Source organism: Chiloscyllium punctatum, chromosome 6 (assembly GCF_047496795.1).
Source record: "Chiloscyllium punctatum isolate Juve2018m chromosome 6, sChiPun1.3, whole genome shotgun sequence".
Classification (NCBI taxonomy): domain Eukaryota; kingdom Metazoa; phylum Chordata; class Chondrichthyes; order Orectolobiformes; family Hemiscylliidae; genus Chiloscyllium; species Chiloscyllium punctatum.
In genome coordinates this window covers 68,212,687-68,284,775 of record NC_092744.1, presented here as the reverse complement: position 1 = coordinate 68,284,775, position 72,089 = coordinate 68,212,687, and the positions used below count along the sequence as shown (strand labels likewise).

Sequence of the window (72,089 nt, the reverse complement as noted above, 5' to 3'; positions counted from 1 at the left end):
TTCTTTAACCCTGCGTTCATCATGGCTGATCCACCTAGCCTGCACATCCCTGGACACTACAGGGCAATTTAGCATGGCCAATCTAACTAACATGCAAATCATTAGACAATGGGAGGAAATCCCTGCAAAAATAGGGACTCTTGCAAACTCTGCACAGACAGTTGCCCAAGGTTAGAATCGAATCTAGGTCCCTGGTGCCATGAGGCAGCAGTGCTAACCGCTGTGTAACACTGATTGGTTGTATTTCAATATCAATTACACCACATTAATTTGTAGATATCTGTTATAATTATTAATGTAGATAGAATATCTACCAATCTAGCTTTTGTGAACACTGGGACTTTGACCTTCCTCCAGCTGCTCTCTGTCACTGTTGGTGCAGCAAGGCTGGTTTGCTATCTGAGTGTTGACCTCATTTCAAACTACTATAAGGATAAGTCATTGCAGGATTGCTAATACTCTGCAGTATCCAGCTAGGGGAAACATGAGGAGGGTACAAACCTGGGAAAGGAATCTTTATAACTTGATCTCTGTTCTGGCTGCAAAGTGTAGAATTTTTTAAAAAATTGTTGCCATATTATTCTACCCATTGGAAAGGAAATATCAGGCCCATTTTTTTGTGCTAACTTATCAAGCATGACACAACAAACACTCTGTGAGTTAAACAGTGCGATACAAACTTCAAAGAATTATGTATCTGAATGCCTAGGTCTTTCTCCAAGGCCCTACTTTTAATTGTACGAGCCTTGACTTTTTTCGTTTTATCAAAATGCTGTACCTCACATTTATCCAAATCAACTTTTGTCTGCCACTCCTCAGCTCATTGACTCAATTGATCAAGATCCCTTTGCAATCTTAGATAACCATCTTCACTGTCACTATACCACCAATCGTGGTGTCATCTACAAGCTTACTAACCATGCTTTCTATATTCTCATCTAAATCATTAATTACATAAGATGGTAAACAAAAGTGGACCCAACAGTGATCATTGCAGAACACTGCTCGTCAAGGTATACCAGTCTGAAAAACAACCATCTACCATCACTCTGTCTCCTCTGAGCTTGAAGAAATGTAAACCTGGTGGAAGATCTTGTGATTGCCAATCTTGTCTCCTTTTGTGATGTAGAGATGGAAAGGGATAACTGTAATGCCCCCTGGAAATCTTGGATTGTGTGAGGGGAAGGGGAAAAATGGCAGAACATTGTCCTTGCACCAATAGCCAATATATTTTTCATTCATGCCAGTTCTCATGTGCCTTAAGCTTTCTTTAATGTCTTATTTTACTTAGTAACAAAGTCCAAAGACACTTTGTTCTGTCCTTTTCAGATCGCAGTTAATACTGTGCTTTTGGTAGTAGTTTGAAACTGGCATTTACAGAAGCAAACAGTAATTTTCAATGGCAGGACAGAGGAATATGTGCATGAACTCTATGGGCCAGATATGTGTGGAAAACACAGGAAAGTTGAGAAAGGAGACTTCCTGCCGCAGCAGATGTTTCTGCTAAAAAAGGCTTTCATCTACCAGAGTTTTACTCTAGAAAGGCCTTCAGATACAAGCCACCAATCTCTAACAGAGTGAAAGAATGATCAAACAAAGCAAATAGCCAGTCAGCATTAAAAACGCCTAACAGAAAAAAAAGATTAATGACAAACTTGAAGCTGTTCTTGTACTAAAAATTTGACTGAAATGGGGTGAGAGTTTGATAACAATATCGCTGGACTGAATGTAACTATTTGTTATTTAACTTCCTTTGTGAATAGCATTGGTAATCATGAAATAACTCCCTTGGCATTTCTAAAATAAATTTAAAGGCATTTCAACATCAATATTTATTAGTGTAAGGTTTATGCTCTCTGATCTTGATTTTTATATCTAAAAACCTCAGAGCAATAGTCAGTGTTACACAGATATGAACAACACCTGCTCAACACAAGCTTCCTGAAGTGGTCAACTCAGTACACGTTAAAGCAATATAAAATGGGTTACTATTCTTGGAGCCAGTCTTTTAGCGTTTTATATTACCTAGTGCTTCATTTAATATTTGCTTCAATAACTTTCACAGTTTTAAGGCAATATAATATCTGAGGATTGAAACTTTATGATCTAATCTTAAGAAATACATGAAATTGAATTGCAATAGAATTGCACTTGAAAGATTGATTCTTCTCAGATCTTAGTCAACTGGAGATATTGAAACAGCATTGTTATAACTTTAGCAATGCACATATAGGTAATTTAGAGCCCTGAACCTGAAGCTGTAAAAAAGAATTGCATTCAACTGAATTAATTGTCAGCTATGCTTCTTTTACTTTAGTTGTGTTGATATCACAGACCAATATATACATTCCACCAACATTTTGCAGAAAGTGATCTGTTGAAACCAACATGTTGGAAATCACAGTGGATCAGGCAGCATCCAGGGAGAGAGCAAGCTAATGTTTCTAGTCTAGATAATTCTTCATCTGAGATCTGAAGACTTGAAATGTTAGCTTGTTTATTCTCCCTGATCTCAAGCATTTATTGTTTTCAGTACAGATTCCAGCATCTACAGTAATTTGTTCCTACTCCTTGATCTGTTGAAATGGTTTTCCTGATATTTAAAACTTTTAAATGGAAATAATCCACAAATGAATGCTGGAAATTTCAAGTGATGGTCCTGTGCGTGTTTCCTTCCACAACTTGTTTGATTTTGGGTTGTCATTGGAAAGTAAAATTGTTGATACAGTGTCTTGAAAACAAAAGATCTTTGTAGTATTGTGAATGGATGCTTTTCTGTTTTGTCAGCACCACAGGGAATCAGACACTTGTTTCTGACTGTTTCCATCAGTCCTTTTCATATTTTAGAGAACAAAATCTGTTTATTTCTCTCTTTTGCTGTGATTACTGCTATTCCAAATCATTGGATCAAGGATGTGACACTGGTGTATTTCCACTCATTTGTGCAGAATTGTTGACGTGTCTTTGAATTGCTTTAGTTTTATTTATTTCTCTCACCATATAAAGGTCTCAGACACTCCAGGTTTGGATAAATGTATTTGGTGAATATCAACTCTGGATATTTTTGTTGCAATACAAAAAATTGCTCCTCATAAATCTAAGAACTCTATTTGCTTTAGTGTTGTCTGCAAAATGTGGAGTCCTTATTGAAGACTGATTTTATAACCAATCCCCAGTATAGTTGTATATCTACCGTTGGATTGAAGGGATTTAAGAAAGTGATTGATTGATTGTTTTGGTGAGTAATAGGCATGAAATAAGATTCTTGGTGTTGACTGTTCTCTCTCAAAGGGTCTGCTTTTATAATTTCAAATCAGCTTGTCATGAATAGATATGATCATGAATTTTAACCTGATGTGTAAACCATCTACAAATAGCCAAGATGTCTAACTTGTCGAGAAGCTTGTTTGAACATATCAAGAGACTGCCAAGGTCCCAGTGTAGTTCGCTGGAGAGAACACATCGAGGAGAAGATGATTTCCCCAACCTACACCACTCTGCTTTCTGTCAGTAAGGAAGTACCAGATTGAATTTCCTAATGTCCTCATCTTCTATTGTTGCAAAGTTTGGATAAGAACTTTTCATTAAGAACTTTGTCAAAAGGCTTTTGTCACATCTGCTATTGACATTTAAGTTGTTTCAACCTGTTTCAGGGCTTGAAATTAGGTTATTGACATTCTATAAATGCTAGGAGAAAGTGAGGACTGCAGATGCTGGAGTACCAGATTGAAAAATGTGGTGCTGGAAAAGCACAGCAGGCCAGGCAGCATCTGAGGAGCAGGAGAATTGACGTTTCGGGCCTAGGCCCTTCTTCAGGAATGAGGCTGGTGTGCCAAGCGGGCTGAGATAAAAGGTAGGGGAGAGGGAATTTGGGGGAGGGGTGCTGGGAATACGATAGGTGGAAGGAGGTGAGGGTGAGGGTGATAGGCCAGAGAGGGGGTGGGGCGGAGGGGGTGGGGCGGAGAGGTCGGGAAGAAGATTGCAGGTCAAGAGGGTGGTGCTGAATCCGAGGGTTGGGACTGAGATAAGGTTGGGGGGAGGGGAAATGAGGAAGCTGGACAAATCTACATTCATCCCGTGTGGTTGGAGGGTTCCTAGGTGGAAGATGAGGTGCTTTTCCTCCAGGCGTCCTGTGGTCAGGGTCTGGCAATGGAGGAGGCCAAGGACCTGCATGCCATTGGCGGAGTGGGAAGGGAGTTAAAGTGTTCGACTATGGGGCGGTTGGGTTGGTTGGTGCGGGTGTCCATCACAAATTCACCTGCACCTCCCCCACATCATTTACTGTATCCGCTGCACTCGATGTGGCCTCCTCTACATTGGGGAGACAGGCCGCCTACTTGCAGAACGTTTCAGGGAACACCTCTGGGACACCCGCACCAACCAACCCAACCGCCCTGTGGTTGAACACTTTAACTCCCCCTCCCACTCCGCCAATGACATGCAGGTCCTTGGCCTCCTCCATCGCCAGACCCTGACCATACGACGCCTGGAGGAAAAGCGCCTCATCTTCCACCTAGGAACCCTCCAACCACACGGGATGAATGTAGATTTCTCCAGCTTCCTCCTTTCCCCTCCCCCCACCTTATCTCAGTCACAACCCCCAGATTCAGCACCGCCCTCTTGACCTGCAATCTTCTTCCCGACCTCTCCGCCCCCAGCCCCTCTCTGGCCTATCACCCTCACCCTCACCTCCTTCCACCTATCGTATTCCCAGTGCCCCTCCCCCAAATTCCCTCCCCCCTACCATTTATCTCAGCCTGCTTGGCACACCAGCCTCATTCCTGAAGAAGGGCTTATGCCTGAAACGTCGATTCTCCTGCTCCTCGGATGCTGCCTGGCCTGCTGTGTTTTTCCAGCACATTTTTCAATTCTATAAATGCTTGCTTTATATACATTAAAGTGTAAGAACTGTGCACTAACTAATGTCTTTGGATAGAAAATTGCGACTTTCTCATTTGTAGACCTGTTGTTGGAATCTATCCTAGGTTGCCACAAAACGTTCCGGTCTTTGAATGTACACTCTTGTCAGACTCTAACACAAAAGATTGTTCATTTAAATAGAATCAATGAAGTAGAGTACAAGACATAGGAAGGATGATCTTTTTAGCCCAAGCAAGCTGAAAATTTCTAGCAAAGCAGCCTCTGGCTAATAGAAGCTGGTAACCAGGGCTACTCATACACTGCCCAAAATATGTTAACAGAACACTGAAAGAAATCTAATCACCTTTTACTGGACAAGATAAAAGGGTCAGTTACACTTTTCAACAATGAGCAGTAATAGGACTGCTGCTAATTAAAATGTTTCTTTGAATCTATGAAAGACCTTTTGAATTCCCTATCATGAATTTCCAGGAGGTTGCTCAAATCAGGCCATGACACTACATGGGGACCATCAAAATTCTACAGGAAATACCCTGAGGAGGCTGGTTCTCCATCTAAGGTTCTGCCTTCTCCTTCCCTGTTTGTCATCTATCAGGGAAGCAGAGGTTAAGTGGTCAGTTTCCAACTGAGTTTGTGACTTATTGGATGGGTTGCAGCAACACAATTTGTGACAAGATTCTGTAATGTGAATTAGTTTTATTTTCAAAAACTCTTCAAAGTTGTCACCAAGGTTCCTTTAAGAGCAGCTTCCAAACTCCCACTGACGGCAAAACTGACCCCATTAAATTAGTGTTGAGAATGGGCTGATGGAGGCAATCTGCCCATTATCTGATCAGGTTCATTATTGAGCCATTTAAAGATCATTATCCCCAAGCCCACTGGGATAGCGCACAGGTTCTTCCATGTGGAATTCCCAAACCTCCTGAATGCTATCTAACAAGCCTTGTGGGGTTTGTCATTGAGAGCCTAGAGGTTGTTGAGATGCCCTCTTTCAATGACACGTGATTAAGGTACATGGCATCAGGAGGGAGTGCTCACTGAAAACCAGTCCCACTTATGACCACCATCCTATCCAGCATCAACCATGGCTTGGAATCTTCAACAATCTCTAGTCTTCTACCACCTAGAGCAGCTGATGCATAGAAGCATCATCACCGATAAGCTCCCCTCGAAGTCACACCGCACCTGTATGGCTTATCCTTCAGTGTTACTGGGGCAAAGTCCTGGAACTGCCATTCCCAAGAGCACCCACCCCTCAGAGACAACAATGATAGATGGATCCATTACTAAAGACAGAGAATAAACATTGGCCCAGCCAGCATCTACATCCTGTGAATGACTAAAAAAAAGCTTTCTCTGTTCTCTTTGAGAACTGGGTCTTGAGAATTTGGGTGCCATCCTTAAGTTATGAGAAGATGCTGTGCTGAGGAAGCCAATTATTTGGGATGCAGATAATGTTCATACCAATGCAGTACCCAAATCAGTGGAGCTGATTTTGTATTATCATGCTTCCATTATGCCCTGTCATACTCATTGGCAAACTGTGCCATGGCACCTCTGTTGAAAATGACAATTTCTCCCCTGCATCCAATTCCATTTTTTTCTCCCCCTTTTCCTTCTGAAGGCATAATAAAGCACCAGGCCATGAGGCTCCAGATCACCCACATGTTGCTGTTGCTATCTATTGCCCTTTGGATGAAGAGCTGGTGAAAACAAAATGCATGCTTGTGAATTCTGAACATACGTACGCGTGCTGGCAACCATATGGAACAACGTGCAGCAGATTATTGATTTAATGTAGAAATGCAATGATTACATTCACTGAATGGTTTCACACCACATAGTCCACCCTACGGCCAGTGGCATCTCTTAGGGCATCCGGAGCGAATAGGTAATGAGTTGGATGAGAAAGGAGTTATATAAGACAAGAGTATAAAACTGGTATTTCAGAGAGCTATTGATTCTTTGTTAGTATCAATTTGTTAGTAACACATGGCAAGTATTGGCTCTATAATAGGGCATTATAAACATTTTTTCTGAACATCAGGGACATCTCAAATTATAGGCTGTAGTTAGAGCCACAGTTGATTATTAATGTGAGCATTTGGAGTTTTCATTTAGGGTTGGAGACAAAGTTTACAGACTTGTACTAACTTGGTCTAATTTATATTCTTTGCTTTGGTTTGATTTTCCAAGAAAGCTGCATGATGTGGTTCAAGTGTGTTGACCGTATATATGGGCTGAACTATGTTTGGATTGAATGGTCATGACCAGTTGGTGTTTTTTAAAAGTCTCTATTACATTTACAATTTTGGGTTTCTCAGTGTCCACACCAATGTTTATTCCTCAACCAATACCACCCAAAACATATTCCATAATTGTTTAACTCAGTGGCTGTTAGCTTGGTTGGCTGGACTGCTGCTTTGAGATGTAGAGTGATTCCAACAGTATGGGTTGAATTCCTGTACCAGGGTTACCAGGAAGGTCCCACTTTCTCAACCTTATTCCTTGCCTGAGGTGCAGTGACCCTCAGGTTAAACCACCAAAATCAGTCCTCTCTTACTAATAAGAGCAGCTCTCTAAGATAATGGTGACTTTACTTCTACTCTTCAGGCAAGTAACTTTGGCTAAATCAGCCGACTTGTTTGTCTAATAATTATAGTAACTATTCTTTAAAATTAACTAATTGGCTATAAAATGTTCTTGGATACTCTGAAGATTTAAAAAATTACCAGATAGATACAGTGCCTTCCTCTTATTACTCTATAAATTGAGAATGTCGGTTATTTACCCTGAGGGAGAATTGAAGTATCTTTTAAATAAAGATGGACTGTGTGACTTGTTTGGTGATGTGTGTGACAACCTGTATTTTATGGTCAACAGTTATGCAAATGCAGGAAGTCCCAGTATCTATCTTTGGAGACATCTCATAAACTGCTTGAATCTCAGAGTTCATCCAAAAGCTACAAAAGGTTAAGGGCTGGTTAACAGAGCTCCCTCTTATGGTAGTAGATGTAAGTGACCAAGAAACACAAAAGTGACTTGAGTAAGAAAGTTTGTCGTTTATATCTTATATTATGTTTCTTCTGGGATGAAAGACTTTTCTCTTGTGAGTGTGTATACTTTACGCTGTGTATATGCTGTACAGTTTCTTACTTGTTCAAATTTTGTTGAATAGATTTGATCAATGCTTTAAATGTAAAATGAGACCTCTTATTTGCCACAAGATTTGGATCTGTGCCCACACCCTCAGTGTTGGCACTTGGCCAAAGGCCCTCCAGTGCGACACACTACTATTTCAGACACATCCAATGCCACCCACTTAGCACCACACACTGGGACAGGAGCTCATGTGGGCCTCCCTCCATGCACGTGAAGCCTCTGAATCAATGCTTTGTTATAATACAGATCCAATCAATGGATGTGCTGGTCACTCACCAGAAAGCATGCAGTCAGCTACAAGAGGGGCCTAGCATTAATGTTGTTCAGACAATCAACTACTTAATGTAAAGCAGAATAGCTTGAGTGATTGCTGCGTACACGCGAATACGGAGTCCCAGGATTTGTCTGGGGTGACCCGCCCATGCAATGGCTGCAATGTCCACGGAAGTAGCAGTTGCCATGCCTTTGGGTCAGCAGCAAGACAGGAGATGGAGCAGAGGCTGCTGAGAAGCCAGGCTGTGCACAATGCCTTCTTCCAGCTTGGAGTTGAGTACTCTCTCCAACCTTTAGGCACTCTGCCTGTATTCCTGATGAAGGGCTTTTGCCCAAAACGTCGATTTTACTGCTCCTCGGATGCTGCCTGAACTGCTGTGCTTTTCCGGCACCACTAATCCAGTACTCCAGCCAGATAACCTCTTGCTGCTATCAAGAAGCATACAACTATTAAGTAAAGAACAGTGCCTGACTTGGTTAACTGACTGTCATCTGACTTGACTGCAAGGGCTGAATTTAATGGAGGCTGTGAGAACAGGTTAAATGGGGGAAAGAGTCTGTATTCTATTCTTCCATTAAATCAGCAATGAAAATGGTCTTTTTTTTTAGAAACTGCCTAACTATGGTAGTGCTTATTTTTCCCCAGCACCCATGTTGCGTGTGGGCAGGTGTGTGAAAATGGCCTAATGCATGCACCCCGCCCTCTGAGTAATTAGGGTAATTAATGAGACACTTAAAGGTCATTATCCCTGAACCCACCAGGATTTTGTGGTGGCTCTTGGATTCTCCTGAATGCACATGGATATCTCAGGCCTTCCGAGTGCTATCCCAGCAAACCCTGCTGGTTTTGTCATTGGGTTCCCACAGATAGGTGGCGGTGTTCCTCTTTTAAAGGCTCCTCCCATTCTATTGAGGGATCTGGCAATGGCAGAGGGTGCCCACTGACAGCCAACCCTCTCCCCATTCTGTCCAACATCAGCTGTGGCCTGAGATTGTTGAGAATCTCAGGCCTCTGGTGGGTGCACAACTGGGAGCTGCCACTGCCACAGGAAATGTTGAGCAGATGGTCTCTGATTGGACAGTAATTCTCAGGGTGGGGGTTTGGGTGGGAAATGAGCATTTCTATTAAATTTCAGGCAAGGTCAGACATTGGCCATTAAAGTGTTGGAAATCTGGTTGGGCCACAGTTACTGAAGCAATATGGGTGCCCTGCTGTTGGTTCTCCAGCCTGGTTGGTGGGACCTGCCTCAGATACATTAAACCCAGCTCCGTATCTCTGAAATCACTTCCACCAATTTTCACTAGGTACAGGGCCAGCTGATAGAAGCAGCCATATAAAACCTCTGGATGTGGTAGAGAAGAGAATGCCACTATTTTTCAGACTCCGATCTTCCCTCAGGAATTTGAGGTCGTCAAACAGTAGCAGCAAATCTGACGAAAATATTTTGCATGCCACCTGAACGCAGCTGACACTAACACTGGATGCCAACAATCTCAGTTTTGGAAGTGGAAACTGATGCTGCGAGAGATAGAGTGAACCCATTGGGACAGCTTGGCAACCTTTCCTTCCTTGGGCACCCTGGGCACTGGTAGACTTTTCATCCAATTGTACAACTGACCCTTCCCATTATTTCGGAGACCGTAATGTAGGATAGTGCAGCATCATTATCAGCGTCCCCTCGATATAATTACACCCATGCTTCATTGTTTTTGTGAGACACAATCTAATACAATGTTGCCCCTACCCCTGGCACATGCTTTGCCATTGTTAGTAAATCCAATATGCCATCAGAGTGCTTCCTATTCCATTTAAGGGAATGGAGTCTTCAAACTTTCTCAGGGCTCATTGCAGTGTGCACAGGCAGCCTCCTAGTCTCTGGGAAGATCAAACCTGACCACAAGGATGTTTTCCATGGGCGCCTTGAAGTTAGATAAATCACTCGAAGGAATGCTGCTACTTGTCAGAAACTGATAGACAGTGAATCTGCTGAAAATAAAATACCTGTTTCAAAAAAAAATTGGTTCACTCGACCTGTTGGGGCAGCCCTTGTATACACTCTACCATTCTACTGCAGTAGCTAGACTTACAAGTTCATGTCCGCAGCCACAAGAAGATTTGACCACAAAAATGCTTGACTTTCAATAGCTCGCTGCCTTTTTAATAAGGCCACTTGATCACCTGAAAGCAGTATTATGTTTTTAACATAGCTCCTTAGGGTGTGTGACCTTCATGTATAATATGGTATCATTTAAAATCCAGAGTCCTCATTCCTGTCCAAGGCTTTATGCATGACGTAGAAATGACCACATTCAGCGCTGCTGGATCTAGCTGGTATTAACTTGATGATGGATTCATGAACTCATATTTCCGTGGGTTTAGACTTTGGTTTGCCACAGGCTCTGCTATTGTATACTTAAGAATGCAGATGACAGAAGAGAAAATGGCTGCAATAGTTTAAATAAAAAGCACTTTGGAACAATTGAGTCAGCTAACAACAATGTCAGAATAACAACAGTAGAACGGACATTGGGGATTATATCATTCCAAAAAAAATAAAAGTTATGTATTTCTTAACCATAAATACTTACTGCACCAATAGAAGCAATTTGATCCATTGTCTCTTTGCTGGCACTTGACTATAATGATCCAAAGCTAACTCTATGCTCATATACCTGGCCAGAAGCCAGGTATATTTTTTTTAACTTCAAATATTTGTTCAATTTTCCTTTAAAAGTGAAATCTTCTTCACCTCAACAACTTTCTGACACAAAGGACTGCATGCAACAACTTTCTCCCAACCTCTCTCCTGACCCTCTTAATGATAATTCAAAATTAAATAGACCTTGGTCATTCACTCAGCATTTGGAAGGAATACATTCTCATTATTCATTTTGTCCAAATAATAAAGCATTTGTAAAACCACTATGAAATCTTCTCTCAGTCCTGTCTATTCCAGTGGGAATAGTCACTGAATCTCCATACTATAGTTTCCTGTACATTCCTAATGAAGGGTTTATGCCTGAAACGTTGATTCTCCTACTCCGTGAATGCTGCCTGACTTGCTGTGCTTTTCCAGCACCACACTCAACTCCATACTGTAGTTTCCAATTTCTGATGCCATCCTGTTGAAGCTGTATTGTGAATTCTCCTATCTACAATTGTTGGCCCTCATCTCCACACAGCACTCTAATTACATTCAAACTTGCGTTGTGTGCAAATTTAACATGGTTGTACTTTGTTACTTTTACTTGTCTCACTTAGGCACATTAAATCCCTGGGCTTTCATAAACTTAGAAATGTTGGGAGTTGTAGAACGGAGTCTGGTACAGACTACTATACTTAATGAAATTAAAAATCACACAAGACCAGGTAATAGTCCAACAGGTTGATTTGGAAGTACAAGCTTTCAGAGCGCTACTTTTTCGTCAGATAGCTAGGACTGGCTACCTGACGAAGGAGCAGCGGTCTGAAAGCTAGTACATCCAAGTAAACCCTGTTGGACTGTCACTTGGTATTGTGCGATTTTCAACTTGGTGCACACCCATCCAACACTTGTACCTTCACATCATACTTAATGAAAAATGTAACTTAACAGCTGTATAGGATCTTACTAATACCACCTTGCCAAATGTAGATTTGGTAGCATACCCACCATTTAAATTCAATACCAGGCATTTGGATTTTCAAATATCCTGTATGAAAATTTGATCCAGAAGTTGACACTATCCTATATGTTGGCTGTAGCTTCCCTCAGACTAATCTAGTTTGAGTTATGTTATTGGAGTAAATTATTGCAGATGCTGAAATCTATACTGAAAATGAAAAAAATGCTGGAAATCACAATGGGGTCAAACAGCATCCATGGTGTGAGAGCAAGCTTTAAATGACTCTTCATCAGAGTTATACGATTGCTGTGATGACTCAAACAAATGCAAATTGCTTTGAAGATTTGTGGATCTAAATTTAAATTCCATGCACTACTGCCCTTGAGAATTCAGAATGTAAAACTGTGAAGAGAAAATATTATGGGGAGACTTAATTTAATTTTAAAACACTCTCTGGATGCTTGATTTCAGACCAAGATCAGACTGGTCCTCTTGTATTTAGTACAGTGGTATCTGTAGGTTCTCTATGTCTACTTTAGAAGGCAATTGGTTATTCACTATGTTCCTGGGTTACTCTACCTACAAAGACAAAAGCAATATAATTTATACTGGTAAACCAGTATATACTGGTTTACCAATTTATACTGGTGTTTGGTAAGGATTGAAGCATGAAAAGACTGCAGGAGGCAGTGGCAAATAGTAGGGGTTGGGAGCCATCACTAACTTACCCCTTTCCAAGAGGTCTCAAAAATGTAATTGCACCAACAGTACTTTGGCCAAACTCACTGAAAACGGTGGTTTCAGGTTGGGTCCCCCAGTTTAAACTCTGATGATCTTGTGTTCCTAGATTGAAGTCAGGGTTTCATTGTTAAGTTCACTTTACACTTGGTAACTTGCAGCAAATGGTCATCATGATCTAAGATTATACACAAATGTAGTTCATTTGGGAAAAAGAACTGAGTGGACAAATTAAGTCAATGATAAAGATTTTTAAATTAGCTTATACCTCATTCACAAATTATGCAATCCAATCTTAGCCAATGAGGCAGAACGTTCTATTGTTTGAGAAGAAATGGAGCAGATGGCCATTTATTTTTTTGAAAACTATGATGTACTGCTATGGAACGTAAACATGTCCAGCAGAGATAAGGTTTTTTTGTGACTGAATATCAAATATTACAGCAATAGGTAGATTGGAGAAGAAAAAGTATGCATGCAGTTGAAGGTATTTAATAAGTTTTAATGTTTAGAGAAATGTTAGGGATAGGCACGATGATACTATAGAATAACTTTAGCCCTTTAAAAAAACAAATATGGATGCTGGAAAACTGAAACAAAAAAAAAGTACTGGAGAAACTCAGCATGTTTGGCATCATCAATGGGGTGGCGCAGTGGCTCATTGGCTCAGTGGTTAGTACTACTGCCTCACAATGCCAGGGATCCAGGTTCAATTCCAGCCTTGGGTGACCGTCTGTGTGGAGTTTGCATATTCTCCACGTGTCTGCCTGTGTTTCCTCCAGGTGCTCCAGTTTCCTCCCACAATTCAAAGATATGCAGGTTAGGGTGAATTGCCCATAGTGTTCAGGGATGTGTAGGTTAGGTGCATTAGGTGCAGGTGTAAATATAGGATAATAGGGTAGGGGATTGGGACTGGGTGGGTTGCTCTTTGGAGGGTCGGTGTGGACTTGTTGGGCTGAAGGGCCTGTTTCCACACTCTAGGAATTCTAAAAAAAATCTTTGAGAGCGCCACTTCATCAGAACTGTAGCTGCAGCTGTTGAGAGATGGAGAGAAAGGAGTGGCAAACAAAAAGATTGCTGTTGATTAACTAGGAGATAAATGCTGGGTAGAGTGCTAACAAGGAGAAAGTGAGGACTGCAGACGCTGGAGATCAGAGCTGAAAATGTGTTGCTGGAAAAGCGCAGCAGGTCAGGCAGCATCCAAGGAGCAGGAGAATTGATGTTTTGGGCATGAGCCCTGAAGAAGGGCTCATGCCTGAAACGTCGATTCTCCTGCTCCTTGGATGCTGCTTGACCTGCAGCGCTTTTCCAGCAACATATTTTCAGCGCTAGAGTGCTAACAAGACAGGTGAATCATGGAAAATGGATTGGCTGTGCTGGAGCAATCCATACAAAACAGTACCTAGGGGTGTGGGCATGAGTAATGAAAATAGAGGAGGGTGTTCACATTTTGAAATTGTTAAACTCAATTGGTCTCCATGCTCTTAGCTCAAACCCTAACTTTGTAATCAACCTGCCTATAAGGATGGTGCTATTGTTGTCTGGCACACTGACCTTTACATTGTGAAGGATGAGTGACAGCTCTCAGACACTTCCTCCTATCTCCCCTTGGGCCATTATCCCACTATTGAGCAGCAAGCTATTGTTTCTACAATAATCACTCAACATGCCTCATCTGAGGATTTCCCGACAACAGCTTCCCACCTTATATTACCCAACCCCATATAGCACACTATAACCTTCTTCCCAAAATCCACAAACTCAACTGCCCCGTCAGACCCATTGTTTAAGCCTGCTCTTGCCCCATGAAACTTATTTATTCTTACCATGACTCAATTCTTTCTCGCCTTGTCTAGTCCCCAGCCAATATTCATCTCTCTCCCGTCTTATTTTCAGAAATCCCTTTCTTTGCCTCTCCATTTTTTCTCTCCTTGACGACACTGTTGCCATGTATTCTACATGTTGCCATGGTGTTGCTGGCTCAAAGGGCCGAATGGCCTACTCCTGCACCTATTGTCTATGCACTCCATCACCCACCCCCTCGCCCCCTGCCAATAATAACATAAATAGCACCTTCTTCCAGCCACTTTCAGTTCAGACAAAGGTTACCAGACTTGAAACATTAACTCTATTTCTCTCTGCAGTTGCTGACAGACCTGTACTTTCTGTACTTAATTTTATAATATTTAAAGATTTGCAAGATTTGTATCTCTATGAAAATAAATGGGAGAATTGTAGGATTCTTTCTCCAGTCTCTCGCTCTTCATACTCAGCTTGGGTTTCACTCCATCACTAGTTGCACTGGAGGTTCTTTGCTATGTACCTGTATACATGATGTCCATCTCCATTGCCAAGGGCTAACACCAGATCTGTCCCATTCAATGTACCATCAATGGCTCTAAACAAGGATTCTTTTCTCCAATGAAATGTGACATCTGTTCTGTTAGTTGCTGAGCAACTCACAGCAACAATTGGAGATGTACAATTACCCATCATTTTCACAATAGAATGGGATATTGGTTCTAAAACAGAGTGTACACAAAATCCATTCTTAACAAAATATGTTTGCTTTAAATTGCCACCATCTGTAATTTTTGTCATCTTATTTTTAAGTGAATTGATTGATGTAAATGCATTAAAATTACAAAAATGTTTTAAAAAACGTCAACTGGGTGATGAGTGCTTATTATTGGAACTGTTCATGTTCCAAAGCATCGTGTTACCATTCAGTGAGTGTATCGTCCTTGGTTTATTTGCATTGTTAAATGTCCACACTGTGATCATGGTAGATAGGGCTTTAGATTGAAAGGTTACACCACACAAACCTCCACCTTGAGGATGTACAGGGAACAGGACTTGTTCTCTGACAGCTACTTCATGTGATTGTATTAGATGTAGACAGTGTCCCTACTGTACAACAACAGGTAAGTGGAACAATGGGAAAAATATGAATAAATATCTATTGGTTAGTGGTCATAATCTCTGCTAAATTATTCAGTTATGACACAAGTATTACCCGGAACAAACTCTTGATGTTAACCACAGTTGTCAAATGTCTGGACCTCATGATGCACTGAGACGTTTTTCCCCGGCCCATGATTTCTTTTTTCATTTCATTCAGTTTTTAATAATTGTTTCATCCCATATCTTGTTCTGCAAAGAGACCATTCAGGGATTTTTCAAAGTCATGTTTCATAACTTTGTTCCATGCGGTGGCTCAGTGGTTAGTACTGCTGCCCCACGGTGTCATGGACCCAAGTTCGGTTGACTGTCTTTGTGGCGTTTATGTGTTCTCCCCAGCGTCTGCGTGGGTTTCCTTCGGGTGCTCCAGTTTCCTCCCACAGTCCAAAGATGTGCATGTTGGGTGGATTGGACATGCGAAATTGCCCACAGTGTCGAGGGATGTGCAGGCTAGTTGGATTAGCCATCGGAAATGCAAGGTTACAGGGCTGGTGTGGGTCTGGTTGGGATGCTCTTCAGAGGATTGGTGTAGACTCTATGGGCTGAATGGCCTGCTTCAACACTGTGGGGATTCTATGATTCTGCAAGTTATTAAATTTGTAGAAAAATCTGATTCTAGTGACTCTTGTTATAATATTGGGGTGCATTGGGTGTCAGAAGCACATGTTTGAGTACTTGAATATAAAATAATGCATATTGGAACAGGTACCAAATGTGCGTAAAATGGAAGGCAGAAAAAGAAGCATGTCTTGTGCTAAATGTTTTCAGGCAGGCTGTTACAACAAATCATCAATATGGATGTATCTTGGAGTTATCGTTACAAATTTGCATTTTAAATATGGGACATATTGGAAGAGAAAAAGAAGAAAGAGTTGTGAAATATAGAATGTGTTACAACCATGTGAGGAGGCGTCTCTAAGTTTAACCACTTCCCAGCCTATTGTAATAAATATTTTTGCCTTTTTTTAGCAGACAGCTTTACACTAATTAGTGGAGAGTGAAGCAGCCAGTTAATTGTATGATTTTCTTGAGTGATAAAAAGGGGATTTTATTATCTGCCGCCCCAAAAGCAAAAAGAAAATGGAAGTCATGATATGAATCACACCCAAATACATTAAAACGTCAGGGCTGGAGATGTCCACAGACAGGAAGATGAAAACAGTTGCACTTTGAGATGTTAGATTTTAAATGTGAGTCATAGCTGTTTCACTGTTTTCTTGTTCCAAAGTTATAAATGTTGAGTTCTCAGTGACTGGTTGTTAAATGGGGGCCCATTCAGTTAATGGAACCTCCTTGTACCTCAAATCCATGGAAATATAGTTTGGGTCAAGTAAGAGATGCCTTTGGTTTGTTTGGACAGAGTCAAATTCCAAAGTTGTTTCTTTGATATGCTACTGCACAGAACTGAACTGCATTTGTGGCTAAGTTTTTTTTGTGACTTAAGTATATTTTGAAATAAAAGGTTGTTCCAAGTAGCTTTTTCACTGGGTATTTGAGGTTGACAGAGAGACAGGCAGAATGAGTGTCTTCCAGTTTACAAATCTACTTTTCCATGTCTCTGCTGCTCAGATGCAGCTGTTGATAGAAGTGTGTTTATATGTTCCTAAATCTGCTCATCTGCTCATTGTTTCCAAATACATGTACATCCTGTCCCTCAGGATTCCCTCCAACAACCTGCCCACCACTGAGGTCAGGCTCACCGGTCTATAGTTCCCTGGCTTGTCTTTACCACCCTTCTTAAACAGTGGCACCATGTTAGCCAACCTCCAGTCTTCCGGCACCTCACCTGCAACTATTGGTGATACAAATATCTCAGCAAGAGGCCCAGCAATCACTTCTCTAGCTTCCCACAGAGTTCTCGGGTACACCATTCTGCTTTTTCTCTGCTGGCCACAGAAACGTCTTGTCTGGACATGTTGGATAATCACACCAGCCATTTTAGGAGAGTATTGTCATTTATTAAAATCATTTTTAGTCATCAAACTCTTGAGTGTTAACCTTAAATTATGAAATTCAGTAACAAATATCCATTTTCTCAGCAGTCATAAAAAATAGAAAGTGAGTTCACTTCCACTCCGACTTAATGGCCATTATAATCATTTCCACCTTTCTGCTGACTCAAAATTTTAAGAGATTTTCCCCACTTGTTTGATCATGTTTCCCAAGTGTTACCTTTTGTGTCCTTCACTCATTGATTCAAATGTGTTAGGTGCTTCCATATCTATTGGTGCAGTGAGACAGACTCACAACAAAATTGTTGTCAGTGAGTCAAAGGAACAGAAAAAGTACTCGATTGGGAATGGGATTGTAAACAGTAAGGACTAATTAGATGGGGATCATAAATTCTGGTTTAATAGAACAGACTATATCCTCATCATCAATAAACAAAGGTTATATTCCCAGAGGTTTCATATTTTCCGAGTTCTTTAGGATGATGGTAAACATCATTGTGAAGAAACATGGGTAATTTCCCATTTACTTTCAGGGAATTTTCACTTACTCCCAGAAGTCCAGAACTAAGGCTTCACATGGATGGGTGTGAGTAAATGGGTATGTGAGTGAGACTGAGCTGGACACACACCCACCCACCCTCACAATTCTTGCCTTTAGAAAGCAGGCTGGGTGAAGAGGAAACCCAGCTGAAAGGAAACTTGCTTTCATGCAAATTCCACTGATGCTAACTCAGGGTGTGACCCACCAGAGGTGAACAAAGATCATTGCTAAAAACGAACTTCTTGATTTAGTCCTGGTCCCCGCCCCTTCCACAGTGGTTAAGGGCCTAGTCATTTTTTTCCTCTCTTTAGCTCTGCTTATTAATCAAAAAAGAAAAAGAAAGGTCTTGTTAGTTGCCTCTGCTGTTCAGCATATTTAAATGATTTTAAAAATTAATTCTTCATTTAAATTATCAATATTTTGCTTTGGATTTTTTTTGCTGGCATTCATGTTGACTGTTAAGCCAAAAGTACTCTTTTAGAAAGTTGTTCGTTGGCTCCTTTGGTGAGAGAAAAATTGAAGTGTGAAAATACAAAAATATTGGGCAACCCCAATCTTCAAGTTACCTGTGGAAACAAACACTGGTAGATCGACTGTGAAGCCATCACAGCTTCTGAGACACTTGTGCAATTCCGAAATCTTCAATTCTGTCAACCTCACAACAACAGGCCTGCACTGAGTAAGAAATGAATTCTATGCAAAGTCCATATGTGTTGGTTTTTTTCGTCATCTGTAACTACTTTTGTGTGTGAATATATCACGTAATTTCTTCAAGTTCTAAGACTAAGATATGAAAATAAACAAACCTTTCCTTTTAAATAAATTAAGGTTTTCTGCAAGGTTATCTAAAATGGCCTCTTTCACTCCAAGGCTAAGAAATAAACACAGCTACATATATTGATCACAGGCAATTTTGAGGAAACACCTTAAAATTGACACTGTACCCCAATTTTTGAGAGCCTTGCATGATGCTTCAAAACAACATAATTTTCCTTTGTTACTTGTATGGGAATAGTCTTCATTCCTGTACCTTGGCCATTGAAAAACCATTGATTCTTTCAAGGGCTCATGATTTGACTTGGTGGCTCCTTTTACATTAATCCAGTTGAGAGTTTTACGTAATGGATAGACACTGCAGCACAAAACTAGTAGATGTTTTCACTCCCATGCTTTAAAATCACAAAACGTTTAAAAAGCAGAAACTTACCACAGATGCCACATTGCTGAACATTTACGCATTTGATTCTCTCAACAAACTTTAACACCAGCCGTAAGGCTTTACACCTCAAATTGTATAGAACGCTGAAAATGGGGTGAAGTACCCCAAATTATTATTTTTTTAAATTAATCATTAGGTAACAAAGATGGATTGGAACTTCTAGCAGGAAACTGGGAGGATGATTAAGAGAGGTATCTTCTCCGTAGGGCATGTGTAAGGGGGACGTATCATAGGTAAGACCATAAGAAATAGGAAGAGGAATAGACCACTTGACCCCTTGAAGCTGCTCCACCATTCAATATGATCATGGCTGATCTGACATGCCTTATGTTCACTTTCCTACCCTTTCCCATAATCCTTGGTTTTGCTGTTGAACAAAAAGCTATCTCAGCCTTAAATATGCACAGAAACTCTGCCCACCTCCCAGCTCTCTCTGGCAAGGAGTTTCAAAGACTCATAACATTCTAAGACAAGAAAGTTCTTCTCATCTCAGTATTAAATTGGTGTCCCTTTATTCTGTGACTATGCCCTCTGATCTTAGATTGTCCCATGAAGGGAAACATCCTCTTAACATTTACCCTGTCAAGCCCCTTAAGAATCATTTGGTAAGTAGAATACCATTCTGTTTAATCTTTGCTCCTAGGACAATCCCTCTGTATTGGTGTTCATGCTAATGAACCTCCTCCAAATAGCCTTCAATGAAATGACATCTCTCCTTAAATAAAGGGATCAAAATTGCTCTCTTCTCCAGATGTGGTCTCACCAACACCCTGTACAGCTGCAGTAAGAGTTCTCTAATGTTATGCTCCAACTTACTTGAAATAAGGGCCAACATTCCATTGCCTTCCCTAATTAATTCGATCCTATTGCGGACTAATTTATATCCAACAAGAGCATTGTTGAACTATGGTAAACAAGGGAATGCGAAAAATTATAGAAGATGCAACAATATGGTTGAGACGGTTGCACATATTTCTGGATGGTGCCCGTTTGTTAAGCTATGTTCGAGCTTTCTGTGGTTCAGGTACAGGTACCTGAAGTCCCTTTGTGTTGCAGCTTTCTGCTTTACCAAACCCAACACTAGGAATAAAGGTCACGTAAACAAGGAATTGTGGGTGTGAAACTGTACTCTTTGGCACTCTCACACCGAAATTTGATAGGTCATGCAGCCGAATAAAGTCTAATAATGAATGCTGTTCAGGTGTAATTTGTTACAACAAACTGAAAACTAGTGAACATTTGTAAGGTTTATGGATATTTTATAATTTTGCAGGGCAAAAAGAAAAATCACCTCTTTCCTTGCGAGAAAATAAATTATACAAGTAAATTAGTACCCATTTAACCAAAGAAGGTAACTACAGATAAATCCAAAGTAAAAATTTCTTTCTCCGTCCAATATTTATGTTCAATCTGACGACTATTGAATCTAGATGAGAATTATTGTCCAAAAAAATGTTAGGAAGATTATAGTTTACTTTTAAATAAAAAGTAAATACAAGTTGAAAGGATAGAGAACTAATCAACATTATTACTTGTGATAAAAGATGAACCAGGAGTGTTTTGTGCCTTTTCACTATTCTGCTATTTTCATTTCTATTTTCAAATTTTTCTCTAACAGTTAATTTATAATCCATTTCTTTGGCATTATCGAAGTATTATTGTAGCTATTATTTGGTTAAGGGTAGTTGTGAACTCTTCTTTGTATAAGACATATTTGGAGCAGATCATTTGTTGCCGTGACTGATTTGATATTACTCGTTTCCTCATTATTGCCATTTTTCATTTGCTCCTTTTAGATGGCAGGTCTGGGTGTTTACACAGGATGGTACATGGTATGCAGTCATTAAGTTTACCAATTTGTGAAATTATGAACTGACAACTACAACAATACTGAATTAATTTGCTCTGTACAATTATATATGAATGGGGATAAACACAAAAGGTGAGAGTTAAAGTAATGAATAAAGTTCTGGGTTCTGCATCATTAATGCAAAGGGTTCATAACACATCAGTTCATGAGAATGATTACAGAGTTGGGAAACTCTGGTTATGACATTCGTCTTTCATCAAGGCTTATTATCGTTGGAGTGGAGAAAACTGAGAGGAGGTTTAATGGATGCTATATTTTAATAGAATAAACATTTCCACAAGAGAAATTAGCAATTTATAATTAAATTTAATAAAAATTAAAGAAATGTTTTCATGCATTAGTCTGCCAAAAAGGTTTGTCACAAGGAGTGGTTGAGAGAAAAATGGTATGCATTTTTCAAAAGGGAATTGAATAAATTATTGACGTGTAGGAAGCTACTAGCAATGGGCAGATAGCAGAGTAATGAGAGCTTTGGATTGCTCTGGCAAAGAGTTGCCTCAGACCTAGAAATACCAACACTTCCTATAATTATGTGAAAAATTTGGTTTGAAACACAATTTGTTTTATTTATTATAACCAGTTATCCCTGCGTGAAACGGACATTTCTTTTTAAGGTTTGAAAGAAAGGAATAACTTTTATTTAAAGTTTTCAAAATCAAGGAAGGGATTCAGTTCCTCATATTTAGGTATTTGTGAAGCACGATTATATTACTGCCTGTGTGTTTATGTTTAATAATTATGATTGCATTACCTGGGAGTGGGATGACTAGCTGAGTTCCAGTTACATGACTGTACCTGTAACTTGTGGACTACAGTGGTTTAAGAAGGCAGGCACACCTTCTCAAGTGAAGACAGGTACTAAGTGCTGGCCCAATACAGTGGCACAGCAAATAGAAAAGAACATGAAACCAAGATCTACAAAGCGTTTAGAAAATGTTTACATTTATTTAAAATGTTGGTGGAGAGTTAAATTTCTGTTGAATGCCTCCATAAAATCTAAAGTGAATCTGGATGAAAAGAGATAAAGTGATGCAAGAGCAATTACCAGAACTCAGTACAACCAGCTTTCTATCACACTCAACAAGTCTGATCCTAATAACTGTGTGGCAATGGAATTACATTCAAGCAATTAACATTCCATAGCCCTCACTTCTGTAAAATAAACAAAATCATTAATTTTAGGATTAATCAGTAATAACATTAATCAGTAGGGTGGCACGTTGGCTCAGTGGTGAGCACTGCTGCCACACAATGCCTCCAATTCCTTGCCACAGTCCAAAGATGTGCATTTTAGGTGGACTGGACATGCTAAATTGGCCCAAAGTGTCCAGGCATGTGCAGGCTAGGTGGATCAGCCCGGGAAAATGCAGGGTTACAGGGTTAGGGTAGGGGGATAGGTCTGGGTGGGATGTTCTTTCGAGGATCTGTGTGGATTTGATGGCCTGCTTCCACAATGTAGAGATTCTATGATTCTCACAGTGTATCTTGTCCATTTTGAATAAGAATATAATTAGATTCTTTACACACTCACTCTGGATGTTGTTTTAGTTTCTACTTGGACAGAATGTCTGTTGCTACACATTTAGTTATTGTTAAACTTCAAACAGGAAAACATTTCAATCAACTATTAAGCAAAATTTCAGTCCCTAAATATTGAAATTGACTCCATATGATGTCTATAATGTATGAGATATTACACTACATTAAAGCAGACTTAAGATGACTATTCCTTGGATAAGAAGTTTAGTACAGAACTGCTGTCAAACTGAATTTATGATATTTGTTGGTTCCTAGATGATACCCCTGTACAAAGCCAACATCATATCTGCCCTTCCTTGGGATCAGAAATGTATTATTGCCAACTAATTTAGTTTTTTTTTGTATTCTAGATCATGCAAGATGTGACTTTTCTCATGGTCAGGAAGTGGTTTACAAATTAAAGAGTCTGGATTCTCTGTTTATCAGAACATGTTATCACTTTGAGAGTTGAGTGATTCTTAACAGTTGCCAAGACTGAGAAATTTGCGAAGATCTCTACCACTCTATAATTTGTTTGTATGGTATCGATGTGCAATGTATGTGGAGGTTTAGGTGCAGGTCACCAATATCCAAAATATCAGTAGGTTTAAAGAAGAGCTAAAATCACCTAGTTTCCAGTTGCTTATTCAGCTTGGATCACTCTATCTGTTAGGGTCCCATGAATGAACAAGTCAAGTCAATCATATAGATTATGTTTGCAGTTGGAGTGCTTTACAACTCTGAGAGGCTGCTTGCGTAGATAACAGTATATTCTTAATAGTCTGAGGTGCTCGATTTAAATTATTGCAGTTAAAACATCCTATCTCATTGCTGTGAAGGTTGAAGTTTTGATCTTTTTTGTTTTGGTACAACTGCAGGACATATGTTATTTTCATAACCATTTTCTAAAATATTTATGAACAGCAATACTCATATATATCCTAAATCAAACAAACAGTTTGCAGAACTAAATGTTTGAAAATAGTTTACTTTTCAGTAATGGAAGAGTGTCATCACATTATCCATGAAATTGACTACTCCAGTTCCAAAAATACACTTAAACCTAATTGAGAAAAGTGAAATTATAAACAAAGACTGACTTTTTTTTGATATTTGATTGTTAAACAATGATTTGAGTTGGCCTATTTGTACAAACAAAGTTTCTGTTTAATAGAACTATTAGTCATTGAAAACAAAGAGTAACATTGCTTGGGCTCACCTTGTTTTGATTGTTATGTAGTTAAATTCCCATCTCCTCTGTAATTTAGTGCACAGTTTATTGAGCACCATGGTGCTTCTAACTGAGTCCCATGATAGTAAATGTTTGGTGTGAAAAACGGAAGCAGTAGCATTATTTATATCTGCTACAGAAACATGTGTGATTTTTATCAAGTAGTTTGATCCATTTCCTCCTATTATTGTTAATATAAAGAGCTGAATGTTATGCCCATTGTTCCTCATAACACTTTAAGTAGCCTTGCTGGACTGTTGCTAAATTGTCTAGATTGTCCCTTTCAATTGAGTTCAATAGTCTTAATAAGGAATCTTGGTATTGCAGCTATCCTGCTATTAGCAAACTTAGAAAAATTAAGCATCTTCATTTGTGCTTGCTCAACCCAGCATAGATTGCTATTTTGGGGAGTCAATCACCAGTGTCTTTTAAAAGCATTTTTCCTTTATTGAAATAGAAGCCTGTCCTTGAGGCTTATTATTTGGAATTAAAATAGCAAGTTATCCTCCTTTAACAGCAGATGACTGAACACAGGTACTCCATATCTGATGGCTGAGCTTTCACTGTGTGGCCATGACCAGTTGACCATGGGGTATCAAAAGCTCTGAATACGCCATTTGTTGGATGTATTGCAGTAATTTTGGAACAGGCAGATTGAATCAGGCCAATGCTTAGTTCCTCAAGATTATTAAAATGTGGAATTCTTAAATAAGTGCAGACTTTGAAGTATTTCAAAGCCAGCAACATTTTTCCCGTAATCATAACGCTGCTATTGCAAAATTAATAATATAGTCCTCCTGGTTTTTAATTCTATGATTCTCATAACAAACCCTAGTGTTTTTGTTTCTATTTCTAATCCTTTTAACCTAATTTGCTATTTTTAAAATTGCGTGAATCTGCACTCCTTTGCCTCCCTTACATGAGTTATATTCTTATTTTCTAAGGAGTTATTTTTATTCCTCCGTGGGTGTGGGCATTGCCGAGCTTGGCTAGCATTTATTCCCTATCCCTTATTGCTCTTGAGAAGGTGTTATTGAGTCACCATCTTGTAGTGTTGTACACCCACAGCGCTTTTAGGAAGGGAATTCATTTGACCCAGCGACAGGTGAAGCAACAGATACAGTATATTGTTCCAAGTCAACATGGTATGTGGCCAGCAGGGGGAGCTTGCTGGTCATCTTCTTATTCCTCCTATCAAAATGCACCACCAGATACATTGGAACTCATTTGCCATTTGTATATCCATTCTCCAAGTCTATTAAAATCTTTTTGTATGTTATTGCAATCATCCTCTGTATTTACTTTAGGACTACAGTTATAACCATTTCTAACAAAAGAGAGCCACCCGGTCAGGCATTGCCAGCCAATACCTGCCCTTCACAATGCACAACTTGGGAGAGAAACAGAAAAGAGGGCATGTCCCAGCTCACATTCAGAAGGCATCACCTATTTGATGAACTCTAATGACAAGAATCAAACTACACAAACTACCCATCCTTCGTGCAATACCATGTTCGAACCCTATCTCAGGTTCCTATTTCAGAACCCTATCTCCCTAACACCTAGTGCAACCTAACATCTTCTCATTGTTCAATATAGAAGCATCATATACTGGAAAGCCTTCAAATTGTTGAAATATTTACTTTTACTCAGAAAGAGGAAAGTGAAGGGAAAGAAAACTTATATCTACATTTGTTTCAAAGAATAAGTGAGGCTTATTTGTATTTCGAACAACAACATATTTATAAACAGGTGCTCAATCTTTCAGCTTCTCTTTCGCCTACTGGAACTCTGTGCCAGTTCAATCCTAAATGGCTCGTTGTACCCAATGCTACACTGCTCTCTCATGCTGAAGGCAGTGCTGCTCCTGCTCAATGACATCATCTTCCTGCTCAGAAGACTGCTGCCAATCACCCTGGTCTCCAACACTCATCACATCCCCACAGCACGCTAGCATTATGTGGCTCACGCTCTCTTTGGGATTATACTGCAAGGTTTTTCCAAATTGATCCAAGCATCAGGACACCTATCATCTGCTTCACGATGGCATGGTTGAAGAATAGACAACATAGCATCTACCCTTAGTCACTACCAATGGGCTGTGTAGCAGAGTCAACATCTAGGTTTGAATAGGGTAGCCCTTGACTCTCAGTAACCGTCCTTAAAAGGCACCCAGTCCTTGAAATGAAGCAGGAACGTCAGAGTTCTTAAGGGTGCAGGTATCATGAGAGCTTTCAGTGTATGTTATGCAGAGTTCTAAGATGTGGTGTTGATGATCATAGTGGCTTGTACATTATTGGAATGAAAACACTTCTCTATTGTGAAGTCAGTCACATGATGATAAGGCCCTCTCAATGTGACGTGTACAATCTGAATCACCCTGTCCAGTGGGAAGCCATCTCCATTGGCAAAGCCTACTGCCCAGGTTGCAGCGCTGACTTCCTCACTGGGAAATGAGCTAAACTGGTTTGGACTGGTACAGAGTGCATTGGGAATAGCCTCGGTACATGTGCGGGTTGAGGTTTTGAGGTAGTCCCTCCCAGGTCCCAATTGGATCCTTGGAAGCATCCATTTGTATTACAATGTAGCAAAGTTGTCACCTTGTCAGCCACTAGGACTGACTGGTGACTCATCCTTTCTGGTTGTAGTTCCCATTTCAGCAGCTGACATACTTCTGGTGACAGACTGCTGGATCTGTAGCAGTCGGAGACGGTATTGAAAATGGTCGACTCTTGAATTCTTGTACCTGATGGCTCCTTCACATTTCTTCACATGGAGGCTGTTCAGCAGTAGATGGAAGTCCTGCAGTTGCTGACATATCTGTTGCTCCTCCATTTCTCTGTGCTTTCTTAGCACTGCAGCCACCATGACCATAGTACCCTGCTGTGGCTGGATCTATTGGTCACATTCCCAACGAACCTTTGTGAGGAATATCAGGAACAGAACAGGTCCTCCGTAACATGAGCAGTCTACATTCATATCACTGATAAGTAACAATTTAGAATAGTCCTTGATATGATGGTATTCTGTCAAGGAGAGCCATGGAATGCCTCTACATCGACCTTTAACATAAAGGACCTCATTCTGGTGCACATAGCACAAATCATTTTCCAGTTCCAGCCCTCATTGAAGAGTGACCAGGCCCCTGACTGCTCTTTGTGCAGCTCTCAGACTGACATACTGAAAATTACTGGATGCACTGGACCTGCAGGACTGACCATGGGTTGCTCTCCAGACTGCAATGATACTGAAGCTCTCCCCCAGAACACAGCAAGTGGCCCACTGACCATGGAGATGGTTCCCGGAGGTAAGTCGTCAATAAACTCCATTTTCCTTCCCTTGAGAAAACCTTGTCATTTGGGTCCTTAATTTTGATCAAGTTAATTTAATTTTAATTGTAATGAGTGTTTAAAAAAATGTAATGCCATAATTTCATAGAACACCTCCAGTGTGGAAACGGGCCCTTCAGCCCAACAAGTCCACACTGACTCTCCGAAGAGTCCCTATTATCTTATATTTACCCCTGACTAAAGCACCTAACCAACACATCCCTTAACACAGTGGACAATTTAGCATGACCAATTCACCTAACCTGCACATCTTTGGATTGTGGGAGGAAACCCACGTAGACATGACGAGAACGTGCAAACTCTACATAGACAGTCACCTGAGGTTGGAATCAAACCTGGGTCCCTGGCGCTGTGAGACAGCAATGCTGACCACTGAGCCACTGTGCCAACCTCACTTCCGTCAGGTAGAACTTTTATATCTTCTGCCAATGAAAGAGACTATAATGGTGTAGGTGGCAGTGCTTACCCCAAATAACACTATTCCACAAATTAGTGAGCACATTAATTTTGAGCCTGGAGATATTGCTTTAACTGCTTTAGGGACTGTCTTGGTGGAGCAGTGCCAAGTTTCCAAGAAATTTGACAGAATTTGACAGTGGCAGAAATCACTTGTCATAATTTCCAAGTAATTAAACAGATTCATTCATGATAATTTGTTGAGACCAACTGAGAGGGGTTTAAAAAGAGGGAAGATGATTCTCCCTCACCCAGTCATCACAAAAAAAAGGGGGAACCAAACAGAAACTCTGTAGAGAAGCTGGAAATCTCAAATACTGAGAAAGGTTGAGACTAATATTGATTTTTTACTCTCTCTGGTAATTACTTTGAATATTTGTAATACACGCAGACAGATAACTGAATGCTGCACTTAGGCAAATCATAGGAAACCCACAATGTACCATGTAGAGAAATATTAAATAGTTTTTCTAAATTTGTAGTTTAGAAGGAGCATTGCCAAGAGTGGGAAATCGCTAAATGCTAATTCTGATTGCAGTGTACATATGGGAAAGAATAAGTAGCTCAGTAGTAACAGAAGGCGAAAAGCAAAATGTTCAATGCAAATCACAAAAAGAGCATCAAATCATTTACATTGTGTGCCCAACTGCACAGGGATCTGTTCATTTGACTTGCTGCAAACCTCCTTCACAGTTGAAGGGCCATGCCCAAACATGGATTCTCCTGCTGCTCGGATGCTACCTGACTGGATGTGCTTTTCCAGCACCACACTCTTCGAACCTGATCTCTAGCATCTGTAGTCCTCACTTTCTCTTGGTCACTTCCTTCACAGTTAGGCAAGCAGAAACGAAGAACACCAGTCTAAACTTACATGATTCTTTCTCTCGGAAATATCACTTTCCTTCTAGGCAACCTCCAACATGCAGACATGGAACTTTCTCACTTTCCACTACAAAGACTATTAAAATTACTAGAAATATACTATAAGAACTAAGGACTGAGGTCTGAGAAATGTCACAAAAACTGCCTTATATGTCATTAATAGCCAAAAAAACTCTTCTGATATATTTATCAACGAGAGTGAGAAGTATTAAACAGTTTAAAACTTTCTGGTATTAATTATCTTACAAAACTTTGTTGGTTCCAATAATGTTCTACAAATCCATGAAGCACCAACTAACCTGACCAACCAATGAAGTCTGTTGCTTAGTCCCTATCTTCTAGGACTCATGTAGGTTTAGTCTTTATGTAACTGTTTACTGAGCCAGTAGGGAGCCTGTGGATTTGATGACATGTTGATTTTTTTTTGAAAGCTTGAACTTTCTTGATTCATTAACTTTAGCTTTTATCTAACAGTCAGCCTAGAAACATCATTAGTGAGCAGACGTCATTACTCCTACAGGATGGTCTTGCTGATCTCTTCCACCATTCAGTTTTAGAGAAGACCAGAACTTTAAAATCCAAGAATCAAGCAACATTTGTTTTACACATGTGCAATTTCATTATATTTTCCTTTCTTTCAGTCCACACATGTTCTCCAACCGAAAGATCAAGCCGACAGATTTTAAACTATTCCAGTGCCAGGCAAGGAACAGAGTCCTGACCAGATGAGCTAAAACACCACGTCTGGCCACCTTATTCATGTGTGAAAAGCAACTTTTATTGATGTGTTTTGTAAAAAAAAGACCCGATACTAAGCATTCTACTTTTGAAGGAGATGGCTGACCATACTAATCTAACAACTAGGTTTGTATTAATGCACATGATAGCTGGTTACAAGGATACAAAGAATGACAAAGAGTACTTCATCACCAATTTATCTAACTTCTATTCAATTCCCGGTCGCAATGTCAATAACTGATCTAAAGAACTCAGGAGGTTAGATTCACCTGCACTTGGTCTCAACTGCACCCATGAGAAAGAGAATTGAGTGCTGGATTTTGACAGGGCCAACTGTTGAATGCAGGGTGATGAAGAATGAAAATGGTACATTGGCTTATGTAAGCGAGAGGATTTGCACCCAAGAGCAAGGACACCTTGCTGAAATTGTAAGGGGCCTTGTTGAGATTACATCTGGGGTATTGTGCACAGCTCTGGTCTCCTCATCTGAGGAAGTAAGTTGTGGCTATGAAGAGAGTTCAACAATGATTTGCCAGCTTGGTTCCTGGGATGGCAGGACTGATGTATGAAGGGAGACTAGATCATTTGGGATTACTTTCATTGGAAGTAAGAAGAATGAGGGGGGGATCTCATTCTGTGATGAAATGGTGCCCTTTGTGAGAGGTGTCTTGTGCTGTTTCTATCGCAGAGTAGTGCCACAGTGGTGCCAGAATGTCTCCTTCAGGTAGACAGTTAGTAAACAGCTTTTGAGTTCTCCCTCTGAATATCTTTTCAAATGAGAGAAAAAAAAAGAATCATTGATGGATGGGCTCAGAGCTCACACAGACCCAAGAAGTATTTCAGTTTTGCTTTCAGTCAGTCAGAAGTTTTCTGCTGGCTGCTGATCGAATAGTTTGAGTTCCCAGCTGCTGGGAATCTCATCGATGTGATTTGAAGTGTCATTGTTAACTCAATGTTCATGAGGACACTGCAGTGACTCACTCAGTCGTCTATGAGGTGTTGTTCACAATTAGCCACATCCACATGGTGCCCCTCTGTGAGATGAAGTCTTAGTCAGTGAGGCTTCCTCTTAAGGATCAAAAGGGTCAGACTTTTTCTTTATTCTGAACTGTAGAGAGATACAGCACTTTAAAACCATACTGTTTAATTGAATTGCATTTTTGCCAATGGATGTGTGTGTGGGATGCTGTCTATACTGCAACAGTTGGTAACTAGTGGTTAAATAATATATTATCTTGTTAAGTATTTTAATAGAGGTAAAATTATGCCAATTCATCTTTTTTTGCATTTTAGCAGGGTTGTAAGGTTAAAGTGTGCTTTGATTAAAACCTAGTGGTGGACCAATCAAATCACATCTGGAACATGTCACCTTACATTAACCTTTAAATAAATATAAATTAGAATCTCGGATATCACCCACAATACTTTGGGGGTGTGTGTCAGGTCCAGGTGATAACAATTCTAACAGAACTAGACAGGATGTTCCCAGTAACCAGAGAGTTCAGAACAATATAAGAAAAAAGGATTAGGCTACTTCGGACTGAGATGAGGAGAAATATCTTCACCTCAGGGCTATGAGCACATGAGCTCGTCCATTAAGAGAGTGGTTGCCTTTGTGGAACAAAAGCGCTTTGATTGCATTAGACATTGAACTCTGATTTCTACCCTGGAACGTTCAGTGGCACAGGGATGTTTGATGGGATGCCAATTCTTTCCCAACCATGTGGAGGGCCTGAGGCAGTCATGGAGAAGGACAAAGCTTTCACCTCTCAGAGGGCCCTTTTGATTACATTTTACCTTGTTGGCCTCCCCAAGACAGTAGAAACATCAGTACAGCATGGCCCAGTGACAGAGGTTACCCCTGCAATGATTCAGATGGAGCAGCTGCTGGGGATCCCCTTTATGAGCACCTGCACATTGGGGAAAACCACTCCCGGTAACTCAGCTCAGCTTCAAGCTAAACGTGGCAAGCTGGCTGACTCCATCTCCTCTGAACTCACAAAAGGGGCACCATGTGGAGGTGGCTGATTGTGAAGCCACAACGTCACACAGCGGACTGAGTGAGTCACCGCAGTGTCATCATGAATACTGTGTTAACAATGACATTTCAAATCACACTAATCAGACTTCTTTTATACCGCAGTTACACCAGCACCATTCCCCACCTCCAACCGCACAGCATCAATGTGGATTTCACCAGTTTCCTCATTTCCCCTTCCCCCCATCTTATCCCCAGTGCCAACCTTCCAACTCAGCACCTCCCTCATAACCTGTCCTACCTGTCCATCTTCCTTCCCACCTATCTGTTCCACCCTCTTCTCTGACCCATCACCATTACCCCCACCTCCATTAGCCTATCGCACTCTCAACTACCTTCACCCCCAGCCCCAACCTCCTCCCCTTGACTCACAACCTCATTCCTGATGATGGGCTTTTGCCCGAAACATCGATTTTCTTGCTACTTGGATGCTGCCTGACCTGCTGTGCTTTTCCAGCACCACACTCTCAACTCAGTTTAGAGCAAGTAGTCAGTCAGTTTTGAGGTTGCTGGTCAAAGAAACAGCTACATGGAAGAAGGTGTCCAATGCCGAAGCTCTCTGACATCTCTCTCATAAGAATCTGTGTTTGACTTTCCCTTTTTTGCCAGGGGGTGTTTATAGGAATTGTAGCAAGTATTTGGAACAGCATCATTAAGTTGCGATAATCTGTTGGGTTTTCGGATTGGTTACATTATTCTATATTCTGTTGTCTTTTGATGGGTTTCATTCAGTAATCTTTAAAATAAATACTGTTTTGTTTAAAATTGAGTGGTTGGGTCACACCTGGAACATCCACTATGCACCTGCTTAAGACAACTATCAAAGTTAAGATCCAGGCTACTTTCTTGAAATGTTTTGAGGGTGTCTGGAATGATCCATGTCAGCATGGCCTTCTGAAAGGCATATGATTCAGTGTCAAACAGCAGACAATAGGCAAAGTTATAGCTCATGCATAATCAAGTGACACCAAGCACAATGTTTGTCATTGGCCTCGGTACTCTTTAAGCTGTTACAGTTACCTGCATAGCACGTCTATCCCACGACAACCCCATTAACAAGCTATTAATGAGTTCCTCAGCTATCTTGATTGAACTTCATCAGAAAAGCAAAACCATGATGTTCTTGTTCCTCCATCTCCCCACCTGTGGCTGGCATTGGGAAACCTGTCAGGTTTGGCCCCAGCATTGTCGGGGCCTCTCCCATTCCTGGAAAATTCAGAAATTTCAGCCCACTATATGGGAAATCATCATTGCAAAACATATGACCAACCTTCCCATATGGAAGTGCAGATAGCTCTATTATTACTGTATATTAAGTACAAATTATGTGTAACAATTGCAGTGCTAGGGAGTAAGTTCCACACAAGTGTTTGACTCATTTTGCTGCTACTGTAGGTCCCTCTGCTGGTCAGTTCTGTAAATACAGGCACTGTCACATTTGGATTTATTTATCAGAACCTTTATTTGAAGTAAACCGCTCTGCTGAACTTCAAGGTCAACTCCTCTGGCAATGTTTGACCTTCCTGAGCATTGCTTTTGTGGGCACAAGGCCTGATTTTGAAGTAAGCTTAGAGGGCAACCTGGGGTTAAACAGGATAGAGTGGGGCAAGGTCTGAATTGAAGTAGTGGTCAATCTGCATTACCATCCGAGGACTAAGAAGGAAGAAGCATGAATTGAACCAGGTTATACTGGGATAGGAGGCTTGTGTTCAAAGCAGCTACAAAGCAAGGAATGAGGCTCAAGCTGAAGCAAGAATAAAATATAACATCTGAGGCATGTGAAAGGCGGACACAAGCCTCAGGCTGAGTTGGGAAATGAGCTATGATTGAGGTTGAGCTAAATTGAAACATGGACTGAATGAGATACTGGCCCCAAATTGAAACACAGATGTAATTGGTCATGAGGCCAAGGAGGGACTAAGAAGTAAAGCCGAAAGAAGAGAGATGGCATTTGACAGAAGGGCTGCTATGAAACTGCATTGGAACAGAAAGGTTTGGAAGAAGGGTCACTGGACCCAAACTGTTAACTCTGCTTTATCTCCACAGACCTGCTGCATTTTCCCAGGAGCTTCTGTTTTTTGTATTGGAATAGCATTTGACGCCACGAACTGCAGCGTGTTTGAAATGGGATGGAAGTGTTGAATTAATACAAGAATGGTCCTGACACACTTCCTAAAGTTGAAGAAGTTATGATATTAGCCTTGACTTAGTCTTGATAAATTGACTTATATTTGAAGTGGAACAACACATCCTGAGTTGCAGGTGCAGGGATACAGTGGAAAATAAAGGTATATTTAAAACATTGATGAAATGCATTATTTTTACACCCATGCATATCGTGTAAGCCATCAATCTGTGAAAATTGGAATGTTTAGGGAAAAGAGCGACTTAAGGGGTTGCTGCATTTGACTGTTCCAAATTACTGTATTAATGATATGCAAACCTATCCAGGAACAAGGGTTTTGGTATCAAGAATCACTGAACAATAGTTCAATTTACAGTCAACTGGGGACAGTGAGAGAGAGAGAAAAGGGAGAGACAGCCAGATTCTTGGCAAAAGCCTACCCTGCTATGTTCAAGTGTCTACCATGCTGGCATCAACTGAAACCCAGTGGACCTTCAAATCCACTCGGTTTCAAATCCAAATCCAGGACAGGTCATGGAAATATGATACAAATACAGATGCCCTCTGTCGGCAGGGAGGGAAGTCACCCCTGCCCGGTTTGGCAGTGCTGTGGCTGAAGCTACGCTTATGGCCAAGTCAAAGTCCACCTTCTGCCCCGGTTCCCTTTTACATTCGGACTAAGATTCAGTAGAATGTCACTGCTGTGCTTGTGTAAGGGCCAAACCAGATCCAGAGGGGAGAGGAAAAGTGAAACCACACCTGGCTCTACTATCTCAAAAGAGAACCTCCAACAGCTTCAGCTAGTTGAGCTGGGCATCAGTCAACTCCACCATTACTGGAAGACCCAAAATCCACAACCCAACGCAAGCTGATGAGGGAGTCCAATCAGGCACAGAAATGGGTAAAATGCTGGAAGAGGATCAGGGATGAGGATGGAGTGCTCAATCACTTGTTTCTTAGCAAGGAGTGAGAGAGAGAGAGGTGAAGCAACCTACTTTTCCTGACAGCCTCAAGTGTCGAGTGTTGGCCATAGTTCAAGCAGGACACCAAGCATCAGAAAGGATGGCTGCATTAACCACAGAGTGGTGTTACAGAACTGGGCAGCTGCTGATGCTATCACATGAGGCCAAACTAGGCTTTTAAGATGGCGCCAAGAGGACTGGGAGAGAAGCACCGAGCATGGAAAAAAAAACCGGCTGCCGGCATTGACCTTCTAATCAATGCAAGCGTATTCTTCCGAGATCAGCATATAAATGGTTTAAAAAGGACCTGAGGGGTATGCAAAAGGTGGTGTGTGTATGTTAGAGGAAATTATGGAGGTTGGAACAATTACAACATTTAAAAGATTTCTGGATGGGCATATGAACAGGAAGGATTTAGATAGATGTGGGCCAAATGCTGGCAAATGGGACTAGATTAGAATGGAATGTCTGGTCAGCATGGATGAGTTAGACTGAAGGGTCTGTATCCATGCTGTGTAAGTGTATGCCTCTGTGACTCTATAATTTATAACCTTTATTTCAAATCAGATGGAGTTTAAATATAGAGAGGTCTTGTTAAAAAAAAGATATGTGGTACTAATCAGACCACACTGGAATAATGTGAACAGTTTTGGTCTCCTTATCTCGGAAAGATATCGGAGACAGTCCAGTGAAGATTGTTTAGGTTTATTCCAGACTGGAGGTATTTTCTTATAAGGGAAGGTTGTGTCGGTTGGACTTGTAGTCACGGAGTTTAGAAGAATGAGAAGCAATTTAATTGAAACTTGTAAGATTCTTGTAAGTGGAAGGGAGTGTCAGTTGTGTTGTCTATGTGCTGTGAACAGTGTGTCTTTCTGGCTGCTGTGCCATTATCTTGCATGTAAAAGGCAATGCTGATCACCAGTGCTTGTCTGGGTGCACTACAACCTTTTAAAGATAGCATGGGCACCAGGGATGCCAGTCTTTTGATGAACATCCAGTGACAGGGACATACATTTAAGGCAAGAGGTAGGAGACTAAGAAAAGAGTTGAGGAAAATTTATTTTCACTCAGTAGTGGCGTCTAGAATTCTACCTGAAAGAGCAGTCAAAACAGAAACTCTCATAACATTTAAATAGTATTTAGATATTCACTTGCCTTATCCCTCTAGGACTATGGGTCAAAAGCTGGAACATATGATTATTATAGCAATACTTTTGTTGACCAGCACAGAAACAATGAGCTGAATGGCCTATTCCTGTGCTTCAATGTCTTTGAGACCATGAGAGTGACAGGTTTCCTGGAAACAGCATACTGTATTTAGAATGGGGCTAGAGGTGAGTGAGAGGTGTGTTTTAAAGGCAGGGCAGGTAGTCGATGAAAAATGTTTGGTAGATGTGGCAAGGGATCTTGTTAGCTCTAATAGAGAGATCCTCATTGAAACCTGACAAAACTGACAGCCAAAGAAATGTATGATTCAGCTCCTTGATTATATAAACTCTGACAGTTGTCTGACGTATATTCCCCATTTATTTTGTCTTGATGAGAGCTGTCTAATCTATGTGAAAGTGCACTAAATTAGTATATAGTATGGCCTGCACTCAATGTGAAGAGAAGCAAGTTTCCACACAAATTTCAATTTGCATTCCATTGTTTTAATTATAGTCATACATTTATGAGAACTAATTGATGTCGTATCACCCATGCAGTTAATAGTAGAAGGCAAGACAATCTCTGAACCTTTTGGATTTGTGTTTTGTCTTTTGGACTTTGTCCAAATGTAAACACTGCTGCAAGTATTTGACTTTGTGAAATTGAAATTTTAACACTGAAGAAAGCCTGAATATTAACATTTAAAAAGTATTTGTTTGAACTGATTTCATTTTAACCGGAGGACTTTTGATGTTTGAAAAGTTTGAATTTACCTCGTCAATAATTTATATTTTTTTTATTCATTCATGGCATGAGGGTTTCATTGGCTCGGCAGCATTTATTGCCCAGAGGGTAACTGAGGGTCAACCACATTGCTGTGGGTCTGGAGTCACATATAGGCCAAACCAGATAAGGCTGACAGTTTCCTTCCCTAAAGGTCATTAATGAACCAGATGGGTTTTTCCAACAATTGACAATGGATTTGTGGTCATTATTAAACTATTTTCCAGATTTCATTTTTTTAAATTCAATTCACAGTCTGTCATTTGCTGTGGTGAGATTCAAACCCAGGTGCCCAGAACATGACCTGGGTCTCTGGATTAACAGGACAGCAATAATACCACCAGACCATCACCTCCCACTACTTAATCTATTCAGCGATAATTTCAGTGTTGTAAATAAATCATGTAACTCAGTTTGTCTTAGTCAAAGATCTCTGTAATGTGACATTTCTTTATCTTAAAAAAGTTATAGATGTAGCAGGTATCCTCCATTATTCAACAACCCACTGTAAACAGACCAGGGCTATGTTTAATGATGATGGTCGGAAAGCAAAACACAAACATTTGTTTTTCCGATATGTGATTCATGCTAAAAAGTATCAGCCATCTGATAATTTTAGCCAAAATTATAAAATATAAAACTTGCACCTTGGTAGCTTCTTAAAAAAAGTATTGTCAAAACTCAATAATGTGACCTAATCATCTGTCTCACAGGCATTCAGTTCTGGACTATTTGCTGGAAGGCAAGTAAACATCACCAACATGAAAATCTTGTTATGAGTTAAATGTTCTAACTGCCACATTTAGCAATTAAACATCCGGTTTCCCTACAAATATCTCCACAAAATAAAGTAATAGATCATCACTGAGCAGTGTCATCCATACTAACTTGAAATGTAGTACATACCACTTTTACCAGAGGGAGTTCAAGAGGTACACAAAGAAGTCAGAACTGATACCACCAAAAGGGATCAGGAGTATTAAATAGTTCCTTTTACTAAAAACAGATTTTATAAATATTTACAAAACAGGAAGAGACCATTCAGCTCATTATCATAGATCTTATGATCTTGACTTAGTCCATTCCATGTCCTTTCCCCATACTCCTACATAAGTTTATTGTTCAAAATCCACCCATTTCTCATGTTAAATGTATACCATAACAAATGTAAAGAAATGGTCATTTCCTGTTTCTGAACATTCATAATCATTTCAAACTTCACTCTCAAATTCTCTTCTGCCCTTTCTAAAGAAGACAGCTCTGGATTGTCTAGAGTCTCTCATGATTCTTAATTCACTTGTGGGACCTGGGTGTCTTTGGCTGGACCTGCGTTTATTGCCTGTCCCTAGTTGCCCTTGCGAAGGTGGTGGTGAACTGCCTTCTTGAACAATTGCAGCCCATGTGCTGTGGGTTGACTCACATGCCATTAGTGAAGGAATTTCAGGATTTTGTGTGAAGGAACGACAATAAATTTCCAAGTCAGGATGGTGAATGGCTTAGAGGAGAACCTACAAGTGGTTCCCATGTATCTGTTGCCCTTGTCCTTCTAACTGGAAGGAGTTGTGGGTTTGGAAGGTGCTGTCTGAGAACCTTTGGCAAATTTCTCCAGAGCATCTTGTGTATTGTATACACTGCTGCTACTGAACATTTATGGGGCGATGGAGGGAATGAATGTGTCTGTGGTGCCAATCAAGTGGAGTGCTTTGTCCTGGATGGTGTCAAGCTTCTTGAATGTTGTTACAGCTGCATTTATCCAAGTAAATAGGGAGTATTCCATCACGCTCCTATTTATGTCTTCAAAATGATGGAGAGGCTTTGGGAGTCAGGAGATGAATTACCTGCTGTAGTATTCCCACCCTCTGGCCTGGTCTTGTAGCCACTGTATTTAAATAGCAAATCCAGTTTAGTTTCAGGTCAATGGTAACCCTCAGGATGTTGGTGTTGGGGCTTCAGTGATGGTCACGAGATTGAATGTCAAGGGGTGGTGGTTAGATTGTCTTTTGTTGGGGATGGCCATTGTCTGGCATTTATGTGGTGCAAATGTTACTTGCTACATTTCAGCACAAGCCTGGATATTGTCCAGATCTTATTGCGTTTGGACATAGACTGCTTAAGTATCTGAGGAGTCATAAATGGTGCTGAACATTGTGCATACATTGGTAAACATTCCCATTTCTGACCTTATGATGGAGGGAATGTCATTGATGAAGCACCTGAAGACGGTAGGGCCTGGAGCACTACCCTGAGGAACTCCTGCAGAGATGTCCTCGAGCTGAGATGACCAACCTCCAACAACCACAACCATCTTCTTATATGGCAGGTACGACTCCAACCATCAAAGAATTTTCCCCTGATTGCCATTGAGTCCAGTTTTGCCAGGGCTCCTTGATACCACACTCGGTCGAATACAGTCTTGATGTCAAGGATTGTCACTCTCCTCTCACCTCTGGAATTCAACTTTTTTTGTCCATGCTTGAACTGAGGTTGTAATGAAGTCAGCAACTGAGTGGTCCTGGCGGAACACAAACTGGGCATCACTGAGCAGGTTATTGCTGAGCAGGTCCTGCTTGATAGTACTATTGATGACACTTTCCATCGCTTTACTGATGATCAAGAGTAGACTGATTGGTAATTGGCTCTCCTGCTTTTTCTGTACAGGACAAACCTGGGCAACTTTCCCATTGTTGGATAGAGGAGGTAGAAGTTCTGGAGCACAAGTCTTTAGTATTAGTGCCAGATGGTTGCCAGGGTTCATGGTCTTTTGCAGTATGCAGTGCTACCAACCTTTTCTTGATATCACCTGGAGTGAATTGAAATGGTTGAAGACCAGCAACTGTAATGCCAGGGACCTCTGAAGAAGGCTTGGATGGATCATCTACATGGCACTTCTCCCTGAAGCTTGTTAACAAGTGCTTCAGCATTATCTTTTATACTGATGTGCTGGGCTCTTCTATCATTGAGGATGGGGATATTTGTGGAGCCTTCTCCTCCATTTGATTGTCCACCATAATTCACAACTGGCTGTGGCAGGACTAAAGAACCTAGATCTGATCCATTAGTTGTGGGAGCGGTTAGCTCTATCTCACACTTGCTGCTTATGCTGTTTGACATGCAAGTAGTCCTCTTTGGTGACTTCACCAGGTGGACATCTCATCTACAGGTCTACCTGGTGCTGCCCCTAGCATGCCTTCCTGCACTCTCCATTGAACCAAGGTTAATCCCCTTCCTTAAGTTGGTGGCACGGTGGCACAGTGGTTAGCACTGCTGCCTCACAGCGCCAGAGACCCGGGTTCAATTCCCGCCTCAGGCGACTGTGTGGAGTTTGCACGTTCTCCCCGTGTCTGCGTGGGTTTCCTCCGGGTGCTCCGGTTTCCTCCCACAGTCCAAAGATCTGCAGGTCAGGTGAATTGGCCATTCTAAATTGCCCGTAATGTTAGGTAAGGGGTAGATGTAGGGGTATGGGTGGGTTGTGCTTCGGCGGGGCAGTGTGGACTTGTTAGGCCGAAGGGCCTGTTTCCACACCATAAGTAATCCAATCTAATCTTAATGGTAATGGTTGATTGGGAATACGCTGGGCCATGAGGTTACAGATTGTACTGGATTACAACTATATTGCTTTTGATGGCCCACAGCACGTCATGCATGAACCATTTTAATTTATTGGATCTATTCAAAGTCTGTCTCATTTAGCATAGAACATAGAACATTACAGCGCAGTACAGGCCCTTCGGCCCTCAATGTTGCGCCGACCTGTCATACCAATCTGAAGCCCATCTAACCCTACACTATTCTATGTATGTCTATATGCTTGTCCAATGACGACTTAAATGTACTTAAAGTTGGCGAATCTACTACCATTGCAGACAAGGCATTCCATAGCCTTACTACTCTCTGAGTAAAGAAACTACCTCTGACATCTGTCCTATATCTATCACCTGTCAATTTAAAGCTATGCCCCCTCGTGCTCGCCATTACCATACTTGGAAAAAGGCTCTCCCTGTCCACCCTATCTAACCCTCTGATGATCTTATCTGTCTCTATTAAGTCACCTCTCAACCTTGTTCTCTCTAACAAAAACAGCCTCAAGTCTCTCAGCCTTTCCTTGTAAGACCTTCCCTCTATACCAGGCAACATTCTAGTAAATCTCCTCTGCACCCTTTCCAAAGCTTCCACATCCTTCTTATAATGCGGTGAATAGTGATAGTGTCACATAACACGATGGAGAGTATTCTCAATGTGAAGGCAGGATTTCATCTCCACAAGGGCTGTACGGTCATCGATCTTACCAACATTGTCATCGGCAGATGCGTCAGTAGCAGGCAAATTGGTAAGAATGAGGTCAAGTATGTTTTTCCCTCTTGCTGCTTCCCTCACTACCAGCTGCAGACCCAATCGAGCAGTTATGTCCTTTAGGACCCAACCAGCTTGATCAGTAGTACTGATGGGGGATCAACATTGAAATCCCCCTCCCACAGTACCTTTTGTGCCCTTACCGCCTTCAGTGCTTCCTCCAAGTGTTTTTCAACATGGAGGGGGACTGATTCATCTGCTGAAGGAGGACAATATGCTATAATCAACATAAAATCTCCTTACACATATTTGACCTGATGCCATGAGACTTCATGGGATCCTGAGTCAATGTTGAGGATTCTCAGGGCAACTCCCTTCTGACTGTGTACCACTATGCCACTACTTTTGCTGGATCTATCCTGCTGGAGAGGCAGCACCTATCCAGGGATGGTGGTGGTACAAAAACAGAAGTTGCTGGAGAAACTGAACAGGTCTGGCAGCATCTGTGGAGAGAGAATCAGCGTGAATATGCCAAATCCAGTGCCCGTTTTTCAGAACAGTTCTCTATTTACTCTGCGCTGATGCTGCCAGACCTGGTGAGTTTCCCCGAGCAGTATCTATACATGTGGAATCTTAAACACAGCTCCATCTACATGCCATACACACAATGGCTTTGCAATGCCATTTTATAAATGTCACAACATTTCCTGAATGTCCACAGCTGTGTTATTAAAGTTAAAGGTTCTATGTAAATACTTGTTAGGTTTGGAAGATTTTGCAGCTGTATCAACCATGTATATATGAGGATATCATAATTTTACATTCTCAGCTCAATTGCCCTGAAAGAAAACTAAGTAGATTTGCCATCTTAGTTCTCACCATTGGAACTGTTTCTGCTATATTGATTAACAGTCATTTGTTAACTGGTTGGATGTCTGACTGGGTTTTCTGCTATGTATCTGTATAAATATTGCTTCCCTTCATTCACACAGTCTAGAAGAAACACACTTCCGTGAGATGTCTCAGTGAAAACTCCAGACACGGATGCCTTCTCCCAGTGAAATGTGATACTAGTACCTCAGGAGACCAAACAGTTCAAAGTAATATTGAGTGAATCCACACAGTTGCCATGAACTCTTATCAAAGGCTGGGAAATGGTTCTGCAACATAGAGGTAATAATTAATGGACATAACACAGTCATTTCCCTGTACTGTCATAAAGGCACATAATAAACAACGCAATGCTGCAAGTCTTTTACTTTTGTGTTTTGTGTTTTAGCGTTCAAGAGTCATTCCACACACAAACCACTCTCATATATAAAAGAATTGCCTCTCATGTTTTTTTAAATCTTTCTTATTTTTAAACTGCCCCCAGTTTTGAAACCCCACCCGAGTGAAAAACTACCTGCCATTCATCTTAACTATACCTCTCATGATCTTATAAACCTCTATATAGTCACCTCTTAACCTCATACGCCCCAGTGAAGAAAATCCCAGACTATCCAGCCTCTGCATATAACTTTGAAGTAGACTAACGTGAAAGCTTGAAGTTCAAATATAATACAACTAATGCATTATTCCTGCTCTTCTGAAATACATCCAGTTGATGCATTGTGCAACAGACATTAGATTTCTTGAGAGCATGCTGTCACAGCTTGGAGCTTCTTTCACTTTGCAGCATTCCATGGAAAAGGTTTATTAAAAGCTCTATCTATACATGGGATCACAGGGTCTCACTGGAAATTCTAATAAAGCTTTTGCAGCCAATCTGAGAACCCCAGGGAAAATTGCCAGTGATTAAATTGACCCTATGCATGAGAAAGGACCCAAATAATAAAACATAACATTGAGCATTCCCAGAGTTGATATTTTACTGATGTCATATTTGGGAAGGAATTAGAAAATATTTGTTGGACAAAACAATAGCCTAAAATATTTTCGCCTACATTTAACTCTCTACTTCTTCTTATACAAGGTACGTTTTCAATCTGGTCATCAACTAAACCCAATGGTTATGTGACTGAAAGCCATGTAGGTTGTTTTTCCCAATTACAGGTTTTGCCTCAGCATCAGTTCATTATACTCAGGGGAGCGTCAACCCAACTGTAACTTTGAACAAGTTGTTGGTGGAAAATCCATCACCATTTGCTTTCACATTCTATTGACTTCATTCAAGGCTGGTTGGTAGTTATGTTAACCTTTTGTTTTAGTTTCACTTGAGAGAGTTGAAATTATACAGACAGGAGGCTGGAAGAACACAGCAAGCCAGGCAGCTACAGGAGGTAGAGAAGTCGACCTTTCAGGTGTAACCCTTCTTCAGGGACCCTCCTGAAGAAAGGTTACACCCAAAACGTTGACTTCTCTACCTCCTATGCTGCCTTGCTTACTGTGTTCTTCCAGCCTCCTGCCGGTCTATTGTAAATTCCAGCATCTGCACTTTTGTTTGTCTCTGAAATCACACAGAAGCTGCTAGTGAATGAACCTGGTTAAATAAAACTAGTGATTAGATTAACCTAATAATCAAGCCAGTTCTTTCGAGTGGATTGAAAATGGTAAATGGCTAAAATGTATATTGAACTCTTGACAGCAAATTAAGCTTTTGACTCAGCTTTTTGCATAATACAAAAACTGTTTCAAAATTATGAAATACAATTCACATAATGGGTCAAATTTCAATGAAAAGCATATTTGGAAAGTTACAACATTAGTACAATTCTGAAAGTTAACAGAAGTTGCTGCACTGCAACACCTACCAAATACTTGCTTCCTGAAAGTACTTCAATCATAGTTCCTCAGTTCACCCCATAGTAGTAAATATGCACACATAGTTTCCAGATCATTAACAAGCACATGATTCAGCACCATAAAATTATTGAGGTAAAAACAATGACTGCAGATGCTGGAAACCAAATACTGGATTAGTGGTGCTGGAAGAGCACAGCAGTTCAGGCAGCATCCAACGAGCAGCGAAATTGACGTTTTGGGCAAAAGCCCTTCATCAGGAATAAAGGCAGTGAGCCTGAAGCGTGGAGAGATAAGCTAGAGGAGGGTGGGGGTGGGAAGAGAGTAGCATAGAGTACAGTTATTGTCAATTCCAATTCTGTGTTTATGCAGCAGATGCACAATCTGCAGCATTTCTGGATTACTGGATTTCCATCTAAGAATATTAAACGTCTGTGGAAATATCAAATTAAATGATACATCATTCTGATCTGAACTTTGATGCTGTACATGGAACTGGACCTGTCCCCTTGCAGTGCCATTAATGATGGTATCTGATCGGGTGAGCAAAGTTTCTCCACTCACTGCAAACAAATGGAATACTGGAAAACACAACCGTGTTTGTACACAGTTTGCTGGTTTAAAGACAACAAGATATATCAACTCACGGTGAGTGAGGTTGGAGGTAAAGGTAGATAACCAAGATCTTTTCATGGTTGAGTTTGTTTCAAGACAAAATAGTAAGTCGTGATGAGTCTGCCACATAAGAATGAGCCTATCAACTAAATCACAGCATTAGAGGAGTCTGAAATTCTCCTTTGGTTTGTAAATGACTTTGATTTGGGTAATTTCAGCTCCCAATAATAACACTGCAGACAATTGTGACTGGGGAGATTTTCTGATCCTTTGTCTTTCCCTTCAGCGATTACAGGCATAGATAAATGGATATCTTCCTCTAGATGCGGAGGTTACACTCATGAGATCAATGTTACATCTCCACATGCAAGTTACCCAGTGATATTTTTCCTTTTAAACACAACGATAGGTCATTATGATGAACATGTATTACCTGAGGTGAGTTTGAAGATGTAAACTTCTAGTGAATCTGAGAAATTCATTCTGTAGTTTTACATCAACTATCTTTTATCTTTTGCACTGGGAGCCTTTGTTTCCTTTATTTCATGACGATCCTAAAAAAGGAGAAAAAGTGTTCTGACAAATGACAATATGGTCAGCAGACCTGCTCCTACATCTAACTCAATATAAACGTAGAGAGACTTGCAGAACAATATTTACCTAATACGTTGTACATTTCTTTTCCTTTATGATTCACTAAGTTCAAGTCTAAAATATGATATCTATTTTGTATTTTGAATCCCCAATGCCTACATAGTGTCAATAGAAGCATTCCTGCAATCTGATCCTACTGCACTATGGACTGCATAACTGAAGTCACCATGAGTGTTCAATGACAGATTGCAATGCATACAACTATTGTTGCACAACTTCACTTGTGGGGAAGATGGTGATGAAGTATAGGATGTCTGAAGAAAGTTAATTGCAATAATATACCACTGTACAGCAACAACCCAAGAAAGACTGGTTCTAATTGAAGAAGCAACAGGAAGCTGATTTCAGTTTATTGAAGTTTAAATGTATCTCCATGCATAATTGAGCAATTTTTTTTATATTGACTGTTAACCTATGGAAGAGCAACTTGACTAGTCCTAATTCCCTTTCTTTGTCCATGGTCCTCACTACACTCCCCAGGTGAAACAGCCCTCTCACTAATATTTAGAGCTCAGTATAGGTTGGAGGCTGAGAAACTGAAAATACCCCCTTGACTGGAGAACAGCTACCCATTTCCTCTCTGTTTGCATGCCCTTAACCTGTAGGGCGACCATATCCAGAAATATGTTGCCAATGTAGCTCTCAAGAGTTGTGGAAACAGATCAACCTGGCTCAATTGATGACATTTTAAACTCACCCCTGAAAAGTTACATTTTTGTCCTGACTTATGGTCAGTTTTAATCTGTATAGAGAAGCTGACTAGAAATTTCATTGAATGTAATAACTGTAAGTCAAATTAAGCCTCTTGTAATTTTGTGACAGGGCCAAGAAACTTCTGGATATTTCATAGCCTTTCCTAACCATGCCTTATCCAGGATATTAGCTCCAATTTCTCTTCCAGATGGATAGTGTGGTGTACCCAACAGGAACGCCATGGAATTGAATAGAGTTCTCAAGGATCCAACTAAAGTTTGGAAAAAACAGTTCTTTTTCAATGGCAGCCACTTGTTAGGGAGGTGCATTATAAAGGGGCTAGATTTGCTACTGCCATTTGGAATATTGTGTGCAATTCTGGTCTCCTTCCTATAGGAAGGATGTTGTGAAACTTGAAAGGGTTCAGAAAAGATTTACAAGGATGTTGCCAGGGTTGGAGGGTTTGAGTTATAGGGAGAGCTGAATAGGCTGGGGCTATTTTCCCTGGAGTGTTGGAGGCTGAGGGGCAACTTTATAGAGATTTATAAAATTATGAGGTGCATGGATGGGGTAAATAGACATGGTCATTTCCCTGGTTTGGGGAGTCCAGAACTAAAGAGACCTGAGGAGTAACCTTTTCATGCAGAGGCTGGTGCGTGTGTGAAATGAGCTGCCAGAGGAAGTACTAGCGGCTGGTACAATTATAACATTTAAGAGGAATATGAACAGAAAGGGTTTAGAGGGCGATGGGCCAAATGCTGGCAAATGGGATTAGGATAGGTCAGGATATCTGGTCAGCATGGACGAGTTAGACCGAAGGGTTTGTTTCCATGCTGTACGTTTCTATGACTCTATGACTCTATATACTCAATGACAGACTCCAAGTTGTAGTATTTGGGATCCTCTGGTTGCATCTTTCACATTGTTGCCCTCTCTCAGGCCGCAGTCACTCTGGTTACATCCTCGCACTGTGACCAATGTCTCCTTCTGGCACCTACAGGAAGACCAAAATATTGGCACGAGTTATGGAAGCTCAATGTTAACCTGTTGACCCCAGATGACATTGAGGGACACTCAAAGAATTACAAAGATCGGAGAACTTTGGAGCCCCTCCATGAGGCCCAAGACACTGGTAAGGAACAACTAAGGGAAACATCAACTTCATCTGCAAAGTTGTTCAGAGACAATCAAAGGGATATATCCCAACTCAAAAAAACTAATCTTCCCTGGTGTAGTTGATGATCGTTGATGTCAAGGGGTTCCCTAAATGGTGAAGCACCAGCAGGCCTTGCTCTTTATTGTGGAAACCTCCCAAAATCATCCTCCAATCCAGGGCCACTCTGTGAAGCAGGTGGTATCTGCTACTATTTCTTTTTTTGAAATCGATGAGTAGAGAGGACTCTATGATCAATAGCCTGAAGGAGGAGGATGGCTCAGTACTGTCATTGCAAGTCCTGGAATGTGAGATTGCAAAGAACTGCTCATATCTCCACAAGCAATCATTGCTCTGCTCAAGCCTACCCTTCTTTTCACACTGCCCTATGTTTCTGGCAGGCTCGCCTGTGCCCAGCTTCACCAAAAATGCCTTTCGTGAGGGGACTCTGCCGAAACGATGACCTGGAAAATCAGTTGGAAACAGCAAGTACTAGGTGATTGGTAGAAAACTAATACAAGATGCACATGGAGATAGGAAACAAACAGCACTCAGTCTCTCAGCAGGAAGCATTGGAAGAAAAAGAAGACAGCAACCACTATTAGACAACCCCAGGGTCTGAAAGCACATGAAAGAGGCGATTTCAAAATAATTTCAGAAGTGTATAAAGTGAAAAACAGGCCACAACAGTCTACAAGTATCCAGGGATTTGAGGTCTTTCAGGGCAGAATCAATTGTCCTTGAATAATGTAACAGAACCACTAGACATGGATTTCTGGTACCTGATATAAGATACCACTACAGGATTTTACAGACCCACAAGATAAATTAGAAGGACAGGTGATTTCCAGTTTGCTGACACCTTGATTAACAATGAAGAAGCAAATGTCTACTTGGAGTTGCATGATCTATTTTCTTGAATTCCACACTATGACTGAAACTTTTTCAATCAACTTCAGGGTCCAAGATCTATTCCAGTAAGAATATAAGGGGCAGATTCTTCATTGTCATGGGAAAGAGATCACTGATACATTGTGTGCTATTCCTATTGCAAACATAACCTGATCTTTAAATTAAAAACATGTGATTGAAAGCATTTTAATCCTTTTCTCCAGAAATCCTAATCCTCCCCTTCCCCGTGCAGTATCCAATTTGTTTCCATCTTTAGAAAAAGTACTTACATTTATTGAATATGTATCAGCACATGTGAAAGTTCTTCAGTCAGTGAACTACCTTTAAGTATAGTTGCTGCAGTAATAGGTGAAAAGTAGCACCTAACAAGCTCAAACCCAGCAAGCTCACACAAACAACAGTGATAATTAACAGGAAATACTTTTTGGGAATGATTATTGTTCCCACTTACATATTTTAACCCACTCTTCACATAACTCCCTCATTGTGAATCAATACCTCAGTAATCTGCCAAGTATTTCATAGCATTCTGTTATAATTATTGTAGAGCTATTACCATACTGTACAGAAGAAAACCACTGTGTGCATGTCTGTGCAGTTCCTCTTAAGGAACAAATCATGTACTACCACTCTCCAACCCTTTCACCACATGATTGTACATTCCTCTTTTTCAGGTATATAGAATAACTAGAAAATATAGAAGAAAAGTTAGACTATTGTAGGTGACCACTCAGCCATCATGTCTGTGCTATTGTGAAATCAACTAATCAGTCCACTCCCATTGTCCTGCACTTGGTCCCTATCACTGGAAGTTATAGAAGTTCAGGTGCATACCCACATACCTTCTAAATTAATCCTTAAGCTTTCCATAAAAATTCTTTTTTAAAAGATATTTAGTCTTTATTGAGCTTGATTTCACCTGGGAGAACATTGATGAGAATATATTGCTCATATTTCACTTTGTAAGCATTTAGGTTGAGCAACCATTCAGGACAGTTATGATTTTAAGCCTATTCTCAGTTCCAAAGGCATGGAATTTTAATGTTTCTGATAGTCTTGAACCTGTTGTTATACAGAGAACATTTTATATTTTGCTCACTTGTAGCTGTTTTTCTTTCCAAATAGCTCTGCCTCTATAATTATTCTTAATGCATTTCTCTGTATTCCTAAATTTATCCCATTGAGTTGCTTCTCCTTTCTATCTGCAGCCTCTACAGAAGATATTTTTATTTAAACCTTAAAAATGAATAGTTATTTAAAACCTTCACCTTTTTAGGCTTTTGCTGATGCACATTATCAAAATTCCATTCATTAAAGTTTTGCTTCCAGGTCCAGTAAATAAAAGGCAGTGGAGTCCATAAAAAGACAGACAGCGTGGATGCAAAATATATGTATTGATTTTTTTTCTGTGAAAACATACTTTATTCATAACATTTGCAAAAAAAAATTTCATGTTTATTATTCCAGAAAATGCAGTGGAAATCAATTTTTCTCCAAACAGGGTGTTGTAATCCGAGGTGCCTTGGCGCATTTTCAACAGCTTTGACATTCATGCTATACATTTCTTGTCAGGGATCCAACCCAACGCATTATACATGGCTTCAAATGTCACAACTTTCAATAAGGCATGTTCCATTGAGGAGGGAAACATTCAAAGGAAGGTTGGTCCCTCAGAGGATGGGAATGAGGAATTAATAATGGAAAACAATGAAATGGCTGAGTATTTGAATAAGTATTTTGTATCTGTCCACATGATAGATAATACAAAAAAAATTAAAATATTTGAAACTCAATGGGCAATATGGAGAGCCAGTTAAATCTATTACTGGATAAACAAAATTAATAGGAACACAAATGGGACTAAAAGACGGTACAAATATAAGAATATACAAAATAGGAGAGGAAGTAGGCCTTTTGATTTATCAAGCCTGCTCTGCCTTTTGATAAGGTCATGGCTGATCAGATTGTGGTTCCAACTGCACTTCACCGGTGACCCTTAACTGCCTTGTCAATCAAAGTTCTGCCTGACACAGCCTTGAATTATTCAGTGAGATTCTCCGCTGCTTATTGAGGAAGAAATCTCTGGGAGTCACGACCTTCTGAGAGAAGAACTTATTGCTCATGTAAATCTCAAATGAGAACTCCAGTATTTTCAAATTATACTTCCTGATTCTAGACTCCCCCATGAGTGGAAATAATCTCTCTGCACCAAACCCACAACCCCCCCAGGATCTCATGCACCAGTAGAAATGATCCCTCATTCTTCCAAATTCCAACAATTGTGGGCCAAACCTGCTTAACATTTCCTCAGAAGACAATGCCTTCATCCTAGGAATCAGCTCAGTGAATCTCCTCTGAACTACTTCCGATGTAAATACATCCCTTCTTTACCTTTGGTAAGGAGACCCAAATCATTCACAATGCCCCAAGTGCATTATCTGTTGGGCAGTAGCAGCAAAACTTGCTTGATTTATATTCCATTGGCCTTGCATAACAAGTCAATATGCCGCTTGTTTTTGACTAATTTCCTGACCTGCGTGCTAGCATTTTGTGAGTCATGCAGGAAGATAACTAGATTCCTTAACACTGCAGCATTCTGCAGTCTTCCTCTATTTGAATCATTTTCTTTCTTTTAAGATATTAATTCATCCATGGGATGTGGACACTGCTGGTTAGACCACCATTTATTTCCCATCCCTAACTGCTCTTGAGAAGGTAATGATGAACCACCTTCTTGAACTGCTGCAGTCCAAGTGGTGTATATACAGCCACAATGCTGGGGGGGGGAATGTTCCAGGATTTTGACTCAGCTATTCTTAATGGATTGTTCCCCCAGGGCTGCATCGTCTGAAATCGCTGCAGTAGTTTCCACGTCCAATGATAACATCCAGCTCTACCACAATACTACCTGATTTGACATCTGCACTGTTGTTAAGCTAAAACTGCTGATCTGACATCCAATACTGAATGAGCAAATATTTCTTCCAATTAAACACTGGGAAGTTGATGCCATCTTTTTCATTCCTTGCTCCATTTTCTGTTTCTCTGCCACCCACTGGCAGCAGTCTGATCATAACTATGGTCAAAGTTAAAAATCACACAATACCAGGTTATAGTCCAACAGGTTTATTTGGAAGAACTAGCTTTCAGAGTGCTGCTCCTTCATCAGGTAACTGTGGAGCAGGAAAATAAGACACAGAGTTTATAGCACAAGATCATAATGTCATGCAACTGATACAATGATCTTGTGCGATAAATTCTATGTCTTATGATCCTGCTCCACAGCTACCTGGTAAAGGAGCAGTGCTCTGAATGCTAGTTGTTCCAAATAAAGCTGGTCACTATAACCTGGTGTTGTGTGATTTTTAACTTTGTCCTCCCCAGGCCAACACCAGCACCTCCTCTTCATAATTATGGTGTTATATTTGACTTTGAGACTGGCTTCCTACTGCATAGTTGTACCTTTGCTAATACACTCCTTTACCGCCTTCCATAAGATTGCTTAACTTCATTCCTGTCTCAGTTCATCGCTGAAACTTTTATTCTGTCCAGACTTGACTAGTCCAATAGACTCTTGGCTGGTCTCCCACATTCTACTGTCTGTAAAGCTAAGTTCATCCAATACCCTTTTGCCATGTCTTAACACACTAAACCCCAAAGGCCTTGTCAACAATCACTTGTACTACACTGGTTCCTAGTCAAGCAATGTCTTGATTTTAAAATTCTCTTTGTTTCGATTTATTTTTGGGTATTGACTTTTAGGTTGTGATTTTTACACCACTCTTCCTATTTTAATAAGGAAACTGGCCAAACCAAGCCAGAGTTAAAATATTAACAGTCATTTTATACAGACTCACAGCGCCAGAGACCCGGGTTCAATTCCTGCCTCAGGCAACTGACTGTGTGGAGTTTGCACACTCTCCTTGTGTCTGCGTGGGTTTCCTCTGGGTGCTCCGGTTTCCTCCCACAGTCCAAAGATGTGCAGGTTAGGTGAACTGGCCATGCTAAATTACCCGTAGTGTTAAGTGAAGGGGTAAATGTAGGGGAATGGGTCTGGCTGGGTTGGCTTTGGTGGGTCGGTGTGGACTTGTTGGGCCAAAGGGCCTGTTTCCACACTATAACTAATCTAAAAAAAATCAGAGACAGAGCAATAAAGACTTACAAATACATAGTGTAGTTAAGAAGAAAATAGTGACCAATATTTTATTTTGTTTAAAATGAAAGTTTAAGGTTGTAAAACAATAGGTCATATAGATTAAATAGCATACCTCAAAATTGAATTCGTCAATATGAGTAAAAGGTCAATACATTTCTCTCACACACCCGATATCAAAGAATTAAAAATGTGGTTTTCAATAAAATTGGCAGCATTTTAGACACTGAAATTTTATGAACTGTTATCTGAAATAATCCTTCTTTATAACATTTCAGCTTTGCTCCTTTAAAGGGACAGGTGTAACCATATAGCTGTCTTAGCAGTAGATTAAAACACGGTGCACTGCACTCATTATTATAAAACAATACCTTCTGAATTATAAGCAATTCCATGTGAAAGCCAATATGGTGCAAATTAACACATTACAAACCTGAAAGTACAAACAATATAAATGATAATGAAACAAACTTTGTTGAAAGTTCAAAATAAGAAATACGTTTTTATGCTGCTAATGTTAGGACATACCATTTTTAAAAAGTTGCCTTTGTTTCAAGTTTTGACTTTATGAGAGATGAATCTGCAAAATATTTGAACTTCTCAAGTGCTTGCTTAGTCCAATTTTGGATAAATTGAAGAAGCTTGTGAGCTACAGGCACAAATATATATAACCCAGATCACAAGGGAGTGTTATTATTCCATTTGCATTGCTCCATTACGCAAATAGATAGATGGCAGTATGATTCATTTCTCATAAGAAGTCAAATAATTGGACATCTTATATAGCTGCTACTGAAACCACAAAGGTATTGAAGGCGGACCCAAGCTTGTAGGTAATACCTTATAACAAATGTGTGAAATAAAGGAAAATATTATTAAGGCAGCTCTATATGAAGAAGATAGTTTGATTTATTTAATTTCACTCCTCGGTATGGTGAGAATGTGAAACCTGCTAGGTGTTGTAAGGTTCATGTGAGTAGCACTTAAGAGGAACACAAGGGAGAAAGGAATAGAAATGTGTTGCTTGGGTGAGATTTCATGTGGATTTCAGCATAAATACTTACACAGACAAGTTTGAACAACTGACCTATTTCAGTGTGCTATTATTCTTCTTGAATGGCAGTGTTGAACCACTTTACATGTACTTTACATATTACTTTTGTTGCCTATTATATAAACTGCAGTATCAACTGAAATGTAGATATGTATATTACAATAATGCAGATAAAGTTATGAATATCGTAACAACTTTAAAATGCTTACCAGATACTGTGCACAAGAATGTTTCACATTTTTTGAAGTGAGCTGCAATTTCTTTAATATCATGAACATATTCTGGGAGTGCATTTCAGGAAATACCAAACCAGGAGTTTAATTTGACATATTACTTAGCGACATTCTAATTTTTGCAGAGTTAGTTTCCCAGGGGGATTTCCAACTTCAGATGAATAAGTTCTACTCAGTGCTTTTTTCCTGCTTTAAGGCAATACTGCCATCTGCACATTGAGATACTGGTCTGGAGTAGCTTGAGTTATAGGTGTCTGCACATATATGGTCCCCGAGGCTTCTTGTTCCTTGAACACTAAATAAGGGTCTTCAAATTCTTTTGTCACTCCTTTACTTATCTCTGTACGTAGTAAGTTCTCGAATATAGTTCACTAGTATAGTATCCAAGACCTCTCTCTCCACATGCTTTTTCTAGACTGGTATCTTCCATATTACTGTTAGATTGTCTGTTGATAAGTTACATCATCATGATTTATGTGAACCTTATTACGTCACACTGAAAACTGTTGGAGATGACCAATTTACACGAGGTCGCCACTTTGTGATCTGTTACTTGACCCTAAAAGAAAATTAATTTATTTACATTATTAACATAATTCAGTAGCTTTTTTAATCCAAATTTTTCTTCACATATTAATAAAACAATACAAAAATTTGCAACGGGGGGTGGGGGGGGGGGTTATGAAATCACTTCCTCTGGAGTCATCGTGTAATTAGTTTGATTGAGCCACAATTTACTGCATGAGGGAATTTAGCATTATTTTCCATTATTAGATTTTTAATGGTTTTGCCTGGCAGCATACTGCAAGTGTGAACTGACTGTCACAAACAGGAGAAACAAGAAACCTAGATCCTCAGTGAGCAAGTATGCAAACCTTAACCATTCAGACAATGGGCTTGAGATGGAAGTGTAGATTAGAATGGAAGAGTTTGATGTCAAATCAGGTAGAGAATACTTTCAGTGATGCTAGTCACAATGGCCAGAGGAATTATCCAGTTGTTTCTGTTCTCATTGAATTTGGTGGCATTACTAGTTACAACCCTTTCTGTTTGACTCTAAAATTGATTATGCACTGTAGTTAATTATAGCAGGCTTTGGTTACTTGATTATAGAATCATAGAGATGTACAGCATGGAATCAGACCCTTCGGTCCAACCCATCCATACCGACCAGATATCCCAACGCAATCTAGTCTCACAAACAATGGGCTGGATTTTCCTCTTTCAGGCAGGAATCACATCAGGTCATTTCTAGACATTGTAAAAATACCTCCTTAGTAGTAGCCACCCTGTTAGATTTGTAGTAGTGACAGGCTCAAGACAGAACCTGCCGTGACAATTGATCAGAACCTGGAGATAGTTATGGATTTATTGAACTTCAAATTCCAACATTTGCTTTTATTTTAAGAAGAACTGCTACAGTTAAAAGATAACTGTGATATAAATTCATTCACTGTCTGGGCAGCATCGTCTATGGATCCATGGAATGTCACACCTATACCAAACGTGGAGCTTCAAACAGTTTGAAAATGGCCATAAAGCAGCCCTGCACTGCAAGTAAAAGAGAAAAAGATGCACTTTTCATTAGAATGCTGCTGGCCATTCACAGTCGAAAGGAACCACAAAGAGAACTTCAGTCAACCTGCAAATAAGACGAGGATCTCAAAATCAACTGTTCAACTATCGATGTCAATAGTACTCATGCTATCCCAGGTAATAGCTGTGACATTGTACCATCTACTTTTCATGAATAACTCAAAAATAATTCATACATATTTGACTTTTATCCTTATTTGGAATGACATTCATTCCTCATCAGAATGTGTGTGTGTGTGTGTGTGTGTGTTCCTCATTATTTCTACTCCTGTTCAGTAACTAATTTACTCATTTTTGTTAAATCAAGAAAGCCTGGTTAAAATGGCTCCTTTTAAAGCATAAATTCAATCAATCTGAAAGAAAGGTATCCACAAGGGAAGAGTTTCCTTTATAAATTAACCTTGCTGTGATAAACTGAGAGGTGAATACATAGGATTTTAATAATTTGGGGCATCTTGTTTGGAACTATAACAAATAGGGGATTTTCATCTGGGTTCTGGTCATGACGTTCGTCCTGAACCAGGTCTGTAGTTGGAACAAATGCAGCAGATGCTAAGCCACGCATTTTGGAAGGACTGCCTCAGTTAATTCGCCCATTGGTCCAGTTAGGGGTATGAGTGAAAGCCATCCTACTTCTCTTCTTCGTAACTCACACAACCATTCACCCACCATAGACCCCACGTCTCCTCCATCCTTCAGTAGCCCATCCATATCTTCTCTATAGTTGACATATACCTTCCATTCCTCCTCAAACCCATTCATTCAGTAATGATCAGAACACACAAACTTCATAATAATATTAAGTTGTCTTTAGGATGATCATGAATCTGTAAAATTTAACAGCACACCCAATCAAAAACCTCTGATAAAATTATTCTTCTTAGGAGCTCAATCTTCCAACACACAGCCATTCAAATTCGATTTGAATAAAAACATTAATCCTCTTGTAAGCATCAAGCCAGGAGATCAACACATGGTTGAAAAAACTATGCAAATGGACAACACCAGGCATAATGGAAAATGAGGTGTCAACCTTGTGAAACTATAACATCCATTTCAGCCAAAAGTGCTGAGTGGATGACACATCCCATCTTCCTTCTGAAACCCACAATATCACCGCTCTCAGTCTTCAACCAATTTGATTCAATCCACATGATATCAAAAAAATGTTTCTAGTGTATCAGGCCTGACAACATTATGGAAATCATAATGGGAAGTGTACATGGTCAGTTGGGCACTCGAGGTGTTCAGCATCATGGGTCTCTTTTCACAACATAAGAGTGAGCCATGGTCAGGCCTATGGGTCCAACGTAACCAATCCATGGAATCACAGGAAGTAGGAGTAGATCAATCAGGGGTCTACTCACTCAACAGTCAGGGCCTCTCTCCAAGTTAGCTGAGATGCGGACCAATGTCAGTCCTGAATGTTTGCCCAGTGAAAGTGAAAGGGGCCGCACCTATGGTAGGGCAATTGGTGAACTCAGCTATGGCAACTGGAGGAAACAGGCTGGGATGCAGAAGGGATATGAATTGTAAAGGGGAGCAACTCACGGTATAAGGCTGGAGATGATAGAGCATGGGGATAATCCACGAGGATAGGATCAGTATGTCTAGGACTCAGGGGTAAAGTGAGGAGATGAACTGTTAAATAAACAGATTGGGTGGGCGTGTGGCGAGATCAAAGCCAACTGAGTTGACATGGTGGGAGTTAACTCGATTGAGAGGCTCAGTCTGTGATTTAATCATGAAGCCTCTTGCCCAAATAGCAAGAATGAAATGGCTGCCATCTTACCCAAGAGTGGGTGGAGTATGGGTTTCATTCTGTGAGGGAGCGGACTCCATTTTTATGTGATATGGGACCTTTCAAGGAGCAATAGTATTAGACAGACAGCCACACAGTATAGGTGAAACACTCCTGTGTTCACAGTATACATTGACTTACTGTGTGGACTAAACACAATCATGGTCCAAAGCTGCCTTGAACATATCACACGAATCAAGAATCAAGCCTTTTAATGGATGTGATGCACAAGCAGTGCACTGCAGTCTGCAAAGATTCACTCCAGTTGCCTAACTAACAATCATCGTCTCTAAGTTCCCATTGCCTGCACATTGTGCATTCACAGCTTACTTCACATCTTGGGTCATAAAACATTACAAGGATGGCCAGTCTCTGCACTTTCATTCTTATTGTTGCAGCCAAGATATTATTCAGTCACACAACTGATGAGGAAACGTGAACAGATATTTAAAAGGAAAAGTCACCTGAAAAAGTCACCTCTGTGCACTCAGGAAGTCATCATCTTCCTTTTGCCATCGCTATGTCTTAGCATAGTCCTAGCCTCTGCAGCTGGGGTGGTGGTCTCTCAAAACACCTCAACCAGTCACTTTGTACAAAAGCCTGAATACAGTGTTGAACATTATATGTTATTCAAATATTGAATAGCACCTACTAAATAATCTGGACTGTGCTAAGAATGACTTGGAAACCAGTTTAAGATAATCAAGTCGGGCTTGCAGTGTGATTCATATGTATGTGCTAGAAGCTACACGTATTCACACTGATGTTTAGAATACACAGGGGCATTGGAAGAATTCCTCCATAGAATCCCCCAAAAAACTCCAGAAAATTCAGTCACAGCAAAAAGCCTCTCCTGGATATAGCTTGGAAAGAATCGGGAATAACTGCTCCTCAAATCACAGGCTGGTTCAATCCGGCAATCTGTAATGATTGGGAATAGTAAACCCATCAGCAGCAAACATGGGAGAGGAGCTGCCTGGGATTGAAGGAGGAGCAGGAATGTGAGATGTGATTGGGCAAAAGGAGCTGGGGCAAGGAGCCAGTGAAGCTAGAGCAAGTGGGGATGGAGGAAGCTGAACTATCAAGGCTGGAAATAGTGAAGCCAAAGCTCAGGGGATGGGATTGGATGAGATAGGAAGTGAAGAGAATGAGACTTGGGAAACAAATCCTGTGAAGAAATTAAGTTGCAAAGAGGGGTGACCAGGTTCAGGGACTGGGCGTTGCAAAAAGGTTTGCAAGGGGCTTGGTGGGGAGGTGGGGGAAGAAGAGTTGCAGGAGTAAGTGAGAGGTTTTAAACCTTTTAACAAAGCAGTAGTGAATGTGATTGTAATGAACACTGTGTCAATTGAATAATTTAACACTGAACAGGTTTATTCCATAGCAATTTGCATTTCTGCTCTGTCACATCTCAAATGGCCTTGCGTACAGTGAATTATCTGAGGTGTAGTGACTCTGTTAGAAATAAACCTGCAACCATTTAGCTGTGACCTCACCAGCTGGCAGAATGTTATCATAGAATCCCTACAGCATGGAAACAGGCCATTTGGCCCAACAACTTCACACTGACCCTCCAAAGAGTATCCCACCCAGATCCACTCCCCTATTACTCTACATTCCCCCTGACTAATGCACATAACTATACACCCCTGAACACTATGGGCAATTTAGCAAGGTCAGTTCACGTAACCTGCACAGCTTTGGACTGCAAACCCACACAGACATGGGAAGAATGTGCAAACTCCACACAGACAGTGGCCTGAGGCTGGAATTGAACCCGGGTCCCTGGCACTGTGAGGCAGCAATAATAACAACTGAGCCACTGTGCCATCGTTATGTTTAGCATGATGACTTTTAGTCTATCAAAGTTTGTCCGCATTGTTTTCTAAAAAATCTTTTGTTTGTAGGTATAAATATTGTTTTGTGCCACTTTAAATACAGTGAGAACCAGGAAATTAATGCTGTCTTTGAGTGTTATAGTTTCAAACTTAATGGTGCAATATTGAAGCTTGAGGACATTGTTGAATCCATGCAATTCTTCTTCTGTGTGACTCTAAATCGCTCATATGCAAACACAAATACAAACGGTAATCTTGCTGTGCGACTGCATTGCCAAAATGTTAGTGAGAATATTAAAGGAGCCGCTTAAAGTCAATTATCAATCCCAAAAAATCACAGTGATTAATTTGTAATGTTGCACTCACCAGTTTTACAATGGAAAACATTCCAGCGGTAAACAATGGTTGAAACCAGAACTACCATCGCCACAGAAATCAGGACCACATAATGATTTCTTTTACCTAAAATTGATTCACAGAATTTAATGAAATAGAAGGAGACTATTCAGTTCAGACTCATGGAAGTTCTATGATATGATCTCATTTATTTATTTCCACCCACTTTATTCCATACACTTTTAAATCCTTTCTCCACGTCTTTTAAAAAACATTCTGAAGTTGCCTTGCACCATTTTCTGGTTAGGTATTCTATATCCTTACGCTTCTGTTTTTAACTCTTTCATGACATGTTTATTTTATCTTTTACTGATTAATGTAAATATTCCTTATGTGAATGTAAGATGTGTGATTTATAAACAGATTAATATTGCTTATTTTAGTATTTGAATTTTGAATTAGTGGAAAGTAGGTTTTGGTATGTGTGTATGAGAGGTTTTAACAATTGAACTGCCAATATTTCTGGAACCATTAATTTTTTTGAACTAGTAAGAGAGGCTTCCTGAAAAGTTAATGCAAATTTGTTTTCATTGTCAGAGTTTTATGACTGGACAGATATTGAAAAGCATGAGTTTGCTTTTGGTTTCAAAAAAATGATAATAAGCTGTAAATATCTAGATTCAATTCCCTACGGTATGGAAATAGGCCCTTCGGCCCAACAAGTCCACACTGACCCATCCAGGCGCATTCCCCTACCCTATATTTACACCTGACTAATATACCTAGCACTGGGCAATTTAGCATGGCCAATTCACCTGACCTGCACATCTTTGGAGTGTGGGAGGAAACCAGAGCACTCAGAGGAAACCCACGTTGACGGGGGAGAATGTGCAAACTCCACACAGACAGTCACCTGAGGCTGGAATCAAAACCGGATCCCTGGTGCTATGAGGCTGCAGTGGGGCAGAATTTATGTGTTGAAATTGTTGACCTCTGCGAGTCCAAAGGAAGTGAGTTTCTAAATGCTTGCTATTCATAAGGGGAATGGTACAGGGGTACTCAAATTTTGTCTTTGGCAAGAGTCCTGTATAATGCACTACAAGAACAATAGTCATCAAAATGTAAAAACAAGCTCTTACCTGCTGCTGCTGCAACTCCAATAAGTTAAGAGATTTGAAAGTTAAAAGTTTCAGTCTTCTATCTTCAGCCTCTAGAACAGCAACTCTACTATTGCAGCCACAACCCTACACCAGGGTTCCTTTAAATGGGAGGTCATGATCAATCATTTCTGGTTTATGACTTGTTCCCTCTGCTCCTGAATGTTCTGCCTTCATTAAATGCACATTGCACTTACTGGACCCAAAAGGTTCATTCTACTTTCTCTGCACAGATGTTGCCAGACTGCTGAGTTTCTCCAGCAGTGTTTAGTTTGGCTTCAAATTTCCAGCAATCACAGTTCTTCACTTTATTGCACTCTGCTGTTGGACACCTTTCTATAGGGTGGCCATTAATTGACCTTAACATACTATATCTGGTGTCTTTAAAATGCAGGAGTAGGGGTCAACAATCCATGAACTTCTGGGATGAACTCCTGCCTGTAAGTAATCTTGAGATTTAGATTTTAGTTTTAAGATTTTGCTCAATTATCTTGATAGATTTAGTGATCTATTACACATTCATCGACTTTGCTGGTCTAACAAAGTAAAGAAGAAATCCTGTGCTGGCACACAGCCACAATTAACAATTCCAAAATAGTGACAAAATAAATTGAATAACAACCAGCAGCAAAGCAACTTCAGTGATACTAGTTTTATTAATCGTTGGTGAATATTTGATTTATTTTTATTAATTTATACAAATTAGTTTTAGTAATTATTTTAAAGTGGATTTTAATTGCATTCTGACAAACAGTGTGTGAGAATGGGAGTGACAAGCTGCACCCGGAATCTTATCAGCTAAAACTGTCCTTGTGTCTTAAATACATAGACACACAATTGTCTGATGTGGTCACCTTAAAGACATAGAAAGACCAGTTAAATTAGACATTTAGCAATAATATAAAACCAAGAACTACAGATGCTGGAAATCTGAAACAGAAATATAAATTGCTGCAGGAACTCAGCAGGTCTGGGAGGATCTGTGGCGAGAAAGCACGTTTCGGGTCGAGTGACCCTTCTTCAGAGGTTAACAGGCAATTAACAAATTGAATTTTCAGAACAATTTTTAACAAAGTTGGGTTGAGTTCCAAGTGCCATGTTTTGAGTACTGTGTGTATCCTGATAGCAACTGTGATCTTGTACTAGGTTGGGTTTAGATCGATCTACAAATGGGGACAATTAGTCAGGGACTTCTGTCTGATTTTTAGCAGTTTTCAAATGGCTTTCGGGGACATTTGTTAGCGTGAAAACATAAGGTGTTTCATGCCAAGCAAAGAAACAATTTTTCAGTCCAAAAGCTGGGTTTTGGATGAAGTGGAAGATTTTGAATTTCTGAAAAAATCTAACCTTTGTGTCCTTTGTATGTTACATAAGTTGTTTAGATGAGTGACCTACTTGGTGTTGGAATACTAACCTTTCCATCATTCTAATCTGTCTTTTGTACCACCCTCCCACCCTGTCACAGACCTCCCTTCTGTCTTTTTCCCACCCTTTGCTCAAAATCTATCATATCTCCAACATAACCCAGTTTTGGTGGATGATCACAGACCAAAAACATTAACTACATATTTCCCTCTCTACACACATGCGAAGATGCATTTTCTGTTTTTTTTATATAAATAAAGAGTCATTACAGTATTGGTCATTGTTCTAATTTCTCACCCTTGAGATTGATTCCTTCATGTAGGTTAAAAGTGACTTGGTTGCTGGTTGCATTACTGACTGGGTTTTCTGCTATACATCTGTACTCATGTTGTTCCTTTTCACTCACACAGTCGATCACAAGTGCTTCTCTAGCATGTATTTTGCTGCAAACCCCAGACAAGGACATCTTTTCCCAGTAAATTGTGACATTAGTTCCTTTGGAGACAGAGCAGCTCAAAGTGATATTTGGCGAATTCACACAGTTGTCATGAATCTTTATCAGGGGCTGGGAAACTGGTTCTGCAATACATAGATGATAATTAACTTACGCAACATAGTCATCACACTTAAAAAATTGATTGAATATGCTGTCTTGTGGGACATTCCTGAGAGCTGTGATTTCCCAAAACCCAAATGTACGCCTTTCCTTTTCATTCAGTGTCTTGAATGAATTAACGTTAAAGACTGATGGTCAAATATAATAGGAGGTCAGAAGATGCACTGAGTGGGAGACATTGGGCTGAATCTTATAAGTGTCTAAACGACATAAACTTTGGGGAAAAATTAGGGAGAATTGCATGAGAAGTCAAGTGAGACCTTGATCTCTCACTCAGGAACAGAGAGTTGCCTATTAACAGGGTTTATTGCTCTTTATCAGCCTCAGGAGGGCCGAACCTTTCCTCATTAAGAATGCAATTTCCTATTCTACTTTCCACTTCACAGAAACAATCCACTGAGAATTATTGATATGAAAATCAAAGCAGGTACCTCTAGCTTCCAGCTTGCCACCTGCTTCTATAGGCCTCCATTGACTCAGAGTCACAGGGGTCTACAGCACAGAAGAAAGCTCTTTGGATCATCAAGTCTGCACCAGTCAAAAACGACCACCTAACTATTATAATTCAATTTTTCCAGCACTTGCCTCGTAGCCTTGTATGCCTTGGCATCTATCTTGGACACACACACACCAACAATCGCAGTGACTGGCTGCAGCTCATGTCCTTGGATGCTGGCATCTGTCATCTGCCAGTCTCTATGTATCATGGTCCATCTCCACAGCACTTACAGAACACTGCCTATACCTCAGAAATGCACTTTGGGGCAGTGGCCATCATCATAACAAAGTTGAGTCAATAGATGTGAGGCTGGGATAGCGCAGCAGGTCAGACAGCATCATAACAAAGCTGCTAGAAGTATAGTTTGTATCCTGGGACAGACCAGGGTGCATCTCAGGCTGCTCATTTGCCCTATGAGCACCTACCAGGATACTCTCAATATTCCTGCCTGTTTTGTCCTTTAGCATGCTACCTCCTCAGCCAGAGCTTAAAGGCTCTCAGTACTGCCACCTTAACTTTCTTTTCATGCAAATATAGAGTCTGGCTGCTTTTAATACTTGCCAGAGGTGATCATTGGTGGGATGGGTAACTATGCTGTTGCATGGCACAGTGCTGTGTAATCTCAAGTGCTGAAGAGTTACCACATACAGATACAGATGTCACAGTAGAGGTACAGGAGGCCTTATCACTCTCAGTGTCATTTCCCACAGACAAATGAGGCAAAGTATTGATTCAAACTGAGCACTGCTCCATGGCACTATCACAGACCTATACTAATTGCTGGAGCAGGATGTGTAACATGGAGTGGGTGTCCATCTTACCCTGGTGGCCAGCTGCATTGAACTTTTATAAAATGGGCTCCTTCTGCCAGCCTACTGGAGACCTTTGTAGCTAATTTCAATCATCCATTGACAAAAGTGTCAAGGCTGTTACTGATGCCATTTGTGCCAGATCACATTATTTTAGCTTGTTTCCCTCTGACAAGGTCAGTGCGGAAGTTCATTGAGTTGATTTTGGCAACACAGGTGGCTTTGCCCAGGTTTAGGTGCACACACAATTCATGGAGAGAGCCTTATCATAACACAGCTGAGTTTATCAAACAAAAACGGGACCAATGTGAAAATCATTTATGATTAGGAAGTCTGTGCCAGTCACCACGGAGTTGTCATGATATATATTCTTGAGAATGCTCATGTTCCAGCTGCATTTGAGGGACCAGATGCCTTGCATGGACAGTTACTAATGGACAGGGGATTTCCTCTGTGACCATGTTGATGACTCTGTTATGCCACTCCCTGACTGAGGCTGAGAATCATACATTGCAGCCCAGTGTTGGTCCAGAGCCATGGTGAAGCCATGATAGGTATCCTGAAGATCAGTTTCTGATACTTGGATGTGTTTGGGGGTGGGGTGGTGGGTCAGGGTGGGGGGAATGTTGCTTACAGTTTATTCCTGACAGAATATGCCAAGTAATCCTTGCATATTGTGCACAACTAGAACAGACAAAGAGTGGGTGTGATGGAGGTTCATGAGCTGGGCCAGCGGGAGCAGTTAGAGTCCGAGGAGTTAGATGAGGACATTGAAGAGGAGGAGGGACATCAGCTTTAGCAAATAGAGTGCAGCAGCATCAAGCATTACAAGCCAGCCTGGATTTCATTATCATCAGGTTCTAGTAGATGAGAGCTGGGTGCAGTGATCATTCATCAACTATAAAATTGTGGTGTTCAATAGGCACACAATTCCTTTCTGTTCCAAAAGGCAAAAGCAGATTCTTTTTTTTCCCCTGTTAGCTTTAGCTATCGGTGAATAATGGTGATTGTTTTGAAGTGGGTGAAAGCGTTCCTCTATGTGATTGTCCCACATTGAAAAAAAGTAAGATACTGGGCTACACTTGGCGTTGGGGAAAGAGTAGCAGGGATTCAGGAAGTGTTATAAGATGGGATACAGCCAGCTAAGTTAGGTAAGCTGTATGCCTTGGCGATTAGTGTGATGTATGTGGAAAGGTGCTGTTGAAGGTGTAATGATGTGTCAATCGTGCTATATGTGTGCTCTGAGAAGCATTGAGTTTTGGTTGCTATCCCACCATGTGAACAATGTTTGGCAACTCCACACTGCCAATCATTGATCATGTACATGGCTGGCTTTCAAAGATGGCACCAGCCTCAAGCTTCCCAGAGTACGATGGGAATGACGAGTATGTCAGCCTATGATGAGTGAGAGAATATAATGAGTGGGATGCCATAATAAGGTGAATTTGGGACAAAATTTTAGGAAAACCCACTAGGCCTCACACAGGCCTTGAAACTCACCAAAAGTTACATTAGTTGATTTCTGGTAAGTTTCAGACTATAACCCAAGTTTGAATAGGGAATACTGAATTAATGTTTGCATTAAAAATATTCTTTCCTTTCAACTAATATGTCTTTAGTAACACCAATGCTCAATGCCACTCCCTATGGAACAACATGCTTCATCATGTTTCTTTGTTAAATTAATGGGAACTTGGTCAAGGGTGATGTGGATTGACCACTGAAGCATGAAGCTTCACAGACAGAATTCAATAGCTCTTTGTGAAATAACAATCACTATGCTTCATGGTTCTGTAGTTTGTGCCAAATATTGGTAGAATAAGCTGAAATCCCACTGAACCTGTCTGTATGAAATAGGATATATCAAAGATTCACAATAGCATATTAATGAAATTACTGCTTTTAAGTTTGTGGCAAATGATTAGTTGATTCAAAATGTACATATTTCACTATTGTTATTATGTGCAGCTTTTAATTCATATCTTTAATTAATAAAGAAATAGATTTTTAAACATCAGTACAGTTTACATCCTGAACCCTTTAAGGCTTCAATGAAAGGTTGACATTACTAAAATTATCAAATTTAACAGACAATCAAGTTTTAAACACTTACCAAATACTTGGATCCTGAAAATACTTTGATCACGGTTTTTCAGTTCTGTTCCAAAGTAGTCAATATGTATTTCATACTCACCAGTGTCATTAACTTGTACATTATAAAGCACCACAAAACTTGCATGGATTTCAACTCTGTACCTGTACAGTGGGTGCACAATGTGCAATTTCTCTGGATTGCTGGACTTCCATGTGAAAATTTTAAAACTTAGTGGAAATCTCAAACTAAACGTGACATCGTACTGATCGCTGCCTTGGTACTGCAAAGGAAACAGGACCTTTTCTCCTGTTGTGGCATTGGTGATTGTATCAGGTACAGAGAGCAATGATTCACACAGAGCAAACAAATGAACCACTGTAAAACATAAACATAGATTGTGCAAATCAGTTTTTGCTGTTAATCAAAGAATGATAAAATGCATTATCAAATCCTGGCAAGAGAGGGTGGAGGAACAGGTTTTTTTAAGCTTGATTTTGTTTAAAGATAGAATACCAAGATAGGAGATGGGTATATGCTAAACCTCTGATGGAAGATGCAATAATTTAGCGACGAAACCATGGGGATGTTTAATGAGAGCTGAAGGGATTCACTGGTTATTGGATTCTGAATGTAGTTCCTGTACTGGTGAGCTCCAACATGGGAGAAGCTTGGACTCCAGCTGCAATGCTATGGATATTTGTTAAAAACCACATAGCACCAAGTTATAGCTCAACAGGTTAATTTGGAAGCACTAGCACTAAGCAGTTACCTGATGGAGGAGCAGTGCTCCAAAACCTAGTGCTTCCAAATAAACCTGTTGAACTATAACCTGGTGTTGTGTGATTTTTAACTTGTCCACCACAGTCCAACATCGGTTCCTCCACATCATGGATATTTGTGAAATAAGTGGAGAGGAAGTGAGCAGGATGGGTGAGCTCTTATTTTTCCATTCAGCAGCCACATTTTACTGGTTCAGTTAAATGTATATGTTGCTGTTGGCCGATTAACCTTCCCTCTCCATATGCATTGTAAATTGTAGGATGGATTGTCACTATTAACATTATATTGACATGTGTTACCTGTGGTAAGTTTGAAGTTCTGAAGGTTCAACAAAGTTGAAGGTTTCATTTTCCATTTCTTGTCCTTTTCTTCATCCAGGAAGGCTGATCCTTAAAAAAGAGAAAATATAACAATAGTGCCTCATTCTGCTCTACCAGCAATAAGATCTCGATGACTATTCAATTGTAACACCAATTCCCCATCCTCCAGTCTCAGATCTCTCAATCCGCCTTTGTGTCCAAATATCTAACGATCTCATAATTGAATATACTCAATAGCTGAGCAAAATACCGTCAGAGTTTGAGAATTTTAAACATTCACAACCATTGACAAAATCTCTCACTATCTCAGCCTCAATGGTGAATTCCCCATGCTGAGACTATTACCCTTCTCCTCCATAATAAGATTATTATCTCTAACCCCTATACATATTCTTCCTCACCCCTGTGCTGGGACCAATCCCCCTCACCCTTATGCTGGGACCATTCTCCCCTCACCCCTGTGCTAGGACCATTCCCCCCTCACCCCTGTGCTGGGACCATTCCCCCTCACCCCAGTACTGAGGCTATTTCCCTTGTCTTCATACTCTTCAGGACGGAGGGGCACGTTAAACCCTTTCAGAATTTTGCATCTTCAAAAAAAAATAACCTCTCGCCTTTTGAAATTCCAGGAAAAAGAATCCAATTCAACCAAATTTTATTCACAGGAAGCCCCATTAACGCAGGAATCAATCTAGTGAATCTTCCTTTCCAACCGATAAGGAAACAAAAATTACACACACAACTCCAGAACTGGTCACACCAAAAGCCACTTAGAGCTAGATTTAATTACTCTCAAACCCCAACCCACCTTTGAAACAGGACGGCATACCATTTTCTTTCTTCTTTAACTTCCTGCGAGTTCCAGAACTTCTGTGCAGTTTAAGAGTTCAAAGTTTGGGAGAAGATTTGTAGGTCAGGTGCTCGTTGTTGTGGTTCTGTTCACCGAGCTGGGATTTTGTGTTGCCAATGTTTCGTCCCCTGTCTAGGTGACATCCTCAGTGCTTGGGAGCCTCTTGTGAAGCGCTTCTGTGATCTTTCCTCCGGCATTTATAGTGGTTTCAATCTGCCGCTTCCGGTTGTCAATTCCAGCTGTCCGCTGCAGTGGCTAGTATATTGGGTCCAGGTCGATGTGCTTATTGATTGAATCTGTGGATGAGTGCCATGCCTCTAAGAATTCCCTGGCTGTTCTCTGTTTGGCTTGTCCTATAATAGTAGTGTGGTCCCAGTCAAACTCATGTTGCTTGTCATCTGAGTGTGTGGCTATTAAGGATAGCTGGTCGTGTTGTTTCGTGGCTAGTTGGTGTACATGGATGCAGATCGTTAGCTGTCTGCCTGTTTGTCCTATGTAGTGTTTTGTGCATTCCTTGCATGGGATTTTGTCCACTACATAGAACACCTATACAATGTATTCGCCAAAAACGGATACCCCCGCAATTTCATTAACAGATGCCTAAGGGAAAGACAACGGAATGAGGACATGCCACAACCCAAAGGACTAGCCACACTATCATACATCAAAAACATTTCTGAACTGACAGCCAGACTACTGTGACCACTAGGACTCATAACAGCACACAAACCAACAGCCACTCTCAGACAACAACTCACCAGGACGAAGGATACCCAGCATGAGCAAAACCAATGTAGTGTACAAAATCCCATGCAAGGACTGTACAAAACACTCCATAAGACAAACAGGAAGACAGCTAACGATCCACATCCATGAACACCAACTACCACAAAATGAGATGACCAGCTATCCTTAGTAGCCACGCACTCAGATGACAAGCAACATGAGTTCGACTGGGACAACACTACTATTATAGGACAAGCCAAACAGAGAACAGCCAGGGAATTCCTAGAGGCATGGCACTCATCCACTGATTCAATCAACAAACACATCAACCTGGACCCAATATACCGGCCACTGCAGTGGACAGCTGGAACTGACAACTGGAAGCGGCAGAGACAGGCCACTATAAATGCCGGAGGAAAGATCACAGAAGCGCTTCACAGGAGGCTCCCAAGCACTGAGGATGTCACCTAGACAGGGGACGAAACATTGGCAACACAAATTCCCAGCTCGGCGAACAGAACCACAACAGTTTAAGAGTTGTCATGGACGAATGCAGTTACTTTGCTGCCATGTGTAATATTCATCTTTGAAGATGGTGTAGTTTCTCCCACATGACATGTTGTCACATAGAAAAATGAATAGATCACCACATTTGTGTTGAGCGGAAATTTGATATCACTTCAAACTTTGGTGCGTGAATCACTGACAAAGAAAAACAGGAAAATATTGCTGATTTTTATCCCTTCACCAGAAAGGTTACATTTTGGGTAAGTCGCTAACACTCACTTTCCAATCACAAGGTTCTGGTCTCAATGGCTGGAGGACAATAATCAAGGTTTACATATTCATATCGCACTCACTCAGAGTCTCATATACAATGTGATACAAACAGCCGCTTTCATTCTGGTGTGCTCTCTCTCTCTCACACACACACAAGCAATGGGAATGTGGCTGATGAGCTGAAAATGTGTTGCTGGAAAAGCGCAACAGGTCAGGCAGCATCCAAGGAACAGGAGAATCGACGTTTCGGACATGAGCCCTTCTTCAGGAATGAGGAAAGTGTGCCAAATTGATGACACGAGAAAACGGGATTTGGCTCACAGACAATGCGTTATGTTGACACCAACTATAAATTATTGGTTTTTTTAAAAATCACTACTTGTTTGATTGTATCCGGTTATTGAATAATGCTCCACACACCGCAAACAAATAGAACACTGAGACACAAGTCCAGATTGCGCACAAACACACAGACAGACACACACAGACAAGCTCAAACGATTAACACAGCCAAAAAAGTACTCTTGCAATCTCTCAGACTGACAATCACTTGCATTCTCTGGTGTACATAGACTGAAACTCACGCACAATTACACAATTTTAATTATTTTTAATATATTTTTTCCACTGTTCTGTACCTCTTATTTCTTGATTGTCTCTCTTTCCCTCGCTCCCCACTCTCTCATCACCTTTTTCCTCTCCTCTTCCCCATTTGCTACCCTTCTCCCCTGTTTTCCATTTTGCCTCTGCTTCACCCACCCATTTTGTCACATCGCACTGGCTTCAGCCTTGATCATTCACAGCTCCTAATCTTCCTATAATCTCTCTATGCACTGTCATTATCACCTCTTTATTGCTACCTTTGCTTCTGGAACCAGTGATTCACCTTCTCTCATTCCTGAAGAAGGGCTCATGCCCGAAACGTCGATTCTCCTGTTCCTTGGATGCTGTCTAACCTGCTGCGCTTTTCCAGCAACACATTTTCAGCTCTGATCTCCAGCATCTGCAGTCCTCATTTTCTCCTCACCTTCTCTCAGCCTAGTATAAATACCTATCTATTTCTCCCTTTTGTTTTAGCTTTGACAAAGGGTCAGTGAGACTTGAAACGTCAGCTCTTTTCTCTCCTTACTGATACTGCCAGACCTGCTGAGATTTTCCAGCATTTTCTCTTTTGGTTGTAAATTGCTTTGAGATGTCCCAGGCTCGTGAAAAAAAAATAAGTGCAATTATGTCTTGCTCCTACAATCAGTTAATGTCTGTACGATACTGCCCACAGAGTAGAATTAGCTGAGCCTCTCTTCCCTTCTCTGTCTCTCTCCGTTTCCCTTTTCCCCATTTCCTCCTCCAAGCGCAACGAGAAACATTGTAGAAACTCACCTGAATAGTTTCCTGATATTTGTCTTTCTCCTAGTGGTTTTCTGCCAGCTCCTTTGTGAAATGTGTAACAAGTCTGTGAGTGGCAATGACTGAGCAATAACTCTAATTCAGACTCACACTCATTTCTGTCTGTTCACACCCACAAGCTCATGTCCAGGGGCTGCTCCCAAGGTCCACGTGCTGACCAACTCTTCCATTTGCAGTATATCCAATTGAACATCATGTAAACTCGTCTGCAACTTAACAATCCGCAGCTCCCTTTTCAACCTTATTTTCAGTCAACAAGTATTCAGTTAGGGTGTAACCTGGCATTGTTTCCAAATTTATTCTGAGCTGAGCTTCCTGTCAATACCTGTCTGGAATTAGTCAACTCACTGTAAAAGACTGAGTAAATGAAAAAGTAATTTTAAAGGACTCAGAATTCTTGTTTTACAGAAATAGTTTGTTTAGTGTGTGCTTTGGAATTGGTGTCATTAGACTAATGGTAGTTTAAGATCCATGGGCTGACTCTTTCCAAAAATTGGTTAGATGTCATTTTTTAAAAAATGTGTTGCTGGAAAAGCGCAGCAGGTCAGGCAGCATCAAAGGAACAGGAGAATCGACGTTTCGGGCATAAGCCCTTCTTCAGGAATGAGGAGGGTGTGCCTCCTCATTTTTGTCATGTTTCATGGGAGGTTTCTCTCTGCGAGGCCTCATGGGTTTGCTCACACTATTGCCTCAAACTCACCTCGTTACCTATGCAGGGCGAAAGTGAGGACTGCAGACGCTGGAGATTAGAGTCAAGATTAGAGTGCTGCTGGAATGCACAGCAGGTCAGGCAGCATCCGAGGAGCAGGAATCCTGATGAAGGGCTCCTGCCTGAAATGTCAATTTTCCTCCTCCTCGGATGCTGCCTGGCCTGCTCTCATTACCTTTGCATCCTGCTTGTTGCATTTTCATACTCATCATAGCACTGTAGACAGAAGTATTCCGAACTGCAGAATATTTTGGATCTTTGGCATCAACACCATCTTTAAGATGTAGCCATGCACCTGGCCAAGGACTGGCAGTCTAGAGTTGCTAATCAATGTGCAAGTAGTGAGTGAACAACCAAAGCTTCTGGCACATGGATGTCACAGCTGACCATTCACTGCACATAGAAGTGCATGTTCTTACATCTATAAGGGGCGGCATGGTGGCTCAGTGGTTAACACTGCTGCCTCACAGCACCAGGGTTCCAGGTTCGATTCCAGCCTTGGGTGACTGTGTGGAGTTTGCATATTCTCCCTGTGTCTACGTGGGTTTCCTCCCACAGTCCAAAGATGTGCATGCCAGGTGAATTGGCCATGTTAAATTGCCCATAACGTTAGGTGCACTAGCCAGAGGGGAAATGGGTCTAGGTGGGTTACTCTTCAGAGGGCGGTGTGGACTTGTTGGGCCGAAAGGCCTGTTTCCACACTGTAGGTAATCTGATTTATAGCTATTTAAAAGTCCAAGCCCTGCAGTTTAACCGTCCCCTAGCCACATCCTGTCTTACAATGCTGTTGAAGTCAGTGTTACTCTTTCCCCAAAGCCCACTATAGCACAGCTGCTTCTCATTGTTCACTGTGGGACCATCATATACAAGAAAGCTTTCAAACAGTGCCAAACATTCATTTTTATTCAGCCTCAAAAGCGACTGAAAACAGACAGCAGCAGCTCAGAAAAGAAATGGATTCCTTGACTTTCAAGTACCAAATGATTTATAGTCAAAGAGTGATCATTGAACCAAACTTTTATTTTTTGCAACTAGGCCTCAGTTAAGTTCTGACTCGATTGTTATGACTGAAGCTGCAGAGCTTTATCATACAGAAGATGATGTTCATCTTCCTCAGTATCCTCATGGAGTCATATTGCATGAAAACCGACCCTTTAGTCCAACCAGTCCATGGCAGGGCCTTGTGTAATGATGTGGAACAGAGGGACCGAGCGGGTCAGGTACATAATTCTTTGAAAAGTGCATCACACATAGACAAGGTGATTAAAAAGGCATTTAACATGCTTGCCTTCATTGTTGAGTGCTTTGAAGTTAGGACTTGGGAAGTCGAAATCCCAATCTAAACAATTCCCACCTGCCTGCTTCTGGCCCATATCCTGCCAAAACTTTCCTAGTCATGTACTGATCCAGATTGTAATCATGTCCTCATCCACCACTTCCTCAGGAAGTTCATTCCACTCACGAATCGCCCTGTGTA

General features: G+C 40.6%; 1 protein-coding gene across 2 annotated transcripts; it reads right to left on the bottom strand.

Moving 5' to 3' along the window:
• Window positions 1-51,695: 51,695 nt before the first annotated feature.
• On the bottom strand, window positions 51,696-70,122 carry LOC140479058 (SLAM family member 5-like). 2 transcript variants are annotated; one of them, XM_072572870.1, is made up of 7 exons: window positions 69,877-69,902; window positions 66,952-67,013; window positions 66,123-66,212; window positions 65,062-65,418; window positions 61,322-61,603; window positions 58,533-58,628; window positions 51,696-53,493 (listed from the first exon to the last, which is right to left on the bottom strand). In XM_072572870.1, the coding sequence occupies exons 2-7, from the start codon at window positions 66,968-66,970 to the stop codon at window positions 53,456-53,458; spliced, it is 882 nt and encodes a 293-aa protein (XP_072428971.1). In that variant the 5' UTR covers window positions 66,971-67,013; window positions 69,877-69,902; the 3' UTR covers window positions 51,696-53,455. The 2 variants fall into 2 exon arrangements, with proteins under 2 accessions (XP_072428971.1, XP_072428973.1); XM_072572872.1 differs by lacking the exon at window positions 66,952-67,013 and having other exon boundaries at window positions 69,877-70,122.
• Between the last annotated feature and the right edge of the window lie 1,967 nt (window positions 70,123-72,089).

Bases quoted from the DNA above. Each gene is read 5' to 3' on its own strand.
- LOC140479058 (XM_072572870.1), bottom strand. The intron at 58,629-61,321 runs GTGAGAAATTAG...AATCAATTTTAG, and splicing joins TGAAGGAATCAATCTCAAGG to GTAAAAGAAATCATTATGTG. The intron at 53,494-58,532 runs GTGAGTGCAACA...ATTTTCTTTTAG, and splicing joins TGTTTTCCATTGTAAAACTG to GGTCAAGTAACAGATCACAA.